We start from the raw sequence: 72089 nt of genomic DNA, 5'->3' as shown, positions 1-72089 counted from the left end.
TTCCTTTCTTCCAAAGATTGTATCAAAGTTCCACTGCCAACAGGAAGTTTTATTACCTTTCTATTTTCCCAATCCATCTTCCAGCAAAGACCGGGAATACCATCACTTAGATGCCAGAAGATGTGTTCTGGGTTACCTAGAAAGAGTCGCTGACTTTAGGAAGAAGGACCATATACTTGTCCAATTTCAGGGAAAGAACGAAGGAAAGGCAGCAAGTAAAGCCACTATTGCCTGGTGGATTAAGATGACCATTTTTGATTGTTACCAAAACAAGAATGTTTCACACCCAGTAGGTCTAAAAGCGCATCCCACAAGAGCAGTTTCCACTACATGGGTTGAAGGGGCTTCCACTTCTATTGGCCAGATTTTTCGGGCGGCTACCTGGGCTAATCCTTTAACCTTCTTTAACCCCTTCCCGCTATGGCCATTTTTGACCTTCCTGACAGAGCCTCATTTTTCAAATCTGATATGTGTAACATCCGTGGTCGCTGACCACGAACTCCTCCCATTCTGTTGACGCCCTTCTCTCCAGAGATGTCTGCACATGCGGCCGTCCTGTCCCGCAGTGACCACTAGGGTGCGCTCGCGTGCCCAGTCCAGCCTTAAGGAGCCAGAGCACACACATGTGTGAGATTGAGCTGATTACTCCCAGATCACCCAGGATGCTACCGTGTTCCTGTGCTATACTGAGTTGGAGTCGTGTTGTCTCCGCACCTGTTGTCTGCCTGCTGCCAGAGTTCCATCCGAGCCTAAACCATCGCTGTCTGAATTGCCACAGGTACCTTTATCCGAACAATAGACATTGACTTTGTACCCTGTTTGGTCAGCTGCTATAACGCTACGGCGGTATGGCCCAGTGGGTCCACATACCCACAGATCGTGACAGTACGGTCAGGCCATGAACCCCGCTGGTCAACTCAAGACAGTTATGACATCACAAGCCATGCAGTCGGATATGATAGTCTGCCAATTACGACAGGACTAACTCCTCCAGGCGGTGAACTCCATTACAGAACGACTGGATGCGCAAGCTGCAGTTCTCCTGGAACCTGCTCCTATTGCCTCTGCTGTTCCTCCTTTTACACCTCCTGACAGTGCGGATCCTCCGACTACACCTCCTGGCAGTGCTGACCCCCGATTTTCTCTGCCACTTCCTCATCACTATGATGGAGATGCAAGGACCTGCAGGGGATTTCTCAACCAGTGCCAGATCCACTTCAGCCTGTATGCCAGAGCATTATCCACTGACGGCGCAAGGGTCACTTTCATCGTCTCTCTCCTCACTGGCAGGGCCCTAGCATGGGCGAACCCCATCTGGGAACGACAAGGACCAGAGACCCGTGATTAGCAGGGGTTCCTACGGACATTTCGTATGGTATTTGAGGAACCTGGACGAGTCTCGTCGGCAGCCGCCTCCTTGCTGAACCTTCGCCAGGGAGACACTTCCGTAATTTTTTAGTTGATGGAGCTGCATGAGGGCTTGTTTTTTCCGAGACGAGCTATAGTCTTTATAGGAACCATTTTTGGATACATGCGATTTTTTTATTTACATTTTTGTGGGGAAAAGTGACCAAAGAACAGAAATTCTGGCATTGTTTTTTACGGGTTTTTTTTATGCCGTTCACCGCGTGGAATAAATAACATCATATTTTTATAGTTTAGGCCGATACCAAATATGTATGGTTTATTTATTTTTTCAATAATAAAGGATTTGATAAGGAAAAAAGGGTGATTGTGTTTTATTTTATTACTTGAAACTTTTATTATATTTTCTACAACTTCTTTTTTTACTTTTCTTTAGCCCCACTAGGGGAATTGAAGGTCCAACTGTCATATTTTTTCTTCTAATACATTGCACTACCAATGTAGAGCAATATATTAGATCTGTCAGTCATTCACTGACAGCAAGCCAATTAGGCTTTGCCTCCGGGCGGGGCCTAATCGGCCTCCATAATGGCAGAGCAGGAGGCCATTGTTAGGTCTCCTGTTGCCATAGTAGCAGTCCACAGCCCTGATTGCACGGCAGGGCTGCCGGATTTGTCGACAGCCACAAAGATGCAGCGATCACTTTCGATCGCTGCATTTAAGGGGTTAATGGCAGGGATCGTAGCTAGCTCCAGTTCCTGCCATTACAGGTGGATGTCAGCTGTAACATAGAGCTGACATCCACCGCCGATGATGCCGGCGTGAGGAATCCTTTCAGGCCCCGTCTCCGGGCGGGGGCCTGAAAGTTTTCTGTGCTAGGCAGACCGGGAGGCCACTATTAGGCCTCCGGTTGACTTTGCAGGCACCGACACACCGGTGATTTTATTGCTGGGGTGTCGATGAGCTGCAGACACCTTAAATGCAGCGATCGCTTTTGACCGCTGCATTTAAGGGGTTAATGGCGGGGATCGAAGCAAACTTCAGTCTCCGCCATTACAACAGGTTAAGATACAGCTGACATTCGGGGATGATGCCACCGACTCAGATTCTGAGCCGGTGCCATCCATTTGTCGCAAGTATACGACATTTTGCGGGAAGCACTGGCTTTCCATGGCGTATACTTACGACAAATGCTGGGAAGGGGTTAAACATTACAAATTCGATGTTTTGTCAGACAGGGACTTGTCCTTTGGGCGTAACGTCCTTTTGGCAGTTGCCCCTCCCTAAATTCAAAATCCTCTGTTATTCATCCTATGAGTGCTATGTGGAGGTGCCAGGAAAAGTTGAAAACTACTCTTACCGGTAATTGGATTTTCCGTAAACCTCCACTACTGCGCAGGATATTCCCCCCTATAGTTTTGCTATTTAACACCTAAATATTGAATTATTGTATAGAGGTACTCTGTTATTACTGGATAAGGTATGAAGGAGCTGCCTTTTATTTCTGTGTCCATGTTGTTTCATGTCCCACAAGAGGCAGGGAATCCTCCTATGAGTGCCGTTGTGGAGGTTTACGGAAAATCTAATTACCGGTAAGAGTAACTTTATCTTTTTACTTACGTAAGCCATTTCAGTGCCCATTACGTTGCGCCCAGCTTTTGCCACTGTGAACAGACAGTTCTCTAATTATTATGCTGTTTTCTGGTTTTAGAAACACCCTACATGTGTTGGGTGATATACACAGCTTTGGTTCACAATTGCAAAGGCACGGAGGTGAAATAATAAAATAAATTCCAAAGTGACCCTATTTTAAAAAATACAACCCTCATGGCATTCATCTATGGGTGTAGTGAGCATTTGGGCCTCACATGTGTTTTCCAGAAATAAGTGCTCAATGGATGTTGCACAGTGAAAATTAAAATTTTTCCACAGATATTCCATTTCAATGTCCAATATATATGTTGTGCGCAGCTGGTGGCACTAGAGACACACACCCCATAAATAGTTAACAGGTTACCCAAAATAAGATCATACCCCATACGTGGTCATAAACTGCTGTTTAGGCACACTGCCAAGCTCAGAAGGACGGTCATGTGGCTTTTGGAGTGCAGATTTTGCTTGGTAGTAGTTTTATTTGGGGTATTATTGGTATTTCAGATTATAATGTGGGGGCATATGTAAGCTGTATGGAGTACATCAGGGCATAATAAGGTGTTATAATACTGGTGCAAATAAATAATAAAATTTATAATCCATAGATGTGTGGCCTGGTTTCTTGGTGCAGGTGTTGCACTGATAAATGTTATCCTATCTTATCCCTCTTCTGGAGCACACTGCACCTTTTTCACATCCTTAACTTTTTTTGCCGTTTTGGGAACTTTGCTGGAAAAGTCCAGAACTTTTCAGGCGGGCGGACGCTCTTCCAGTGGAGATACTGAATTGAGGCAGATGTGCTTGGAACCTCCCCTATCTGGTTCCTAAATTTTAGGGCCTGGATAATTACCTCTTAAAACTGAAGGAATGTTCCCTTCTGGCCTGCACGTCAGGATAGAACGCAAGCGTTATAAAGTGCCATCTGTAAAATGTGCACAGCCAGCTTCTTGTACCATCTGGCCATGCGAAAAATGTGCTTATTGGGAAAAATATCTGCTCTTCAGTATTGCCAAATGTTTGGCTTCTTCACTAGCCCCATATGCAGCACAAGCCTCCAAAACATAATTCTCTCCACTGCATCTATGGGGGCCAGAAAATTATGGTGTAGGTTTGGATGCGATAATAATATGCTGGGCGTATAAATTAGTCATGCTCATCATTTTACATCATTGCATTCCGAGAGTCATAACTTCTTTCGTCGATGGAGCTGTGTTAGGGCCTGTTTTTTGCGGGGCAGGCTGTAGTTTTTATTGGTACTATTTTGGGGTGTATGCGATTTTTCATCACTTTTTATTCCATTTTTGGGAAGCAAGCAGACCAGCAATTCCGGGACTGTTTTTTATTTGTAATTTACGGCTTACACAGTGATGTATACACGACATGCTAATTTTATTCTGCCGATACCATAATTATACATTATATATATATATATATATATATATATATATATATAGTTTTAATACTTTTACCCAAAAAAAACACTTTTTTCTAAAATAAATCATGTTTTGACATCAACCTTATTCTTTTTTTTTTAATTCTCTTTTTATTAAAGAATTTTCAAAAACACATTACAAGGGTAACACAACATAAATCACTTACGTATAAAATGCAAATTACAGGAAATAACAGATAAATCAGAAGAAAAGCTAGTGTTGCAACCCTGTGGGGAGAAGACATACAAGTTGTCTGACCAAGCGATAGGACAAAAAAGAACGAATTAAACATGTAACAGTATCATTCGAGTCATATTATAAGGGTAACAAAATCAGATAAGTGGTTTAGTACTGATACATATCTAGCAACAGAAAAGAGAACTTCAACTATATACAGAGTTCCAAGAGATCGACTGTACCAACTGTTAATATGGGTAAGCATAGGGGGAGGGGGTAAGCAGAGGGGGGATGGTAGGGGGGGGGGGGTAGAACAGAAGGATCATACCAGAAATATCTAAGTCTGCAGTAAAGAACCTCAGTGTTCTCTCCAGGCCGACCAAAAACTCTTTATGTCGTCTATCAGCCCAACTGGCCAATTCCTCCGTTCTGCAAATATTGTCAACTCTCTCCACCCATTCATCATAGCTTACGTGGGAGGTAGTACTCTAGTGCAAAGGAATTAACAGTTTGGCTGCCGTTAATAAATGGGTGAATAGGACTTTTTTGGGAGGCAGAAATGTCTGCGAGGGTGCCCATAATAAGTACTGCAGGGGAGAAAGGAATATTCCGTGCATTAAGACAAGACGGAATATCCTGCTAATTATTTCTCGGCAGTAGGGCTTAATGAGAGGGCATTCCCACCAAATATGTAGATATGAGTCTATATTTCCCATGCATCTCCAACAGTGTTTATCCGGAAGGAGGTTAATTTTGTGGAGAAATTCTGGAGTACGGTACCACCTGGTGAGCAGCTTGCAGGAACTCTCCTGGATCCTCACGCAACGCAAGAAACCATGGGAATTATGCAAGATGACTGATGTATCTTCCTTAGACCAAGTAACAGACAGTTCACTTTCCCCGGCCAAAATGTATTAAGGTTTAGGAGGTGCTCCCCCACCCACTAGATCAGGGGTCTCAAGCATGCGGCCCCTGGGGCTGTCATCTGCGGCCCGCGGGTCACAGAGCCGCTAGACTCTGGAATTCCCTGGTACCGCTGTCCACATATGAACAGCGATGTCTGGGGCTTCCCCAGAGCCGGAGTCCCATGCAGAGCGCTAGTATCGGCTCTGCTCCGGGACTCTGTGGAATTCCCTGACATCGCTGTCCATATATGGACAGTGTGTCAGGGTCTTCCCCAGAGCGGAGTCCCGAGCAGAGCGCTAGTACAGGCTCTGCTCCGGGACTCTGTGGAATTCCATGACATCGCTGTCCATATATGGACACTGTGTCAGGGTCTTCCCCAGAGCGGAGTCCCGAGCAGAGCGCTAGTATCGGCTCTGCTCCGGGACTCTGTGGAATTCCCCAGAGCAGGAGTCCCAGTGATGTCAGTACCACAGCTGGAGTCCCAGGAAGAGCCTACTAGCGCTCTGCCCGGGACTCCAGCTCTGGGGTTGCCCATGACGTCTCTGTCCATATATGGACAGTGATGTCAGAAGCAGAGCTGGAATCCCAGGCAGAGTGCTAGAAGCGGCTCTGCTCCGGGACTCCAGCTCTGGGCAAGCCCCTGACATCACTGTGGCAGCATCTGCGGAGGGCACTGTGGCAGCATCTGCGGAAGGCACTGTGGCAGCATCTACGGAGGGCACTGTGGCAGCATCATACGGAGGGCACTGTGGCAGCATCTACGGAGGGCACTGTGGCAGCATCTACAGATAGCACTGTGGCAGCATCTACGGAGGGCACTGTGGCAGCATCTATAGAGGGCACTGCAAGCATCTACAGAATACTCTGCGGCAGCATCCACAGAGGGCACTGCGGCAGCATCCACAGAGGGCACTGCGGCAGCATCCACCGAGGGCACTGCGGCAGCATCCACAGAGGGCACTGCGGCAGCATCCACAGAGGGCACTGCGGCAGCATCCACAGAGGGCACTGCGGCAGCATCCACAGAGGGCACTGCGGCAGCATCCACAGAGGGCACTGAGGCAGCATCTACAGAGGGCACAGTGGCACTATCTAAAAAGGGGCTGCTCAATCTTGACATGTGTGTCTGCCAAACGCTGCCAACTGAGCCGCCAGATTGCATTTAGCGACACTTAAACTGGAAAACTGGATTGTTGAAATAAGCACGTGGAGAAATATCTCAAATTTTAAACCTAGCGGTATTATTATAGTAATGTAGTATTAATTTTATAGTAATGTAGTATTATTATTATTATAGTAATATAGTGTTATAGTAGTTCAAATAAGTAATTTATTAAATATAATTTTGTGTTGTATCAAATTTGAAAGTAATGCGGCCCGTCAACTTCCCATTTTTTCTATATGCAGCCCACTTACCCTGCCGAGTTTGAGACCCCTGCACTAGATCATTGTATATTTCTTTAAATTAATTTAGTTGGAGGAGAAGGAAAGTTACATAGTTAGTACGGTTGGAAAAAGACACATGTCCATCAAGTTCAACCAAGGAGTGGGAAAGGGAAGGGAAATATTTCTACACATAGGAGCTAAGATTTTTTCGTTCTGGGAAATTATCTAAGCCTTTTTTAAAGCCATCTACTGTAGCTACTGTGACCAGCTCCTGCGGTAGACTATTCCATAGATTCACAGTTCTCACAGTAAAGAAGGCTTGTCGCCTCTGCAGGTTGAACCTTTTTTCTCCAGATGGAGGGAGTGCCCCCTTGTTTTTTGAGGGGGTTTTACATGGAACAGGATTTCACCATATTTTTTGTATGTGCCATTCATATATTTATATAAGTTACCGTATTTTTCGGACTATAAGACGCAGTTTTTAGCAAGAATAAATCTTGCTAAAAAGTCCCTGCGTCTTATAGTCTGCAGTCAAGGGACCCGGCATCACGGGCTCACGCGCTGAGCCCGCTTCATACACTGCAGGTGTCAGCTTCTGACACGCTGCTCTAACGGCCAGGAACAGCAATTTCGCTGTTCCTGGCAGTTTAAAGGGCTTGTGCCATAAAACACATGTATCCCCTATCCACAGGATAGGGGATACATGTGTGATCGATAAGGAGAACGGGGACCGAAAGTTACCAAGAGCGCTGCATGAGAAGATGTAACTTCCGCGTTCTGTGTCCGGCAGCTTCATAGAGATCAATGGGATTCTTTTGCGCATGCGCGAGCAGCTCTCCATTGATCTCTATGGAGCTGTGGAACAGATAAGCCGGACACAGAACCCGGAAGTTCAGGCTTCTCATGTAGCGCTTTGGGTGACTTTCGGTCCCCCAGCGATCTCACATGTAGCCCCTATCCTGTGGATAGGGGATAAATGTGTTTTATGGCAAACCCCTTTAACTAGTTAAATGCCGTGGTCAATAGCGACCGCAGCGTTTATAGGGGTTTTTCTATAAAGGACATTTATGACATATCCACAGGATATGTCATAAATGTCAGATAGATGCAGGACCTGCATCTATCTCTAGAACGGGGCCCCCTAAACCCCGTTCTAGCTTTCTGTGCTCTCCCGGCCACTTGATCACATGTGGAGTTACTGAAACAGTGTAACTCGCGGAGCTACGCTGTTTGCGTAACTCCCATAGAACTGAACAGAAAATACGCTGCTTCCGTAACTGCCATTCACTACTATGGGAGGTTAGGGAAACAGCGTGGTTACGCTGTTTCCGTGACTCCACATGTAACCAAGTAGCCGCTGGTTCAAGTCCCCTAGGGGAACAAATAAAATGTGTAAAAAAATAAATAAATGTTAGATACATTTTCAGGAGTGTAAAAAAAAATATATATTGAAAGTAAAAAAAAAAACCTTTTCCCATTTTTCCCCAAGCACAATGTAAAAAATAAAATAATTTGGTATCGCTGAGTCCGTAAAAGTCCGATCTATTACACTATACCATTATTTAACTCGCACGGTGAGTTAAAAATGTAAACCATCAAAATCGTTTTTTGGTCACCTTAGTGCTTAAAATATGAAATAAAGAAAAAAGTGATCAAAAAAATCGTATGTATTAAAAAATGGTGCCAATAAAACTACAGCTCGTCCCGCAAACAATAAGCCCTCATACCACTCAATCGATGAAAAAAATATAAAAAAATGTTGGCTCTCAGAATGGGGTGAAACAGAATAAATTATTTTTTAACAAATCATTTTTTTCCTATTTTCTGTTGTCTAAAACCTGGGTGCGTCTTATGGTCAGGTGCGTCTTATAGTCCGAAAAATACGGCAATCATGTCCCCCCTTAGTCGTCTTTTTTCAAGGCTAAATAGGTTTAATTCTTTTAATCTTTCCTCATAACTTAGATTCTCCATACCCCTTATTAGCTTCGTTGCTCTACTTTGTATTTTTTCCAATTCCAGGGCATTCTTTCTATGAACTGGAGCCCAGAACTGAACTGCATATTCTAGATGAGGCCTCACTAATGCTTTGTAAAGTCGTAATATTATATCCCTATCCCGCGAGTCCATGCCTCTTTTAATACACGACAATATCTTGCTGGCCTTTGAAGCAGCTGATTGACATTGGTGTTATTTAGTGTATGATCTACAAGTACACCCAGATCCTTCTCAACAAGTGACTCACCCAGTATAGCTCCCCTTAGGACATAAGTTGAGGAGAGTGTCTAGCCAAGATGGAGGGGGCAGGGTGGGAAACCTCTCAAGGAATTGTTTGTTTAAGTTCGTTATGCCCTCAGTATGAATAAAGTTAATTTTATCTATCAACGAAGGTCTGTCATGCCCATGGCCGCAGATTTGCTTACATCCTGATGGCCGCAGCCATGGATCAGTGAGCGCTGGTCCCCATCTCCTCCTCAGGAGACGCCAGCACTCACTTCCGCTTTGCTCTGCTGTGTCCCGTAGGGTGCCTGCTCTTAAAGGGCCAGCGCACGCACCTGAAATAAAGCCCAAATTAGCCCATGAGCACCCTGGACTATAAGAAGCGCTCTGCCCCTTCCTTTCCTGCATTGCCTGAGCGTTGTTGTCGTTACCCTAGTTTGTCTCTGCAAATGGTCTCCTAAGTGTCTTCCAGTTCCCAGTGTTTCCCGTTCCTGCCACCTGTATCCCGTGCTATCCTGGTCAAGTGCCATATTGAGATGGAGTCGTGCTGTGCTGTGTACCACGCCTGTCCTGTTATACCACGCCTGGTGTCCGCCTGCTGCCAAAGTCCCATCCGAGCCTGCCTTGCTACTGTCTGAAGCTACCACAGATACACCTATACGAACAATAGACTTTGACCTGTGTCCCATTGGCCAGCTTCTATACCGTGAAGGCGGTACGGCCCAGTGGGTCCACGCACCACAAGGTCTAAGTATAGAATCTAATCTGGGGGGGCATTGAAGGCCGAACAGCCTTATACAAGGGTAAGTTATTCATGGTATGCCATATGCTACCCTAAGTGACAGGAAGGCCCAATGTGTGGGGGAGCAGATTAACCGGTGTCAGTGGAGAGAACAGGATAGAGGGGTCCTGAGTGGCTTGATATTTAGGGAAGGCGGGTATGGTCCCCTTCGAGATGGGGTTTAGTGTGGTTACCAGGATGGAGGTGGTAAAAGACCCCATAGTAATGGTTTCAGTTTCAAACCTAGTATAAACCTCTCTATGTCAAGATGAGGAGGAGATTCCCCTGTCCTTTGTAAAAGGACCCATCTACTTAGGTGATTTGCTAAATAATATTTGTAGACATCAGGTAGGCCCATACCTCCAGAGGAAGGCCTTAAGGAGAGGAGTCTGTGTGGAAGTCTGGGATGTTTTGGGAGAACATAGGATTTGAAAAAGTTTTTCCTACCTATCCACGATATAAACAAGATTTTTATATCATTCAACAGTGTATCTATTTGATTTAAAAGAGGCTTATGGTTTAGTGTAAAAAGATGTTTGCGGCCCATGAGGAGTATGCCTATACACTTTATATGTGAAACAGGCCATTTGAATCGGGACCCTGTTTTGAGTAAGACTACATCTGGGGCAGAGGCTGAGATATTTAAAACCTCGGACTTGGAAAAGTTGATTTTAAAATTAGAGACTTCACCAAAGTCTTCATAATGTGGGGGAAGGCTTGAACCGGGTTTGTTATGAGAAGGAGCAGATCGTCGGCGAAAGCTGCAGTGTGGTGTGTAAAATTACCTACACGTACCCCTTTAATAGTGTCGGATTGTCTCACATTTTCGAATAGGGTTTCCATGGTTAAAATAAATAGGGAGGGGGGAAGGGGGCATCCCTGTCTCGCGCCATTAAAAAATATTAAAGTAAGGGCATAGTGTCCCATTTAATTTAAGTCTGGCCCTGGGAACCGAGTAGAGAAAAAAAATTGGTTCTATAAAGGGCTCCGGGAAAACCAAAGGCTCTCAACGTCAACCTTATTCTGACGGTCATACATTTTTTAATTTTTCCGTTGATGGAGCGGTGTCATGGCTTGTTTTTTGTGGGACAAGCTGTAGTTTGTATTGGTACCCTTTTAGGGTACATGCAACTTTTGGATCACATTTTATTCCTTTATTTGGAGTCAAGGTGACCAAAAATAATTAATTCCGCCATTGTTTGTAATTATTTTTTTACACCGTTAACCATCTAGGATAAATAACATTATATTTTTATAGTTCCGGTTGTTACGAACACGGCAAAACCAGTTATTTATAGTTTTTTTTACAATAAGGCTGGATTCACACGAGCATGTTCGGTCCGTAAAGGATGGAACGTATTTCGACCGCAAGTCCTGAACCGAACACACTGCAGGGAGCCGGGCTCCTAGCATCACAGTTATGTACGCTAGGAGTCCCTACCTCTCCGTGGAACTACTGTCCCATACTGAAAACATGATTACAGTACGGGACAGTAGTTCCACGGAGAGGCAGGGACTCCTAGCGTCGTAGAAAACTATGATGCTAGGAGCCCGGCTCCCTGCAGTGTGTTCGGTCCGGGACTTGCGGCCAAAATACGTTCCGTCCTTTACGGACCGAACATGCTCGTGTGAATACAGCCTTATAAAGGGCTTGATCAGGGAAAATTAATTTTAAAACTTTTATTTTTCTAACTTTTTTTTTAGACCCACTAGGGGAATTAGAGGCTTTATCATCTGATTGCCTGTACAATACACTGCTTATGTAGCACAGTGTATAGCAAGGGTATGTTCACACGCTTAACCAAAAACGTCTGAAAACACAGAGCTGTTTTGAAGGGAAAACAGCTCCTGATTTTCAGAAGTTTTTAAGCCTCTCGCCATTTTTGGAGCTGTTTTTCTATAGAGTCAATGAAAAACGGCTCCAAAAACGTCCCAAGAAGTGACATGCACTTCTTTTTCGCGGGCGTCTTTTTACGTTCCCGTTCTGCTTGTTTTTTCAGGAGTTTTTCGAGGCATAAATGCCCAGAAATACGCCTGAAAACACTCCGTGTGAACATACCATGAGGGTATGTTCACACGCAAACTCAAAAACGTCTGAAAATACGGAGCTGTTTTCAAGGGAAAACAGCTCCTGATTTTCAGACGTTTTTTAAGCCACTCGCGATTTGCGCTGCGTTTTTTACGGCCGTTTATGGAGCTGTTTTCTATAGTTAATGAAAAACGGCTCCAAAAAGTAACCTGCACTTCTTTTTCGCGGCCGTTTTTTTACGCGGCCGTTTTTCATTGGAACAGAACGCCGTTTTTCACATTGAAATGGGCAGATGTTTGGATAGGCCATCAATTTTTAGGGACTGGAAAACCCCTTTAAAGCGGTTTTCCCACAACCACATGTATCCACAGGATAGGGGATACATGTGTGATCTCTAGGGGTCTGACCACTGGGACCCCCAGCGTTGCGGACAGTGGAACCGAAATTCCCCCTAAGTGCTCCATGAGAATGAAGCGCTGTTATACTTGCTCGACCATTGCTCCATTCATGTCTATGGAGCTGCCGTCCCATGCAAATGAATGGAGCGCTGGCCACTTCGGGAGACTTTCGGTCCACAGTTCTTATCGCTGGGGGCCAGAGTGGTCGGACCCCCAGCAATCACACACACACACACACGCACTGTGGATAGGGGATACATGTGTTTGTGGGAAAACCCCTTTAATTTGTAATATATGACGTTTCAGAAGTTCATTGACATCTAGTTTATATTGTGGCGCAGGGGAGAAGACAGAGGTATGCTGGAGGTGAGTGTAAGATTTTTTTTATTTTTCATATTACTAACTTTATTTTTTTGTTTTGCAGGTTCCGCTGGACCTATTGGACTACATCGTAGATTCGCTGGACTACTTCAATGATTTACGTTTTGGTTTTTTTAAATAGTCAGAAACTTGTGTGGGGGAGTTCTTATTTCAATAAAAAAATATTTTCTTATGTTTTTTTTTAATACTTTATTAGCGCCTTTGTAATGGCAGTTGTCTGACAGCATCCATTACTAAGGAGGGGCTTAGTGTTAGCCAGTAAAAAGGCTGCAACTAACCCCCCATTATTGCCCCAGGACCCACCGCCACCAGCGGTGCTGGGAAGAGACAGGCACAATCCAGTACCCGACTATCTGTATGGACGGTTGGGCACTGGGGCTGCTGAAAGCTGGTATTGTTCGGCTAGGAAAGCCCAAAAACAATGGGCCTTCCCACCCTGGTAATGCTAGGCTGCTGCTGCTTTATTGTATCTGGCTGGTTATAAAGATGGGGGGGAACCCCACAAAGTTTTTTTTTGTTTTTTTTAAATCAATACATAACTGAAGAAAACTAAATGGGCCCCCCCACCTTTTTTTCCTAACCAGCCCGATACAATAAAGCAGCCACAGCCTAGCATTACCAGGGTGGAAAGGGCCCCGGATATTGGCCCTTCCCAGCCTCATAATACCAGCTTTCGGCCACCCCAGTACCCGACCTGCACTACAGATGGTCGGGTAGTGGATCGTGCCCGGCTCTTCCCGATACCCCTGGTTGCTGTGGGTACTGGGGTAATAATGGGAGGTTAGTTGCAGCCTTTTTACTGGCTAACACTAAGCCCCACCTTAGTAATGGACGTCGTCAAACAGACAGCGGCCATTACTAAGGTGCTAATAAAGTATTAAACACAGACACATGAGAAAATATTTTTTTATTGAAATAAAAATTCCTCACAAGACCCTCTTTGATTATTTTATTTTACAAAACCGTAGATTATCGAAGTAGTCCAACAAATCTACGACGTACTAACGGTTCAGCGAAACTTACAAAACAAAAAAATTTGTAGTATGAAAAATAAAAAAAACTTCTCCTCACCTCCAGTGACTTCTGTCTTCTCCTATGCGCCACATCAATGAAAAATAATTATCCATCATGTAACTGCTACCTGTCAAATGAAAAGACGTCCATCACAGAGAAATAGGTTTCCTCATCATGTCTAAATCCCAGGTGTTACTTTGTGGTACTCCGCCATGGGAAACATTTTTCCCTTGACCGGTAGCCGTGTTACACGACAGGAAAAAAAATCCCGACCATGTAACTGCTACCTGTCAACTAAAAAGTCATCCACCACAGGGTCTCCCTCTTGACTTATCGTTCTCAACCTTTTGGCGTGACCTATTGAATAAAATTAACTGGAAACAAGAGTGGAGTGATTCATGTGTGCATTACTCAATAGATGCAAACAAAGCAAATTTAACCCCTTCCCGCACCTTGGCGTAACTGTACGTCCAGGTGAGCAGTAACTTCGCGCACCTGGGCGTGCAGTTACGACCGCGCTTTAACAGTCTTCCGCCGCGCGGCGCTACACCGCAACGGCGGTTAACTGTGCAGGGTGTCAGCCCTGCTCTCCCCGTTGCCGATCAGCGGCCTGTCGCCGCTGAAATCGGCAATTAACCCCTTCGATGCGGTGGTCGATTGCGATCACCACATCGAAGAGGTTTACAGCGGATCGGCAGCCCCCCACATGTATTTGTGGGGGCTGGCGATCCTTATCATGGCAACCAGAGGCCAGACAATGACCTCCGGGTTGCCATGTACGGAAGCCTCGGAGGATCAGCCTCCGGCCGGTCCTCCGGTGCTTCCTGTCAGTGTGACTGTCACGTCACAATGACAGTTAGAACACATTACACTACGTGTGTAGTGTAATGTGTTCTAGCAGCGATCAGAGCTGCAAGTCTAAGTGTCCCCTAGTGGGACAAGTAAAAAAAAGATACTAAAAATGTTTTTGAAAAGTGTAAAAATAAAAGTTATAAGTGACATAAACAAAGAATGCTTTTTTTCCTATAATAAGTCTTTTATTATAGGAAAAAAATTAACACGTTAAAAAAAGTACACATATTTGGTATCGCCGCGTTCGTAACGACCCCAACTATAAAACTTTAATATTATTTTTCCCGCACGGTGAACACCGCAAAAAAATAAACGAAAAACAGTGCCCGAATCACAATTTTTTGGTTACCAACACTCCCAAAATATACAATAAAAAGTGATCAAAAAGTCGCATGTACGCCAAAATGGTACCAATACAAACTACATCCCGTCCCGCAAAAAACAAGCCCTTACACCGCTTTTTTGACTGGAAAATAAAAACATCATGGCTCTCAGAATATGGTGACACAAAAATTTATTTTATAAATAAGTGATTTTATTGCACAAACGCTGCAAAACATAAAAAAATTATATACATCTGGTATCGCTGTAATCGTATCGACCCGCAGAATAAAGTATAATGGTCATTTATAACCCAGGGCGAAGGCCATAAAAAAAACCGAATAAAAAACATTGTCAGAATTTATGGTTTTTGGTCACCTTGCTTGCCAAAAAATGGAATAAAACGTGATCAAAAAAATTTCTGGTACCCCAAAATGGTACCAATGAAAACCTACAGATTGTCCCGCAAAGAATAAAAACTCACACAGCTCCGGTGGTGAAAAAATAAAACCGTTCTGGCTCTCAGAATATGGCGATGCAAAATGTGCAGTGTTCCAAAAGCAGATAAGATCGGGCACCATTTATCAGTGCGACACCGGCCACATATCTGCGGATTATTATTTATTTACTGCATTATTATACCCTCTTATTATACCCGGATGTACCCCGCACAGATTACATATGCCCCCACATTACAAACTGAAACACCAGTAAAACCCCAAACAGAACAACTACCAAGCTACATCTGCGCCCCAAATGCCAAATGGCGTCCCTCCCTTCTGAGCCCTGCAGCGTGCCCAAACACCAGTTTACGTCCACAGATATGGCATCGCCATACCCGGGAGAACCCGGTTAATATTTTATGAGGTATTTGTCTTCAGTGGCACAAACTGGGCATAACATATAGTGCACTAAAATGGCATATGAGTGGAAAATTGTAATTTTCACTCCGCACCATGCGCTGCGCATTAACCCCTTCGCGCACCACAACATAGCACGTCTTAGTGTGGGGGGTGATGTATGGAGCGTATCACGTGAAAAATAAAGAATTTAAAACAGCAAAATCGCTGTTTTTTTGGTCACCTTGGCTCTACCTAAAAATGTAATAAAAAGTGCTCAAAAAGTTGTATGTACCAAAAAATGTACCAATAAAAACAAACGCTCGTCCCTCAATAAATAATCCCTCATACCGCTCTATTGACTGAAAAATAAAAAAAGTTGTGGCTCTTAGAACGCGGGGAGGAAAAAACTAAAAAGGAAAAAGAAAAAAAAATTGATCAGTCCAGAAAGGGTTAATTACTTTCTAATGAAAAACCATTTATGCCCACACGTGGGGTATTGCCGCACTCGGGAGAAATTGCTTTACAAATGTTGGGCAGCTTTTACCCCCTTTATCCTTTGTAAAATTGAAAAAAATGCAACATTTTAGTGGAAGAAATGTTGATATTCATTTTCATGGTCTAATTCTAATAAATCCTGCAAAAGACTTGTGGGGTCTAAATGCCCACTATATCCCTAGATAGATTCTTTAAGTGGTGTAATTTCCACTTTTGGGGGGTTTCCACTGTTTTGCAAATGCGACATGGCACCCAAAAACCATTTCAGCTAAATTTGAGCTCCAAAAGCCAAATAGCGCTCCTTCCCTTCTAAGCCTTGCTGTGGGTCCAAACAGCAGTTAATTACCACATATGGCATATTTCCGTAATCGGGAGAAATTGTTTTACAAATGTTGGGGTGCTTTTTCTCCTTTATTCCTTGTAAAAATTAAAAATGGCTACCTTTTTTCAGAAAAAAAGTCGATTTTTACCTTTACAGAATAATTCCAATGAATTCAGCAAAATAACCGTGGGGTCAAAATGCTAACTTTACCCCTAGAAAAATTCCTTGATGAGTGTAGTTTCCAAAATGGGGTCACTTTCCAGGGGTTTCTACTATTTTGTTCCCTCCAGTGCAATTTAAACGCGACATGGCACTGAAAACTATACCAGCAAAATCAGAATTTCAAAATCCAAATGGTGCTCCTTCCCTTCCGAGTACTGCTGTGGGTCCAAACAGCAGTTTATTACCACATATGGGGTATTCCTAGAATCAGGAGAAATTGCTTTACATATGTTGGGGTGTTTTTTCTCTTTTATTACTTGAAAAAATTAAAAATTTCTACGTTTTTTCAGAAAAAAAGTAGATTTTCATCTTCACAAACTAATTCAAATAAATTTAGCAAAAAAACTGTGGGTTCAAAATGCTAATTATACCCCTAGATAAATTCCCTGAGGGGTGTAGTTTCGAAAATGAGGTCACTTTTGGGGGTCTTTATTGTTTTGGCCCCACAAGACCTCTTCAAACCTGACATGGTACCTAAAATATATGCTAAAAAAAAGGAGGCCCCAAAATCCACTAGGTGCTCCTTTGCTTCTGAGGCCTGTGTTTCAGTGCATGACCGCACTAGGGCCACATGTGGGATATTTCTATAAACTGCAGAATCTGGGCAATAAATAATAAGTTACATTGCTCGGGTAAAACCTCCTGTGGTATAGAAAAAAATGTATTACAAATGAATTTTGTAAAAAAAAAAAGGAAATTTGTAACTTTCACCTCTACTTTGCTTTAATTCCTGTGAAACGCCTAAAGGGTTAATACACTCTCTGAATGCTGTTTTGAATACTTTGAGGGGTGCAGTTTTCAAAATGGGGTGATTTATGGGGACTTTCTAATATATAAGGCCCTCAAAGCCACTTCAGAACTGAATTGGTCCTTGTAAAAATCGCCTTTTGAAATTTTCTTGAAAATATGAGAAATTGCTACTAAAGTTCTAAGTCTTGTAACGTCCTAGAAAAATAAAAGAATGTTCAAAAAACGATGCCAACATAAAGTAGACATATGGGTGATGTTAACTAGTAACTATTTTGTGTGGTATTACTATCTGTTTTACAAGCAGATACATTTAAATTGAGAAAAATGCTAATTTTTGCAAATTTTCTCCAAATCTTGGTGTTTTTTACAAATAAATATTGAATTTATCAACCACATTTTTTCACTAACAAAGTACAATATGTCACGAGAAAACAATCTCAGAATCGCTAGGATAGGTAAAAGCATTCCGGAGTTATTACCACATAAAGTGACACATGTCAGATTTGCAAAATCGGCTTCGTCCTGAAGGCCAAAACAGGCTCAGTCCTGAAGGGGTTAAGACACTTCCGCGTGCCATTGAACGGCCCCTAAGGACGGTTCCGCATATCACAGACCGCACATGGATGGCTTCCGTGTGCAGCCCGTTGTTTCACGGACCAAATCAATGCAAAAGCCGAGACTGTTCCGTTAAAAACGGGCAGAAGGACATGCACTACTTTTGAAGGAACGGCCACACGGTTCCATTAAAACGGAAGTGTGCATGGCCCCATTGAAATGAATGTGTCAGGGTGCTCTTAGTTAAAAAAACAGATAGCACACTGACGAAAGAAACTGAAGTGGGCACAAGGCCTTATACCCAAGTTAGGAAAAGTAAAACAAAGAAGATGTAATCTGATCCATAATATTTGTAATAGCCATATTTATTTATTTATTTTTATGTCTAGAGATCCGCAGTGAGAATATGCTCTTGTTATTTGAAGGCGGAGCTGGGCGTGATTTGATGTGCTTTTGCAGGATATCGGGCGTGGCTTAAAAAGGTCCCTCTTTTCAAGCTTCAAAAGTTGGGACGTATGACATTACCACTTGCTTTTTAGTTCCTAATGCTGGTAAAGAAAAGCTGCTGACGCTGGCTACTGTGCCCCCTGCTCTGTGGTAGATGCTACACTGCTTTTCAGCTCGCTCATACACATTCACCACAGGTCAGTACCTGTAAACTACTATAGATGGCGCTGTTTCATTCAGTGTCATATGCATCTTAATTAACTAGACTGCCATGATTCGTTCTCCTAGCATATTAGTTCACTAGTTCATTAAAGAGAACCGTTCACCTGTCCATACATGTGCAGCATGTAATGGGGAGGGCTGCACAAACCCTGGGGCACTTTACATTTTTTTCCTACCCTCCTCCGTTATTTAGATATCAGTGCCGTTATATTTGGTGCCCGATATTTAAAGATTCTCAGTCACCAGATTAGAAGTGCCCTATCTCCTACCTAATCTAATAGGCGCTGTAATGTCGATAACAGTGGTTTTTATTTTGAAAAACAATAATTTTTGAGCTAGTTTAGATTTATGCTACTTAGTTTCTTAATGACCAACTGGGCGTGTTTTTACTTTAGACCAAGTGGGCGTTGTAAAGAAGTGTATGATGCTGACCAATCAGCATCATAGACTTCCCTTCATTTCAGCCCAGCTTCTTTCACTGCACAGTGTGATCTCGCGAGATCACGCTGTGAAGGGACTTCCTCCCACAGGTTCTTCACCGGAGCGATGGAATAGAGTACACAGACATCTCCTCCAGCCGTGCCAGGACGTTTATCCGAATCTGCAGTAGCTGGAGGTGATGTCTGTTCAGTCTTCCATGGCTCCAATGAAGAACCATCACAGCGTGATCTCGCGAGATCATGCTGTGCTGTGGATCAAGCTGGGCATGAATGAATAGAAGTGTATGACACTGATTGGTCAGCGTCATACACTTCTCTTTACAACGCCCACTTGGTAAAAAGTTAAACACCCAGTTGGTCATTAAGAACTAATTAGCATAAATCTAAAATTGTTCATAACTTGCTCAAAAATTATCTTTTTTCGAAATAAAAACCACTGTTGTTATCTACATTACAGCGCCAATCAGATTAGGTAGGAGATAGGGCGCTTATAATGTGGTGACAGAGCCTCTTTAAATAACCCCCTGAACTGTCAATGGGGCGTGTAATGGCAAGCAGGCATGTAACATGGCTAGTGTTACAGCAAGAGCTGGATACAGGAGAGCGTGTGAGCGCGCACGCTCTCACTCTCTCGTGAGAGATCAGTCTTGTCCTTGTCTGCCGAGAGCTGAAGAGTGAGAGAGTGCGCGCTCACACGCTCTCCTGTATCACTGTAGCCATGTTACATGCCCGCTTGCCATTACACGCCCCATTGACAGTTCAGTGGTTTATTTAAAGATTGGGCGCCAAATAGAGCGGCACCGATAATTAAATAACGGAGGGTGGTAGAATTTTTTTTTTTAAAGTGCCCCGGGTTTTGTGCAGCCCTGCACATTACATGCTGCACATGTATGGGCAGGTGAAAGGTTCTCTTTAAGTTAAGCCTCATGCACACGACCATAGTGGTGTGAACGGCCGTGATTTTCAGCTCGGACTGCCGTGGAGGGTCACCCGCAAATCGTGGGCCGTGCACATGGTCGCGTCCATTAATTTCTATGAGCCTGGACCGCAAAACACGGCCGTAATAAGACATGACCTATCTTTTTGCGGTCCAGGTTCCTGGGCAATGGACAGACCGTGGAAACCACTGTCATGTGCATGGGCCCATAGAAATGAATGGGACCGCAATTCAATTGCGGCTACAAAAAAATGTTCGTGTGCATGGGGCCTTAGTTCACAAGTCACATGATACATTCCCTCTCAACCTCTTTAGGACTTACTGGCCTCTTCTATTCCCTGTGACAGAATATTTTTAAAAGCAGGACAAGTAGTTAGAGAAGAAAAAAAAACAGACTCACAACATCCAAAAGTTGGACAAATCCTGTTTTTGACCGATAATTTGAACCGTCAGGCCCTGTTCACACAGAGTATTTTGCAGGCAGAAAAAATCTGCGTTAAAATTCTTCGCTGCGTTTTTCGGCCACTGAGCGCTGCAGGCAAAAAACACACAGAAAAACGCTTTCTCTGCCTCCCATTGATGTCAAAGGGAGGTCAGAGTCGGAAACACGGAAAGTAAAAACATGAAGATTTTTTTTTTTTCACACGAGCGTTTTTTTCCACTCGAGGGAAAAACATCTCCACCTCCCATTACAATCAAGCGATTTTGGACGGTTTTTGGGGCCGATTCCGACGCGGCTTCCACATAAAAAAACAGCGCCAAAAAAACGCAGTGTGAAGTTGCCCTTCGTTATGGCTCTATTAGTTTGTTATGGGAGTATATATATATACACACACACACATATAAAGGAAATGTTACACATTCCAAGGCTCCCCTATGTATTTTCTATGTTTCCAATCACTTTTCAAGTGTCCCAGAGCTAAAGACACAATGAACTGAATGAAGTAATCTTTTGAATGAACTGGTTCCACAGAATGAACTAGATTTCCCGTCACCACTATAAATCTGTAAGACCCCAGGGAAAAAACAGCAGCACATTTTATGCAGTTGACATGAGGTAACATAAAACAGCAGGATAAACTATCGGACTCCCTCGCGCCAGCTCCACTGCCACAAGACGGTTACCAGTACCACTCCCACAAGACGGTTATCCGCTCCCCTCCCACAAGACCGTTAACCGCTCCACCCACTATTTTCTTTTCAGTCATGACCACGCCACAACTTACAAGAAATGATTTCACTTCCCGTACAGTTCCGCATTATCAGCCCACCCTGTCCCCACATAATCCCGCCTCAGACGAAACTGCGTCCCCTCCCTTCGCTTCTGAAGCCGGTCTATAATGTGTCGCCTGCCCCAGTACGCAAGTCCTCCCTGCTAGCCACGCCCCGTCCCGTTGTCACGCCCACTACACCCTGCCTGTTAACTGATCCGGCCGCCGGTTCTTATCACTTTTCTCTTCGTCCATCAGATCCCGATCACCGGCAACATGGTCCGACATATCGACAGTCTGGTAAGATGGGGGTCGTTAATTGTGTGTCACATCTTGTGCCATGTGACTATGGCCACGCGGAGACTTCTAGACCGTCAAACCGGTTGACTTACTGTGTAAGGTTGAGCTCCGCAGACTGGATCTTCTTTATAGTCCTCCTGGTATTATATATTCCTATGCGAAAGTTTTATTTTCAAATGCAACTTGTGGCTGGAAAAGGATTTATTCTTTTTTTTTTTTGAACTGCTGTAAAGAGTATGAATCTCAGTGATATTAATAGGAAATGTTAAAGGTCTTTCTATATGGATGTAGCAGAGCTGAGTTTGTCATGTAACTCTTTTGTAAATGCGATAACATCCGTTTATCATGATAAGGCTCAGTTCACATATCATTTTTGCACTACCTTAGGCTTCTGTGCCGGGAAGGATCCAAATGTGCCCGCTGAATGTATCCAAATAGTCCCATTTAACCAATGGTGCTAAATTAGTGCCATCCGCTGTGCCAATATGCGTTGGCATAACTTTTCTAGTCTTTTTACTGTATAGAAAAGTGTAGTCTGCTGTTCTTTCATATACAGAGGCATTTATAGTAGAAAGACGTATACAGTGCGGTGTCTTTTGCGTTACTTTATGCCTCTACAGAAATACCACCAACCGACGGTGATCTGTGATGAGAGCCGTCCTGGTACCAGAGTCATATGACACAGCTCTGCTACTTCTGGATGTACATAGGGGAGTATGGTGATCAATGTAGATCCACCCCAGGGAAGTCGTGTTGCTGTAGTGCCCCCCATTATATACCAGAATATAGCACCCCAGTCCTGAGCCGGCACTACTCCTCTATTACCACTGGATTTACTGTATACTTGTGTGATCTTCATTGTGAGTACACTTGTCCTGTGTTCAGGCTTTCTGAATAATGTGCAAGTCAAGAATGACTTGGCATATTTTATAACCCTGACTATATCCGCCTTGTATACTCTCCTTTACCTAGCCTTTCTTTACAGGTTACCGGGTAACTGAGCTACATGATGGGTACTCGGCGCTGATGGAATATATAAATAATTAAAGAGGAACCCCTACAACATGTGTATCTATTATAGGAAATGCTGGAAGCTTTAGCAGCCAGCTGCTGTAGACCATTCTGCGTCACCCAACAGTATGAACTTATACGCCAATACTACCCAAACGTTTCCATGCGGCAGGTCCCCCAATCCCGACATTTGAATCATTTTCATTCCTGGAGAATTTGATCAGTAAATGTGTATTACATAGTGAGTGGTAGATTTCCATGACCACATTAAAGATTACAGAATACGTAGAGGTACAGCGATGAGAGGGGTATTATGGCCCCTTCATTCTAGCAATCGGTGGGAGTCGCAGGGCTCAGACCCCCATCAATGATCTTTTATGACCTGTCAGCAAGTGAACTTTTCCTGTAAGCATCAGTAGTTCATATCTAGGAGCAGTGGCTACTAAGATTTCTCCAGCCCAGATAGATAATATACTATTTGAAAATATATAATTGCATATTTAGTATTATTTTTGTTTGTTTTTATACAATGCAAATAAAAAATGTTTCCCCCTTTTAAATGAGAGATATATATATATATATATATATATATATATATATATATATATTTCACACAGGGTGGATACGCTGTGTAAAAGTACACAGCGTATACCTCCCATGGCGCCGCAGGGAATTTCGGCCAAAACACTGCATCAAATTGTGGTGCAGTCTTTCGGCCGGAATGTCTGCTGCAGAAAATGCACACGTCCTGCAGAGCGGCCTGGACGAAGAAGCACAGAATTCTGGGTAGTATAAGATTTTTTTTTTTTCTGAGTTGCAATTTTTGTGGTGGACTCGCAGCTTTTTCGACACAAATTGCATGGCATCCTTCATAAGTATACGTTAAACATAGTCCCCGGGCAGGGCATCAGGTAGTTCTCGGCTTGGGAATTCAGGCCCTCGGGGAAACCCCTGACATCACTGCTCATTCATGGACAGTGATGTCCGAGGCTTTCAACTACGGAGTCCGCGGCCAAAGCATCGGTAGCACTCTGGCTGGGGGTTACGGGACTGGAGAACTCCCTGACGTTACTGTCCATGTATGGATAGTGACATCAGGGACTCCTCCAGGAGCGGAACCCCGGCCAGAGTGTTGCCGATGCTCTGGCCTGTTACACTGCAGTTTTAAGTAGTGCTTTGCACGGGGAGTTGAGGTGTCATATCCCACTCTGACTATACTATATAGTGGGATGCATCGCTACCTGCCGTTAGAAGTCAATGGGACTATTCACACATCCGTTTTTTTCATGTAGCGTGTGTCTGTTGCAAGTGACGTACATTATGTACTTTTCTGGTTCGTTTTTAAAGTTAAGGGGTGTGTGAAAAAATGGACAGCACGCAGGCGACATCTGTGTGCTGTCCGTTTTTCACTGATCAGTTGCTAAGGCCTTATTCACACGACAGTGAAAAACGGGCGTGTGTGGCATCATATACATGGAGGTGTGTGGCATCATATACAGGGAGGCTGTAAATAGTCACAATCCCTATAAATATATATATATATAGATACTACCGTATAAATACTGTAATAACATATTAGTACACCATAGGTACCATTCAAAAAGATTATTATATTTAATCACAAATAGTAAAAACAATGGCCAGAACAAACAAAAAAATTGACAAACAAGTTTAAAACAACGTGGTGGTGGGGGGACTACAGCATACAAAGCAGCTTATCACACCAGTACAGTACAAAAATAGCAGTGAATAACACAGAGTATCACATGAAATAGTAATACATATTGCACACAGAGACAAAAAATGTATACACTCAGTATATTACTGTTTATCAGTGCTGTCTCAAAGAAATATAAGATGTCTATAACATGGATATTGCCAGGTTAAAATACCGACCACTGTGCTGCATAGTGAGTCACAACTATAACCAAACCACCACCACAGAACCCTGACGCACGTATTCTGTAGTCCCCCCCCACCACCACCATGTTGTTTTAAACTTGTTTGTAAATTTTTTAGGTCGTGCTGGCCATTGTTTTTACTATTTGTGATTAAATATAATAAAAATCTTTTTGCATGGTACCTATGGTGTACTCATGTTATTACAGTATTTATATGGTAGTGTATGTATGTATATATATATATATATATATATATATATATATATATATATATATATATATATATATAGGGATTGTGCTTTATATATTGATATGTATAGATCATTATAGGGAATATTTGGCCTGGTTTTGGTATAGGTATTCATCAGGCTGTAAATGGTGTCTAGGTGAACATGTGACCTTCCTTTGGGTGTTTTCAGGGGGCTGGGACAAAAGAAGCCTGACCAATGAAATGCATCAGTTATTTTTAACAGCCATGAAAAACTGATGCAGAACGGATGTCAAGTGCCCATGTAGATAGCACAACAGTGTCCCCTGTAGATAGTGTCACACCCCTATATAGTTCCACAGTGCCCATGTAGATAGGGCCACACCCCTGTAGATAGCACCATCCCCCCTAGTAGAAGGCACCCCCACTATAGAAAGAACCCTCCATTGTAGATAGCACCCTCCCCCCCGTAAATGGCACCTCCCCCTGTAGATAGCGCCACTGTAGTTCCCTGTAGGAGCGGAATCCCTCTGGCCGGGGATTTCACTCCTAGAGGGAGCCCCTGATGTCTCTGTCCATATGTGGACAGTGACGCCAGGGGCTTCTCCAGTAGCGGAATCCCCTGGCCAGAGCGTCGGCCGGGGATTCCGCTTCTTCAAGACCAAAGATCTTTCGATGCTCAGGGCGGAGACTCCACAGTTTAAAGCCCGACATCACTGTCCATATATGGATAGTAATGTCAAGGGCTTCCCCAAACTCAGCGCTCAAAGTAGCCCTGTGTGCGGGGAATCCTCGGCCAGGATCAGTTTTTACCGGCCGTTACAAGGATTGATTCCTGAAAAGCGGCCGGTAAAAACTGATCCATTGACTTCTTTGGGAGCCGTTAAAAAAAACGGCCGTGTGAATACACTCATAGAACTCTATTGTTCTGAAAATGTGTGTGAATGTAGCCTTAGACGGCAAGATACAGCTTCTATGCATCCAGGATACGTAGAAGCTGTATCTCAAAGTAAAGAAATGTTTTAATAACCTATTAAAAGTTGTTCATAATCAAATTACACAGTTTTATTTATTAAAAAAATAAATAAATTGCCGTCAAAGTCTTACATGGCCTTTAAACAACGTCTGATCTTTCTAACCAGAAAAGTGACAGAAAAACGTGATAAATATGTTGCATGGTGGGAAGCCCCGCCGACTTTCTCCGACATCTGCTCATTTTTCCAAAAAAGTAGTTCCGGGTCCTTAAAGACCATGTACACCTTTTGAAAACTTGTCAGTGTGTCCTGCGTATCTCTGACACACAGGAGCAAGCTGTTACCGATTACATCTAAGGCTGGATTCACACGAGCATGTTCGGTCCGCAAAGGACGGAACGTGTTTCGGCCACAAGTCCCGGACTGTAAACAGCCCGAAAAACGGCTGAGAAGTCGGAACCAGAACGCCTCCAAACAACTGCCCATTGATTTCAATGTAAAAAGACGCCCGCGAAAAAGTACATGTCACTTCTTGAGCCGTTTTTGGCGCTGTTTTTCTTTGACTCTATAGAAAAACAGCTCCAAAAACGGCCATGAAAAACATCTGAAAATCAGGAGCTGTTTTCCCTTGAAAACAGCTCCGTATTTTCAGACGTTTTTGATTTTGTGTGTGCATATACCCTTAGGGTATGTTCACACGACAGCGTCTGTAACGGCTGAAATTACGGGGATGTTTTCAGGAGGAAACATCCCCGTAATTTCAGCCGTAACGGCATGTGCAGGCGATTGAACGCCGCGTCCATTACGGACGTAATTGGCGCTGCTAATCATTGGAGTCAATGAATAACGGCTCCAATTACGCCCAAAGAAGTGACAGGTCACTTCTTTGACGCGGACGTCTATTTACGCGCCGTCATTTGACAGCGGCACGTAAATATACACCTCGTGTGAACAGACAAACGTCAGCCCATTGCTTTCAATGGACAGATGTTTGTCAACGCTATTGAGGCGCTTTTTTGGACGTAATTCGGGGCAAAAATGCCCGAATTACATCCGTAATTAGTGCGTGTGAACATACCCTTAGGCTGGTTTCACACGTCCTATTTTCAGGCGTAAACGAAGCGTTTTACGCCTCGAATTACGCCTGAAAACATGGCTCAAATACGTCGGCAAACATCTGCCCATTCATTTCAATGGGTTTGGTGACGTACTGTGCCGACAACCTGTAATTTTTATGCGACGCTGTCAAAAGACGGCGCGTAAAATAACAGCGTCGTCAAAGAAGTGCAGGACACTTCTTGGGACGTAATTTGAGCCGTTTTTCATTGACTTCAATGAAGAACAGCTCCAAATTACAGCCGTAATTGATGCCTCGCAAAACGCGAGTACGAGCAATTACGTCTGAAATGCAGGAGCTGTTTTCTCCTGAAAACAGCTCCGTAATTTCAGCCGTAATTGTCGTTATCGTGTGCACATACCCTTACAGGTGGATCCTGCGTGTCCGAGACATGCAGGATCCGCTGTCCTGAACCCGTCAGTCCCACTGACCTGACGGATTCAGGTCTCAGCAGCAAGATAGAGCTGCTCTGTATACAGAATACTAAGCAGCTGTATCTCAAAAAGTATTTTATTTTTTTTAATAAAAAGTAATTAGAAAGTTGCACCAAACACCCTGAAAAAAATTTTTATAAAAAAAAGAAGAAAAAAAAAACTCTCAAAGGTGTACATAGCCTTTAATAGATACGGCGGTTTGTCTTTGCTATTATGCCAGAAAAATGTTACAAAGGTTACTGATCGGTGTGATGTCGTAATGGGTTGACTTTTTATTGTGTAAAGTGTGATGTAATTTTCTGGTATGTGTGTGTTTCTCACTGTCCTCTGGTATTCTATTAGATGAAGGTAAAACCCTGCAGGGCGTTGTCAGCTGGCATGATTTTCAGCTGATCTCCGTGCAGCAAACCGCAAGACGTTACAAGGAAATATTCATTTATGGGGCATTACTATTATCACAAGAAATCGAAAGGGAAATCTTTTTCTGTAGTATTCTTCATTGCTAGTAAGATTTTTACTTCTTTTTCCAGTGTAGGCTGTAAATTGCTGGTTAGGTGCTGTTCACACTTGCGTTGTGGTCTCTGTTATAACGGAAACTCCAACATATAGCCTGATCCATTGCATGACGGGTACCAGCAGCACCCGATGGATCCCATTGAATTACAATGATGTCCTTCGGTTTCCTCTAAGGTGTCCCTCATTTTGTTGGGGAAAAATAAATTCATATTTCATAGAAATCTGCATTGGAGGTTCTGGCAGAGCCTCCAATGCAGATGTGAATATATCCTGCGGAGAGCAACTTCTCCACTACTTGGATGCACTAGTTTTTATTTATGAGTGGATCGGTTATTGTAAGGCAGGGTTCACACACCCTATTTACGGACGTAATTCGGGCGTTTTAGCCTCGAATTACGTCCGAAAATACGGCTCAAAAGCGTCGGCAAACATCTGCCCATTCATTTGAATGGGCTTTACGATGTTTTGTGCCGACGGTCATTTTTTTTTACGCGCCGCTGTCAAAAGACGGCGCGTAAAAAAGACGCCCGTGTCAAAGAAGTGCCTGTCACTTCTTGAGACGTAATTGGAGCCGTTTTCCATTGACTCCATAGAAAAACAGCGCCAATTACATCCGTAATGGACGCAGCGAAAAGCGCCTGCACATGCCATTACGTCTGAAATTCCGGAGCTGTTTTCTCCTGAAAACAGCCCCGTAATTTCAGCCGTAACGGAGGCTGCCGTGTGAACATACCGTTCATGCAGCCATGTGTTCCCACTTGCCAAATAGGAAGGTGCAGTTTAAAGAGCTTCTCCGGGAAAGAAAATGAAATAATTAAAAAATACATTTTATATTTATAAACTCTTATCTAGGGGGTAATCATTAGGTTGAATAAAAGTCCATCATCAAGTTAGTAAACCCAAAACCTGTTCTATTATATAATGGAGAACTCACGTAGCAGGACAGGTTGCGTCAGGACACAAAGCTCCTGAATGGCGAAATCTGTCCTTCCTGCTTTGTAAGTCATCCTGGAACTGAACGCACAAGCAATCAGCCTGACGGAAGAGAGCGACCTATAGACTATCTACATATCACAACCGACACACCAGCCCGTTCCCCGTAGGCTATTACGGCATCTGTTTAATGGATACCTCATAAAAAGCTCATGATGTATACAGTAAATGGATGCCATATGTTGGCATCCGTCACCCATAGGCCAGTATGGTATCCGTTTAACAGATGCAGTTTGTTTTTTTACAGAATTCCATGGAATGAATAGCCTAGTTTACTACGCTAGTCCATGTTTCATTTTCTGTGGTATACTGATGTATACTGGCCATAAGTACACTCTTTTAGCTATAATCTTACTATTACCCCCGAAGGAGACATTTAGCATTTACGTCGGGAGCTTTCACGACATACACGTTAAATTTAAGGGTATGTTCACACAGCCTATTTACGGACGTAATTCGGGCGTTTTTGCCCCGAATTACGTCTGAAAATAGCGCCTCAATAGCGTTGACAAACATCTGCCCATTGAAAGCAATGGGCAGACGTTTGTCTGTTCACACGAGGCGTAATTTACGCGCCGCTGTCAAAAGACGGCGCGTAAATAGACGCCCGCGTCAAAGAAGTGACCTGTCACTTCTTTGGCCGTAATTGGAGCCGTTATTCATTGACTCCAATGAATAGCAGCGCTAATTACGGCCGTAATGGACGCGGCGTTCAATCGCCTGCACATGCCGTTACGGCTGAAATTACGGGGATGTTTTCAGGTTGAAACATCCCCGTCATTTCAGCTGTAACGGACGCCCTCGTGTGAACATACCCTAAGTCTTGAGTCTGTCACCAGAAATTTGTCTATCAAAGCAGTAGCACAGTAATATAGTGTAGCCCCACCTGAATATAATAACTCTGTTTTCATTTATCAGATAAGTGGCTCCATTTCAGTGTTAATAACTTTATTCCTTATATGCAAATTTTTGGAGCAACGAGGGTGTCACCATTGCTCCAAACTGCTCTTCCTACTTTCCCCAGTCTCGCCCTCCCTCTCCCTTCTTTCTTTGATTGACAAGGCCAGGCAATGTAGCAGTCGTGATCATGCCTGGCCCCGTATTCTCCTGAGCGCGCACGCGCCTCTTCTTCTGAATTGACACATGACACCCTCGTTGCTCCAAAAAGCTAATTTGCGTATAGGGAATAAAGTTATTATCGCTGCAACGGAGCCAATCAGCTGAAAATTAAAACCGCGTTAAATTCAGGTGAGGCTAAACTACATTACTGTGCTGCTGCTTTGATAGGCAAATTTCTGGTGACAAACTCCATTTAAGGGAAAAGCGCAGTGACAACCCAGACTAAGCGGGTTGTAGTCCTGCTGTAATGTGCACTCTGCACTATTCTAATTAATAGGACCCGTGCACGATTCTCTCCAGGCGTAGTACGGTTGACATAGCAGAAGTATCACCCAGCATGTATAACAAATGAGTGAATTTAAATGAGCACTGCACTTTGAATAACTTTGCATAAATCAATAGTATAATTGAATATAATAAACTTTATAGTATATCTTATTAGAGAAAAATGCCTCTTTTTCCACTTATCAGGGATAGAGGAGGAGAGCAGGAGCAGAGTGAGTGAGAGGAGAAACACACACAGACGCAACTGCTCATAGTAAGATTTCTATGTCACCCCAGTCCTGGATTCTTAGCTACACTGCTCATTACTGCTGTATAATCTCCTGCTGTATAATAGGCTTCTATATATGTGATAGATAGAGATCGGAGAGCAGGATTCTCTTCTTCGTTGTGTTCGGTGTATAGAAGACATGATAGAAGTTAGGCTACGCTAACTAGCTCCGAGACAACTGAGAATTAAAGATAGAGCCTGCAGGGGGGACTTCTAAATATTGCAGAATATAAGACATATAATGGCCAGAAATAGTGATATTCCTCATGTACACACATGTCCGCTTATTCTGAAAAGTCCAATGACAAGTTAGGTACGCTTTAGGGGATTATTATGTTCACAAAAGGTTGCAGATTTTGTCCTTACCTTTAGAAACAACCCCATTCAGATGAATGGTATTGATTTTTAGTCACAGAAATTTCTGCAAAGACATCTGCAGCGTGTACAGGGGGCCTTAGGCTGAGTTCACACGTCGCGGATTTGATGGTTTTTCAGCGCAGATTTTACACTTTGCAATGCAAAAGGGTGAGATCTGCGACAAATCCGCAACGTGTGAACTCAGCCTTAGGCCGGGTTTACACGAGCGCGTGCGTTTTGCGCGCGCAAAAGGTACTTAACCGCTCCGTGTGTCATTCCCGTATGATGCGTGGCTGCGTGATTTTCGCGCAGCCGCCATCATTATGACACTCTGTTTGTATGTTTGTAAACAGAAAAGCATGTGGTGCTTTTCTGTTTTCATTCATAGGTTTTACTGCTGTTGCGCGAATCACACGCGTCACACGGAAGTGCTTCCGTGTGCTGCGCGTGATTTTCACGCACCCATTGACTTCAATGGGTGCGTGATGCGCGAACAACGCAGAAATATCGGACATGTCGTGAGTTTTACGCAGCGGACACACGCTGCGTGAAACTCAGACAGTCTGCACGACCCCATAGACTAATGTAGGTCCGTGCGAGGCGCGTGAAAATCACGCGCTTTGCACGGACTTTACACGTTTCGCTAAATAAGCCCTTAGGCTGCATGTAAGGGCTTATTTAGACGAACGTGATATACGTCCGTGCAAAGCGCGTGATTTTCACGCGCCTCGCACGGACCTATGTTAGTCTATGGGGATGTGCAGACTGTCCGTGAGTTTCACGCAAGATAAATTGACGTGCTGCAAATTTGAATTCCCGCACCACAGGTCCACAAAAAATTCTGCAACGTCTAGATGAGATGACTTGAAAGAGATAAGATGAGATTACTTTGCTTCATTTGTATTAACCCCTTCCAGACATTTGAAGTATGGCTACGTCATAGCCTAGTAGGGGAAGTATAGAGCGGCGTGAGCCCACTTCATAAAATGCGGGTGTCTGCTGTATTAGCCGACACTTCACAGTAACGAGCGGGATTTAACCCATTAAATACCGCGGTCAATAGCGACCGCGGTATTGAAATCGTTAGAAAGAGGGGGGCGACCCCTTCTAGCAGCTCATCACAACCCCCGAGATAGTTGCTATGGCAGCCTGGGGGCCTAATGAAGGCCCCCAGATCTGCCATCTTTGTGCTCCTATTAAGCCCTGCCTCTGGCAGGGCTTAATAGAAGCCTGTCAGAAATAGAAGCCTGTCAGAAAGATGATATACTGCAATACATTAGTATTGCAGTATATAGTGCAAGTAATCCAACGATAACTTGTTGACTAATAAAAAAAATAAAAATAAAAAAGTTTAAAAATAAAAAAAAAATAACCTTTTCCCATTTTCCCCCCAAAGCATTGTAAAAAAAAAAAAAAAACTAAACATAATTGGTATCACAGCATCCGTGTTTCAGGGGGTGTAAGTAGGCTTCCACGCCAATGTATAAAAATGGGAACTCAGCACTCCAAGGTATTATGCAATAAGTGATTTTTATTTCACATATAGAGAAAAGTAGTAATCCAAAATTGGTTTAACATTTTGGCGGCCTATTACCAAACAGTGACCGAGGTCGCAAGCGCCACATATCCACAGACGTAATCCGTGTCTGAAGAAGGTCGAAAAGCCTTAAACCAATTTTGGATTATAACTTTTCTCTATATGTGAAATAAAATATCACTTATTGCATAAAACCTTGGAGTGCGGAGTTACCATTTTTAAGCATTAAAAACGACAGCTTATCCTGTATAAAATAAGACCACTTGATCGACGGAAAAATAAAAAAGTTATGGCTCTCAGAATTTGGTGACACAAAAAGTAGTAAAAGACTTGGAAAAGTAGTAAAACATAGAAAAAACTATATATTTGGTATCGACGTAATCGTATTGACCCACAGAATAAAGTTAACCTGTTTTTAATTGCACAGTGAATTCCGTAAAAACGAAGCGCAAAAAACAATGGCGGAATCACAGTTTTTTTTTTTTTTTCATTTTCTACTCAACAAATAATTTTTTCCCGTTTCTTCGTACATTATATGGCACAATAAATGGCGCTACTAAAAACTACAACTCATCCCACAAAAATCAAGCCCTCATAGGACTATATCGATGGAAAAATTAAAAAGTTATGACTTTTGGAATGTGGGGAGGAAAAAATGAAAATAAAAATTGTTTTACGAGGGGAAGGGGTTAAGCTGCGGATTTAACATAGTAAAATCTGCATATGATATGCATCGTGTGCACGTGGCCTGAGTGTGGATCCACGCAGCAGGTTTTGTTGAAGACATTTCTGAGACTGAACATCACTTCCATTCATCTGAATCGGGTTGTTCTACAAGTTCCATTCGGATTGTTTTCAGCCACAGAAATTTCTGCGGAATGAGAATCCACCCTAATATTTTTTGGATACCAAGTCGTATTTTTTAATATGAATGTAGTGGTTGGTGCGTTGTTCATAGTCGTGCATATAGAACGCCACTGCTTCCTCCCTACTCACTCATTTGTTCATCAAAATGGGAATTTTCCATTGTGCAATTGTTTAAATAACCCTTTTATTTCTTCCTCCTCGGAATATGTGGTTAATAATTTTATTAGTGTATAAAGTGTTTACACAGCATGACTCAGAATTATATTGAGGCTGCTGAATTGTCTGAGGGTGCAGCTTCACGTAAACTTTGGCTCCACAGTCAGCAAATGTATACTCTGTCATCTTTATAATCTTTATTATAGGGTACCTGTCGCTTCGTAAACTTCTGACGTGTCATAGTGAGATGTAAGAAGTTTTGATGGTCGGGGGGCTGGCAGCTGAGACCAATCACTGGAATGAAGGGCCAGAAGCTCTCAGCTGACTGATGTGCCCATATTTTTCGACTATCGTTCTCATAAAGCAGGTGTCCAGGATTGTACATTTCACCTACCTGTCATTTGGACAAGTCATGAGAATTATCAGTGTGGGGGGGGGGGGGGTCTAATCTCTTTTACCCCTAATAAAATAGCTCCTGCTTTTCAGACTTTTTTTTTTTTTTTAGCAAGTCGCGTTTTTCGCCACTTTTTTTTACGGACGTTTTTGGAGCTGTTTTTCTATAGAGTCAATGAAAAGCGGCAGATGTTTGGAGGTATTCTTCCTCCGATTTTACGGCTTAAAAAACGTCCGAAAATAAGCCGTGTGAACATTAATGCGGGTCGCAGATGTCAGACACCACCATTCACTTTAATAAAACCGGTTTATTTGGCAGTCCATAAAGTTGTGTTCACACATTGAGGCTTACTTGCTATTTTTACTGCAGCTTAAAAGAGTACTTGCAAATCAATGAGTTTTTAAAAATGTGTAGTTCACAGGTTGCGGTTATAAAATCCTGGCTTAACTGTTTGATACATTTTCCTATTCCTGTCCACAAATATATTAAGGCTACATTCACACGAGCGTGACCGATTTACACGTGTAAAAAAAATGTGTGTAAAAAAACTGATGTGTTTTGCATCAGTGTGTTTTGCATGTGGCGTGTTTTTCACACACTTACTAGCACTTTTTTTTTCCAATGTAATTGATGCGTGAAACACGGACAGCACACGGATGTGGTTTTTCACGCACCCAGTGAAAACTCACCAATAGAGGATATGCAGTGAGTTTCACGCAACGGACACTCGTTGCGTGAAAACTCACGCATGTGTGAATAGCCCCATTGAAATAAATGGGTCCGTGTGCTGTGCGTTGAAACAACGAGAATCCCGCTCGTCTGAATGAGCCCTAAGACTCTGTTCTATGGATCCCTTAATAGTTTTTTGGGCTCTGCTGAACCTCCACGTGCCTCAGACTTTTTACACAAAGCTGTTGTCACTTGGATTTCACAAGAAAAAGTTGCATGATACGGACCTTTAGGGACTCCTTGTAGCTTTTATACAGTGAATAAATAATCCATGGAGCTGCTTTGGCTAGGACTACACAAGGGCCGTGTCATGCAAGTACGTGGCATTATAAAGACCTGCATATTATTACTTGCGATGGGAAGAATTACGTGGTGATAAAGTTGTGTAATAATGGTTCTAGTGCGTAATAATGTAATAATTGTAAGTTGCTTTTTATAACGTAACCTGCAGATGATTTTGGTGATGTCGGTTTAGCCCTATCTATTTGCCCTGGTTTCTAGCAGAGTAAAGAATCTTGTTCTGAGAATAAATCGCTCATGGCTGGAATGTTTAGGCTCAGTTCACACTGAGTTTGACGCGGAAACCGCTTTGGAAAACGTCCGAAAATGCCTCCCATTGATATCAATGGGAGGCGGAGGCGTATATTCCCGCGAGCAAAAAAAAACCGCTCGTGGGAAAAAGAGGCGACATGCCCTATCTGACATCAATGGGAGGCAGAGAAAGCGTATTTCGCTGCGTTTTTGCGCAAGGGGCGCGAGCAAAAAACGCGTCAAGCGGCGTGCAGGCAGATCAAAATCTGCCGCAAAATTCCAAACTGAATTTTGAGGCAGAATTTTTTGCCTGCAAAAAAAAAACTGTGAACAGCGTGGGATATGACAGCAGAATGAATGTCTTCTTCACTTACGGTATATAGGAAGGGCTCGTGTGGCCAGTGTGGGCTCTGTTTACATTGCTGCGTGTAGTCAGATTTCTATCCTCTTTCAGAATCTGTGTACGTTTTCTGCAGCAACGCACAAGTATTCAGTTGCAGTACTGAAGAAACGCCTTGTGGAACAATAATGCTGAGTCACTGTGTGTAATCGGAAATCCTGTGGTAATTCTTCTCATGCGGTAATGCAAATAGCTACTCAAATGATGAAAGTAAATTAGTTTAACCCTTAATTGTAAAAGACAGATACACAGTGAATTTCAATAGGATTGTTCATCTCATATATGGAGTGTTTTGACTAGCCCCCCCTCCAAAATTGTTATGCCATTATTTTTTGGCTTCTGCACTAGACTGATGGCATGGTAAATTAAGGGTTGTTTTATGAACACAAACACTATCCATAGGCCTTATTAAGAAATATGGACATCATGGAGGGGGTTCCCCTGCTTACAAATGCCGCCATGTAATACTATATTTTCCCTGCTGCAACGTGTTTGGGTGGACGCAGCTTCCCTTGGCAAAATCTGCTGTTCGTCACAGGTCCGGCTCCTGACATCCTTGGCAATCAACTGATCGCTGCAGTTGCTTCCATTTTCCACTCTCCAATGAGGGACCAGAACGCAGGACGTAGCGGCCATCTTGGAGAGCGGAAAATGTGGACCGGAATGGAGGCCGGATCATTCAGTAGTGGGGCAGCAGGTAAGTTGACTATACATTTTGAATGTATAGTCAGTGTTTTTTGGACTGGAGGGTCACTGTAGATGGATGGCTGTGAAGCCTTGTATGTATGTATGACATTTAATCAATTGAATCCTCCCCCCACCCTCTCTTTATTTCAGGATGATTTTAAGAGTGCCCTGAGTGATGCTGGTAACAAACTCGTAGTTGTCGACTTCACAGCCACATGGTGTGGGCCATGTAAAATGATTGGACCTTTCTTTGATGTAAGTAATGACGTGTGTGTATATGTGTGTGTGTGTGTATATATATATATATATATATACACACACAGACAGCACGCATGTTACATTTTAATAACCCTTGCGTTTTTATCAGCATTTTTTTTGGTGCAGTTTAAAATGCCAGAAGTTTTCTGTGTGAAGGAGGCCTTAGGCCCCATGCACACGACCGTATATTTCATCCGTAATTACGTACCCATTCATTTCTATTGGCCACAGACACCTTTCAGTATTTTTACGCATGGGTGTCCGTGCCGAAAAAGTTATAGAACCTGTCCTATTCTTGTCCGTAATTACGTCACAGGCTCTCCGATAGAAGCCTATGGGCGCTTACGTAAATACGGACGGCTACGGATGTGCATCCGTTAACCGTCCGTATGTACGGTAACGTTGCTATGCAACATGTTGGTGACATCATTTGCAGCCTCCCTATTTTTTTACGGATCTGTAAATACGGATGCAATACGTACTGTATTTACGGACACCCCTCCGTATATACAGATAACGATGGATCCGTATTTACGGGTAGATGAAAATACGGTCGTGTGCAGGGGGCCTTAGGTTCCAAGCAGACGACCGTGGCCGTAATTACATTCCCGGCCGGGGATAGCTGGCCGTTTTCGCGGGCCGTGCTCCCATTATATTAGGTATGGGAGCACGGCCCATAAAAGAGAAGGTTTCTACGGCACGGACACCTTCCAGTAAGTATACAGGAAGGTGTCCGTCGGTACGTAATTACGGGCGTTTTTACGGTCGTGCGCACGGGCCCTTAGGCTATGTTCACACAGAGTATTTTGCCGAGTTTTTTGACGCGGAAACCGCGTTGCATAACTCGGCAAAAGCTTCCAGAAAATGCCTCACATTGATTTCAATGGGAGGCGTCGGCGTCTTTTTCCCGCGAGCAGTAAAACTGCCTCGCGGGAAAAAGAAGCGACATGCCCTATCTTCGGGCGCTCCCGCCTCTGACCTCCCATTGACTTCAATGGGAGGCAGAGAGAGCGTATTTCGCGGTGTTTTATGCCCGTGGCGCTCAATGGCCGTGGGGAAAAACTCAGCGAAAATCGGCGTGCAGGGAGAGGAAAATCTGCCTCAAACTTCCAAACTGAATTTTGAGGCAGATATTCCTCCTGCAAAATACTCCGTGTGAACATAGCCTTAGACTGGATTCACACACAGCACATGGTGTTTTTAATGTGTGTCTTTGTTTGTTCAGGTTTTTTTGTGTTGCTTTTTTTAAAGTCTATAATAAAATATCAAAGGCACTACACGCAGCCGTGTTTTCATTTGTGGCATTTTTGGGGAAATTTTGTGGTCAGTAGTGGTTTTTTTCCAAACGCAGTATTCTTTGGTATAGTGTTTTTTTATTTGGGGGGGGGGGGGGGTTTAGGTGTTTTTCCCATAGGCTTCTGTATAAGACTTCAAAAAACACCATAAAAAAGCATGCACAAAATGACACCAAAGGAAAAACACCACAATAAATGACACTAAAAACGCCATAAAAAAAATGCATGTTACGTTTGAAAACAGCTATCGTTTTTAGAAGCGTTTTTTCATGCAGTTTAAAACGCCATAAAGGAAGGAGGCTTTAAAGTGGTTATTTTGCTTTATTGGCAATGACCAGTCAAATGTTGTGGCATTTTGACTTCTGTGGGCCTATGAGGGGAGGGTGAGGATCTACACGAAGTGGTTTCAAGTGTGAGAATTGACTTGTAAAATAATGCAATACAGCGTAAATGCCTATATCTATCCATTTTTAAGGCCTTATTCACACGAACATGTTAAACAGCCGTTGAAACAACGGCCGTCGCACGGACCTATATAGTTCAATGTGGCAGTTCACACGACCGTTGTTTCAACGGACGTGCAAAGGGTCTGTGAGAAAATAGGACATTCATTTGAATAGCCGGCACGTAACACTACTTTTCCCCTGTGTGGCTACAGGGAAAATGTATAGTCGGCTGCATGTTTCTCTTGCTGGAAGAGTTGGTTGGCTGCCTTTAGAAATGGAGTTGCTCTTCATGAAACAAAACCTTTAATGCGACCCTACAGTCCTGGGACAACGTTTTAAATATCATGGTGCATATGGAGTAATAATATCTGATGCCCTCCAGTTGTGCCCCTCTGACATGGATCTGCTGTTTTAGGGTCCCCTCTGTGCTGTCCAAAATGGCCGCAGCGCTTCTTATGATACGAGTCTGAGACACTCCCACTGTTCTCGGACTGGCTGGACCTGGTCACGTGAGCAGTTCCATCCAATCCGTGAACAGAGGGAGTGTCAAAGTCCCAGTCTGTGAAGCGATGTAGCCATTTTGGGACAACACACAGGGGACCCCAATTTTGAACTTAAACGGGAGATCCACCGCAGAAGGGTGTAACTGGAGGGCACTTTTGTACTTTTTTAAGCTTTGGCTAAAAAACTTCATCAAAACTGAATGTGTGAATCCAGTCTAAGGGCCAGTTTACACAGAGTTTTTTGACGCGGAAACCGCGTCGGAAAACGGCCGAAAATGTCCCCATTAATTTCAAGTGGAGGCGGACGCATTTCTTTTACCGCGAGTGGGAAAAAACACTCGCGGTAAAAAGAAGCGTCATGCCCTATCTTCTGGGGCGTTTACGCCTCTTATCTCCCATTGACATCAATGGGAGGCAGAGAAAGCGTATTTCGCATAGTTTTTTGCCCGTAGCACTCAATGAGCACGAGCGAAAATTGCGGCAAATGGCGTGCAGGAAGGTCAAACGGAATTTTGAGGCAGAATTTTCCTCCTGCAAAAAAACTCTGTGTGAACTCCGCCCAAGGCCCTGTTCAGAGTTTTTTGCTGGCAGAAAAAAATCTGCCTCAGAATTCCTTCAGGAATCTGCCTCTAATTGATTGCAATGGAAGGGCAGAGACGAGAACCACGGCAAGAAACGACATGCCGCTTTTTTTCTCGTGAGCGTCTAAAAGTTGCCTGGGGAAAAAAAAACACTTCTGCCTCCCATTGAAATCAACAGGGGTGGGATTTCAGAAGTTTTTTGGCACAGATTCCGACGCGGTAAACTTACCTTAATAGTCTATGTAGATTGTTGCAGCGTTAATTACTATGAGTCGTTTTACGTCTTACTTATTCTTCTGTCATTTGTTTGATTCTAGAGCCTGAGTGCGAAATACGATGATGTAGTATTTCTTAAAGTGGATGTGGATGATGCACAGGTAAAATCTATGTCCTCCGTCTCTGGCTTTATTCTTGAAGCCATCATACCAAATTACATCTTTACACCAAGATGAACACAGCAGTAAACATTGCAATGCGGATAATAGCGCACGTGTAGATTCTAGATCGCAGAACTGATGACAAACCAACTAAAGAAAATGGAAGAAGGCGGTAGATACGAGGGGAAACCACCATTCTTATCTTTCATATATTGACATCGACCAGTCAATACACAAAACCTTTTTTAAATGCCATGTAGTAAGAACAATCTGTTCTCTTTTTTGGGGGGTTTTTAAGCAATAAAAACCTGTTTTACTTGTATAATAAGATGATTTAAAATACATATAAAAAGATCTGTTTTTTTATCGACCACTGTTGAAATTTTTTCAGATGAGGTTTCCTTTTTGTATTTGACCCAGAGTAAGGCACCATGCACACGACCATGCCTGGCACAGATGGCTGCGGACAGCCGTCCGCATTTACGGGGCGTACTCCCATTATAAAGTATGGGAGCATGGTCCATAAAATAAAAAAATGGGACGTGACCTATTTTTTCCGGAAAGTTTCTGCGTCACGGACACCTTCCCGTAAGTCTACGGGAAAGTGTCTGTTAGACATAGGAATGAATGGGTCCGTAATTACGGGTGATTTTATGGTCGTGTGCATCGGGCCTAACACATACATTATGCTAAATGCATAGTTCTTCAATGTTTTAGTTTCTGCAATGATTTACTCTTCTACCTGTAGGAAGTCTGAAAGGCAGCATAGTACTCGTGTAGATAATAAAATATAACACTTTATGCCACTTTTCAATGTTAGGGCAAAGTGGCACAAAGAAACCGGTTGGAACGGAAAGCCAAATGGAAACCATAGCTTCCGTTTTTGTATTACCATTGATTTCAATGGTAATGCTTCCGTTGCAGCTGGTTTCCGTTTCATAAGGTTTGTTTATTTGCGGAAACAATAGCGTAGTGCCGCTTTACAGCCTTCTGCACACAGTTTTGCAGTTTGTATGAGGCTATAGTCTGATACTTTTTATTTTGCACTTATTTATTTATTTTTTAAAAATATACTGTACTATTGGATAAAGGAACGTGATGTAGATTTGGAAATGCCATTACTAGTCTTTCTTATGTGAATTTTTTTTTTTTTTTTTTTTCAGGATGTTGCTTCACATTGTGAAATCAAGTGTATGCCAACCTTTCACTTCTATAAAAATGGGGAACGGGTATGTATTTGTCATTTAAGAACATCTCAGAACTGTAAATTTAGTTTGAATGGGGTGGACATCATCTAGAAAGCACTATTGGTAACAATGGTTTTGCTGGTCAACCAGTTTTACTTGTTCTTCAGGCAGTTACACAAACAGGTACAAAAGAAAATCCTAGGCCGTCTGGCCACTAACTACACAAGAGGTGCTAAGTCAAGGGAGCTGATCCTAGTGCTCAGATTCTCTAACAAAACACACCAGTTGCTTTTATGCACAGCAGTTTTGTCTCCAGAGCATATGCACTCTCTGCCTTTTTAAGCTATGTTCACAATTAGTTTTTTTACTTGTTGGTTTTTTACGCGTAAACCGCGCCAAAAAACTCGGCAAAAACGGCCCGAAAATGCCTCACGTTGATTTTAATGGGAGGCGGGGGCGGTTTTCTCCCGCGAGCGGTAAAACCGCCTCGCAGGAGAAAGAAGCGACATGCCCTATCTTCGGGCGTTACCGCCTCTGACCTCCCGTTGACTTCAATGGGAGGCAGAGAAAGCGTATTTTGCGGCGTTTTATGCCCGCGGCTCTCAATGGGCGTGCAGGGAGAGGAAAATCTGCCTCAAACTTCCAAACAGAATTTTGAGGCAGAAATTCCGCCTGCAAAAAACTCAGTGTGAACATAGCCTTAAAGCACAGCTCAGCCTCTGCAGCTAATTAGCCACAAGGCCTATTTACGGACGTAACTCAGGCGTTTTACGCCTCGAATTACGCCTGAAGAAACTGCTCCAATACGTCTGCCCATTGATTCCAAGGGGTTTTACAATATTCTGTGCAGACGAGGTGTATTTTTACGTGTCGCTGTCAAAAGACGTCGCGTAAAAAGACGCCCGTGTCAAAGACGTGCATGTCACTTCTTGGGACGTAATTGGAACCGTTTTTCATTGACTCCATTGAAAAACAGCTCCAATTACGTCCGTAATGGACGCAGCTGAAAAAAGCTCTGTAATTCCATACGTATTTGGCATTGCTGTTTGAACATACCCTAAAATATCACAGCGAAAAACAAATTCTATCTCAAAATCGATTGCGGCATTGTTTTCATATTGAAAAGAGCTTTCAAATGAGCCCCCACTTGACCCCCCCATGCCATTTAAGATTTTGCTTCCCCCGCTCACCCCACCACCCCCAAGGCGGTGTTTTTTTTTGGGCGTTAACTGGTAGATTTTATTCCACATTCCACATCCTGACCGAGATCCAGGAATAAAAAAGTTTGTTGATTATCCGGTGAGTGCCTCGATATCTTCTATCTCGTTTTATGGTAGCTTTTATGACCCCATTAAATGCCACCAAATTTCAACCCTCTACCTCGAGCCGTTCAAAAGTTATGAGGGTGTTCCGGAACTTTTGGTGTGTGTGTGTGTGTGTGTGTGTGTGTGTATGTATATATATATATATATATATATATGTGTGTGTGTGTGTGTGTATATATTGTGGCAGGACTCGATCTCTATATCTCTATCTATCGCAGCACTACACTACTTGAGGGGTCGGGTGCAATTCAATCCTCCCAGAGTCCAGTCATACAAGCAACCAAAAAAAAATAGAGGCAGCACTCCAACGTATATAGATGTTGACAGCCTGGAACGGGTTTAACAAGTGTAGTGCTGATTCAGTGTGAGCTGCGCTGCACTCTCATGTCGCCGGGTCTTTGAGAGCCCCGGAATACACCCCCCACTGTGGATAGAGCCACCCACAACCCCTTGAAACCCCTCTGTAGATGGTGCCCCTGTCTTCCCTCCATTCCTGCTGTAGATGGTGCCACCCCCCTGCAAATGGCATCCTCCTGCCACTGTAGATATTAACGCACCCCCCTACTGTAGATAGCGTCACCTGAACTCCCTCTTGTAGCGGAATCCCCGGTGTCAGATCGCACTGGCGGGGATTCCGCTTCTAGAGAGAACTCCTGATGTCACTGTCCATTTGGACCGTGTCGTTAGTGGCTCTCTCTAGGAGCGGATTCCCTGGCCGACACACTGGCCGGGGATTCCGCTACTGGAGAAGCCCCTGGTGTCACTATCCATATATGGACAGACATCAGGGGCTACCTGTAGGAGTGGAATCCCCGACCTGAGGGATTCGTTCCTACAGGGAGCTACAGTGGTGCTATTTAAAGGAAGGGGGTGCCATTTATGGGGTGGGGGGTGGCGCTATCTGCAGGGGGGATGTTGCTATCTACAGGGGGGTGGCATTATATACAGGGGGTGTGGTGCTATCTACAGCGGGGTGCTATATACAAGGGGTGTGGCACTATCTGCAGGGGCAATGTGGCATTATGTTAGCACCACAGTGTCCCCTGTACGTAGTGCCATCTACATGGGCACTATCTACAGGGAGAACTCTGGCACTATATGGGCACTGCTACGATTTACAGTGGGCACGATCTATGTGGGCAATGTGGCACTATCTATAGTGGTATTGCGTCACTATCTACATGGACACTGGTGTTTTCAGGGAGTTGGGTCAAAAAATCCCTAACGATTAAAATTCTAATTTTTAACGTCCGCAAAAAATGGATGGCAAATGGCGGTTAAAAATGGTCAGACAGCCGGAAAATGGATTCAAATTTGAGACACATTGATGCAAAACAGCCATAAGAAACTGTCAGTTGATCCGTTGGGAACTGCCATTTTTTTCACGGTCGTGTGTATACAGCCCCTTCACTCTCCCCTCACAGCGATCCAGGGTGACGGAGAGAGAAGACTAAGGCCTTATTCACACGAACGTGTTATACGTCCGTTCTTCGCACGTGATTTTCACTTGCGTCGCGCGGGCCTATGTAAGTGAATGGGGCCGTTCAGACTGTCAGTGATTTTCACGCAGCGTATGTACGTTGCGTAAAACTCACGACATGTCCTATACTTGCCCGTGCTTCGCGCAATGGGTGCATGCAAATCGCGCTCGGCACACGGAAGCACTTCGTGCTTTTCTGTTTATAAACATAAAAACAGTTTCATAATGATACCGGCTGCGCGAAAATTACGCAGCCATGCACCATATGCTGATGCCACATGGACCTTTTTGGTTTTTTTTGTTTGTTTTTTGAGGGAAGGTATCTAGTCACCACCCCGTTGTAGTGGTGGAATGTAATCTCTAATTCGGAATATGTTTCTGGGTATGCCTTAATTCAAAAACCTGTTTAGAGACTGGTAGATCCAATCTCTCTCGTGTCTAATAGTAAATTGTTGATTGTTGAGTCTAGTTTTAAGTTCATGGGTAGCTTCCCCTACATACCAAATTTTGCAAGGTCATTCCAATAAGTAAATGACAAAGGATGAATTGCAGGTGAGATAATGCTTATTGTGAAACTCTCTATCTGTAATGGGATGAATAAATATATTGCCCTTAATCATAAGGGTACAGTTGAAAGCGGACAGGCAGGTATTAAAGCCTGTCCTTCGTGTGCCTATAAATTGTTGCTCAAGAGATTCCTCCGGTTTGGTTGTCTTGACCAACTTGTGTCCCTGAGATTGGTGGGGCGTCCGTAAGAAAAAAGGGGAGGGCGGCTAAATTCTCGTACATGCCTTAGGTTGCTGTGGCAGATAGACCAGTTCTTCCTAATAATCTGAGCTGTGTGGTAGCTCTGTTCTGTGTACATGGAGACAAAAGGGACTCTTGTATCTGTTTTACCTGCGGTGGGGCCCAATGAGGTATTGGTGAGAAGATTTACTCTGGACACCCCTCTCACCCTTTCAAGACTAGAGTCAATAGACCGCCTAGGGTACCCTATCTTTCTGAACTTGTTGCTCATCTCAGTCAGTCTTAACTCCGATGTTGGTTTATCGTCAACTATATTTTTGACTCGTAACAGCTGGCTAAATGGGAGTGAGCAGATCATGCTTCGGGGATAGCAACTGTCAAATCTAGGTTGTTCACATCTATGGCTTTGACAAAAAGGTCTGTTGAAAGGCAATCGTTTTCTATCCGCACCATAGTATCAAAGAAACTATCGCAGTGTCAGAGTGTACAAGAGTACATTTTACTCTCTGGTCTATGGTGTTAAGGAAACTATGAAAGGCAAGTAAGTCGCCAGTGGAGCCTGTCCAAATAAGAAATATGTAGTCTATATAATGCCACCATTTGTGTACCTTATTAAAATGTGATGACACGTATATATGTTTTAGTCTCCAACATGGCCATATAGATGTTGGCATATGTGGGTGCCATGTTTGAACCCTTAGCCATCCCTCATTGCTCTATTGTAATAAAGTACAATTTCCACTAGAGAGAGGAGAAAAAAAGCCTGCCACTTTCAGAGAAATGCCCACTATGTAGACAGTCACCTACTTCATCCATTCCCGTCTGGTGGGCTATGGACGTGTACAGACTTACCACATCAAAAGAAGCTAGTATGATCCCTTTTGAAACGGTGACATTATGTAGCTTAGAGAGGAAATAACCAGTGTCCCTGATATATGATGGGGTGTCTGTGGCAAAGTTCCTGAGTTGTTTTTTTTTTCTAGGAAGATCGCCACATTAGTAAAAATAGTCTTGGATGTGGGTTCTATCAGGTGGTTTGACCAGGGTTTTGTGTATCTTGGGCAGTATGTATAGAGTGGGAGTCACTGGGTATTCTATGGATAGAAATGTAAGTAGCGAGTCATATATCCGATCCTCTTCTCTAGCTTCAGTCAAAATGGTTTTACGTTTTCTACATATCTCAAACTTGGGGTCACTGACGGCACGTCTATATACTGTGTCATCATCAAGTTGTCTGTAGATCTCAGATGTATTATCTGCAGTGTTCATAACAACTATTGCTCCCCCTTTGTCAGCGGGTTTGCTATGGTGAATAAAACCCGCCACTTTAAAGTACCCGGCGCTGCCCAGGTATAACACGTCGGTCTGTCTGTTTGTGTGTTCATTGGATTTGTTCCGAGTGTGCCCAGGAGGCTAATCTATGCCCTCATGATTTCTTGGTTTACGGGTAAATCGCTAGTAGCCCTATATACCCCGGTAGTTACACACGGTTTATTTCAATTTTAACTTCCTAAATACCTAACAGCTTAACTGGTAGGAAATGGAGTCATAAGATTGTGACAGAGCCTGTTGATTAACAACATTGGAAGTTTTATTACCAGTTGGCCATAGACTATCAGCTTGCTTTCTGGCCTGGGTTCGGGCAGGAGTCTCTGGGCTTCTGAGAGCCACCTGTCTGATCTGTTGCTGAGAAAGCCAGAGTTTGCTGAGGAGTTTGAGCAGCTCGTGCAGCAGTATGATGAATTTGATCAGCTTGCAGTTGTAATGCAGCTTTCCCCCTGGCCATCAGTAACCTGATTGGTTGCGATGGGTAACCGCCCCCCTGTACCTTCCCATCTAGGATTGTTTTCTAAAGTGTACTACCTGCTACTGCAAGATAAAAACATCTTTACTATAAAAGCGAATGTCTGTATTCGCTTTTATAGTATTGGATTGTGATCATGTAGTGGCTGATAACAGAACAGCTGCAAGGTCGGGACATTTACAAAAACCTTCCCGGACACCCGATGTACCTGTGTGCCAAATTTTGGGTCAAATGGTTCAGGCCTTTGATTGCCTATAGAGGACAGACAAACAGACATTTGCTTTTATAGTATAAAATAGCAGCCTTACCCGGCGTGTGTGTGTGTGTGTGTGTGTGTGTGTGTGTGTGTGTTTAAAAACTTAATTTCCTACTGATATGAAGCCAACATATTCAATAAAGTCCAAGTGCAGGGTTCTTTTTTGGAGGCATGACTGGTCTGAAAGGGGTTACATTTTTGAGAATGCTAAAATCCACAGGCTTGGTTCTGTTGAGAAATTTCATCAGCTTGGGCAGCAGACATGCGCTTTGCCACGGGAGTCTTTAGTCTAAGTGCAGGGTTCCTTTTTGGAGGCGTGACTGGTATGAAAGGGTTTAAATTCATGAGAATGCTCAAATCCAGTATAGGTACAGTTCGTTTTTACAGTGAGTAACACGTAGAGTAAAGAAAAATGGCTTGGATGTTATGGAAACCTGGTCTAAATTTGTGTGTATGAGTGAAGCTAAGAATAAAGGACCTGCAAGCCAGTGGTGTTATATTTTCTTTTGTGAACAGTAGGTCCTAGAGAGCTAATTCCAAGATGGTCTCAAGTGCAAGCAGGTAATCCCGATCCAGGGGATATAGATCAATATTGAAGAAAGTCCCACAGCACTCCGTGTTCGTGAAAAAAATGGTGGTTTATTAAGCCAGCACAAGCTGCAAGGTTTCCGTCCTGCTATAGGACCTATATCAAGCATGGGAAAGGTCCTAAGGCTGGACAGAAACGTTGCATCTTTGTATTGATTGAATAAACCACAACCTTTTTTTGAGATATATATTATATAGGGATCAGTTCACGTGAGCGCCTGTTCACATCAGTGTTCGCTTTCTGTTCATGGGTTCCGTTGGAGGAACCCATGAACCCATAGCTTCCGTTTGCATTTCAATTGATTTCAATGGTAATGCTTCTGTTGCAAATGGTTTCTGTTTGTTTCCGCTAAAAAACGGAAATCTTACGGAATGGAAACAATCGCGTAGTCGAACACAGGGTAATTTCTAACAATTGGTATGGTAAGTCAGACATTTATTGCCTGATCTTGTAAATCTCTGCAAATAAGTTCCCCTGCTCTATTGAAGGTTCTCTCTAGCACAAACCCTTTTAGAAATGTTTTCCCTGTTCTGTCTTCTGGGATGTATTCCTAATGTTTGGGGAATAGGGAAGAATTGAGCAAAATTGCCTAACTCTTCCCTCGAGATGATCACCATAAGGACTGAGCCATGAACATTATAGGGATTCTAGGAGAATTCTAGTAGTCCATAGTGATAAAGCCTGTCTCCAGGCTTTACCTTTTAATGTTTTATGATCTTAAATGCTGTTGCTTTTTTTTTTTTTTTTTCCTAGGTGCATGAATTTAGTGGCGCCAACCAGGCCAGTTTGGAGAAGAAGGTGCAAGAGCTGAAATAAACATATGTAATGGCTGTCTGCTTGTATTCATTTTCAGTACATTAAGATCACATTTTAACCATGCTACCAAATACTTATATATGAAGGAAACTCCAACCATTCCTCTTTATTCAAGCTCAATAGAACATGCTACCATTCCCACTATTCCCTTATTGTATTGTAAATGGAATGGACCCAAGGACATGAGTTGAATAAAATGGCTGCTAGATCAAACAATTCTTTTTGTATTGTGGTTTTTCAGGTACATCATGGTTTCCTAATTAACCAAAAAGCACACACGTTTTCCAAATGGCTCCGTACCAGAGAGTCGTATGGCCTCTATGCACTGCTGTACAGGCTCCATGTACGCAGCCCTCATCCACACTGCAGAGCTAAGTGTCACTTTGTCTGCCATGACTGTACCTTTTATACTCCAGTCCACAGCATCTGTAAAGCATGCTGTCATGCCTTTTTTTCTTTTTTATTATTATGAAAGGGAGTTTCCATATTGTGGGTTTTAGAACAATGCAAAAGGTAAAATGCAACCTTACTATATAATAAGTAATTCTGCCATACTATAAATAATACCATCATATGGTACATAAATAAGGCCACCTTAAATATTGCAATACCATAACCAAATAATACAGGAGTACATCCACCGGAATCGATGTAGCATAAATGTCTGTTCGAGGAAACCCTATTAATGCCACGCACAGGGCCATCTTGTCCAAGTTGTATGGAGCTATAACATGGCTCCCACTAAAGTTCATGGGACCGCTACAATTTTCATATAAAACAGGTTTTCTGTCTTCTTTCAACCTAATTTGATTGAAAAAAAAAATGGTGGCATGTTCCTTTAGATGCTGTATGTATGGAGTACTAGAATGATTAGTGAACAATATCTCTGTAGATGCAGAACATGATAGAGCCTGTACGGCAGCACAGAAAGGCTGTACAGCTCCGTACTAAGGAGCCCTACAAACTAAGGGCTTATTCAGACGAACGTATAATACGTCCGTGCAACGCGCGTGATTTTCACGCGCCTCGCACGGACCTATGTTAGTCAATGGGGCCTAGGTATGTAGTGGTTCAGAGCGCACAAGATCCGGTAGGTGCACAAATAGGGTCCCAACCCAATTACGTAGTAAAGAAATATTCGGCACACAAGGTGTTGATTTTAGCAAATCTTTCGGTTTTATTTTATCAAAAAATTGATGCCAGAGGTTTAGTGCAACATTTCGGTCGTATATTAGAACTTCATCAGTCACTTGTACCTCCTGGTGTCTGGTTCATCCAGTCATTGGCGCTGCGTATATTAGTAGCGGTTTACCGCTTTGTTATGGCGCCATAACAAAGCGGTAAACCGCTACTAATATACGCAGTGCCACTAAACGAAAGATTTGCTAAAATCATCACCTTGTGTGCCGAATATTTCTTTACTAGTCAATGGGGCCGTTCAGACAGTCCATGATTTTCACGCAGCGGGTGTCCGCTGCGTAAAGCTGACGACGTCCTATATTTGTGCGTTATTCGCGCATTTTTTGCGCGTGCAAAACGCACGCTCGTGTGAATCCGGTCCAAGTGTACTGCTGTAAAACCTCTGGGCCTAAAATGAAACTAATTCTACTAGTTCAGTGCGAATAGTACTACACTATTTTTTACTAGTTCAGTGCGAAAGAAATGTGTTCAAGACCATACCCGGGCATTGGTGGAACACATAGTCGCAGCAAATTTGCTTATGTAAACCTCAATCAATTCTGGTCTAATGCTGCAGGTAGATCCTGAGCCATCCCTCAGTAAGCTGATTGTTAGGCTGGATTCACAAGCGCGTTGCGTTTTTGCGCGCGCAAACAACGCAGCGTTTTGCGCGCGCAAACACCATTTGACAGCTGCGTGTGTCATCCGTGTCTGATGCGCGGCTGCGTGATTTTCGCGCAGCCGCCATCATAGAGATGAGGCTAGTCGACGCCCGTCACTGTCCAAGGTGCTGAAAGAGCTAACTCTTTCAGCACCCTCGACAGTGAATGCCGAACACAATATCGAAAAACCTGTTGAAAAAAAGAAAAAGTTCGTACTTACCGAGAACTTCCCGGCCGTTGCCTTGGTGACGCGCCTCTCGACATCGGGCCCCACCTCCCTGGATGACGCGCCAGTCCATGTGACCGCTGCAGGCTGTGCTTGGCCTGTGATTGGCTGGAGCTGTCACTTGGCCTGAATTGTCATCCCGGGAGGTCAGACTGGAGGAAGACGCCGGGAGTTATCGGTAAGTCAGAACTTCGTTTTTTTTTTACAGGTTCATGTTTATTGGGATCGGAAGTCACTGTCCATGGTGCTGAAACAGTTTAACTCTTTCTGCACCATGGACAGTGACTATCTCCTGACGTCGCGTACCGATAATTTTTTTGCCGGGTTCGGCCAAATCGAGTTCGGCCGAACCCGGTGAAGTTCGGTTCGCTTGTCCAGCTTCGCTAATCGCAAAGACACTCCGTTTGGATGTTCGGAAACAGAAAAGCACGTGGTGCTTTTCTGTTTACATTCATCCTTTTGACAGCTGTTGCGCAAACACGCAGTTCGCACGGAAGTGCTTCCGTGCGACATGCGTGGTTTTCACGCACCCATTGACTTCAATGGGTGCGTGATGCGTTGAAAACGCTGAATCAACGGACATGTCGTGAGTTTTTGGCAACGGAGCAACGCTGCGCAAAAAACGCTGCCATGTCTGCACGGCCCCATTGACTAATATAGCTACGGGCAACGCACGTGAAAATCACGCGCGTTGCACGCGCGTATTTTACGTTCGTCTGAATAAAGCCTTAGGGGAAGGATGACCCTGTTTCGATTACTGCAGAAAAGGCGCCATTCTGGGACACCCTAAAACAAGCTATGGACTCTAGGTTCTTGTTACAACCCTGGACCCATAGGGCAATGTTGGCATTTATCATATGGGGCCATGCACAGGTTTTTAACTTTTTTTTTTTTGTTCAAATTGACTATTTCGTTTCTATTACCTAATGAGAATTTAGTCCATGAATAAATTTGGGTCTTAACCGTAATGCTTATAGTAATCGGCACTCTTCTTGTAATAATATCAGTTAATGAGTAATTGTCTCCTTTGCAGATGAGAAAACATGTGTTTTGAATGTTTTATGCTGGTCATACTCTCAAATTTGGATTGGTGAAACAGAACCAGGATCCCCATTTGGGCCTATCTTTGACGTAATTATTAATTCCAGCTAACGGCTACAAAAAAAGTGCAGCTTGCCACTTGAAAAAAAGTGCACATTCAGGCAGTCTATCAGAAGTCCTCCATACAGAGAACAGCCCCAGACCTATTCCCCAACCATCCAGAAAAAAAGGCCCTACAAGGGTCTGAGAGTGATGGCCTCCCCGAAGCTTAGGGAGAACTTAAGTCTGTGCTCTGGTATTTGCATAGACTGCCACCCACTCGTCTGGCAGGAATTTATATAAAATGCCTCAATATTTGCTAGCCAGAAGGCCAGGCAAATAGAAGTGTACAATCTCTAAAAAGTGTGAAAGTGAATTGCACAACTACACTGAAAACCAAGGTATAGGGTCCTCTAGTACGTGGCCATATTCAGTTTCCCCAACACGATGCCCTACTGATCCATAGTGTACCTTCAATTTTATACTGAGGCACACAGACTTTTTGTTTCTTCCCTCCGATCCTGTTAGAATCTGAGGAAATCGTGGAATGCTCTAACGGTATGTTCACACTGCTTATTTTCGGCCGTAAATGCCCGAAAAATCGGAAGCAGAACGCCTCCAAACATAGGTAGTGTAACGTGTTATAAACTGTCAGTGTGACGTTGACAGTCACACTGACAGGAAGCCTATGAGGACCAGCTGGTCCTCATAGGCTTTCGTGAATGGTGGACCGGAGGCCGTTGTATGGCCTCCGGTTTTGCCATGCAACCGACGGCAGCATACGCAATCGGTCCTCGGGAAAGTTTGTTGTAGGGCTCCCCCATTTTTATTTTCCCTTTGAATTCCGCAATCCGCTTTGATATTCAATGGGGTAAAGGTGGAGATCACGGTTTCTCTTTACATTACAGCTGTTGCACTGCTCCTGAATGCATTGCTGTGCCTGTGCGATCAGCATGACGTGTATGCTCGTCATGATGCGGCAACGTCCTGCCGCTCATGACGAGCATAAACCTCATGCGTCGTCACCCAGTTGAATAGCAGGTCTTGATGACATCATTACAAATCGGAAGCAGAACGCCTCCAAACATCTGCCCATTGATTTCAATGGAAAAAATGGCGTTCTGTTCGGACGGGCGATTTTTTTTTTTTTTTACGCGCCCGTTTTGAAAAACGGCTGCATAAAAAACGGCCGCGAAATAGAAGTGCAGGTCACTTCTTGGGACGTTTTTGGAGCTGTTTTTCTTTGACTACTGAAAACCGCTCCAAAAAACGGCCGTAAAAAAAAACCCGGTGTTTTTGGTTAAGCGTGTGACAATACCCTTAGAGATAGGGGACACTACTGTGCTTGAGCAGTAGGTTGTGCAGTCATTAGTATTGCATCAGGAATATATGGATTGGAGCGATATAGTGCTCGCTAGACTTCGAATGGAGAAAAGCTAGAACATGACCATGGCCAACTTTGCACAATTGCACATTATCGATACCTGATCCTCACACTAGTTTTAGCATGGTTTAAATCAACAAATAAAAGTTTTATATTTTCGATCCCTGTTAGTGAAGGCTAGGGTCCCAATTGGAGCAGATGCAGTCAATCCTTTTGTTAGCAAATGTGCTGTCAACATGTTTCAGGACGAGCTGCTCCCTGGACATCAGGTGAGGGAGACCATAATTTTATTATTACTGTACACTGTACTGTATGGCACCCTTAGGCCGTTTCACACAGATTTTTGATCCTTTTTTTGTGGGGTTTTTCATTGTTTTTTTTTTCTCTTTAAAACCCCCCTGACAGATGTTAGTTTAAAGTCTGTAGTAGGCCACGTTCAGATGTGGCAGAATTTTTCCGCTGCAAATGTTGGTGCAGATTCAGGGCAATTACGCAACAAATCTGCACCAACATTTGCATATTTGACAGGTAATTCAGACGTTGCAGATATCACAGCGGACTTGGCGCAGATATTCGTTTTTGCATCGCAAAGGATGATACCCGCAGTGAAATTCCGCTTCTTCTCCGCAACGTCATGAGCATGCTGCGGAGGGAAAATTCTGCACCGCAGCCTAATTTCCACACAGTTATTTTCTGCAACGTCTGAACTAAGTTTCCTAAAAATGTATAGAAACAAATGTAAAAAACGGCTGCTGCAGAATTCCACTGCGGACTGTCCGCAGCGGAATTCAACAGCAATTCCGCCACGTCTGAACGTGGCCGTAAAGTATATGAATGCCTACATGCATAACTTTTTTTTTTTTTTTTTTTTTAAGTGCTTTTATTAAAATGTAGCATTGTCTAGGTATGGCATTTTTTCTGTTATCCTCAATAGGATGAGCTCCAGGAAAAATGCTCATACAAAATGATACTCGATAAAAAAAACACCACTAAAAACACATACTCCATAAAAACGCTTGAAATGCATGCCATTTTTTACATGTGTTTTAAAACACCGTAAAGAAAGTGTGTGTAGGAAGCTATAGGCTATATACACACGATGCGGAATTTGATGAGGAAAATACACATCAAAACTGCAGACATGTTTTTTAATTAGTTTTTCGGTGAAGATTGTACATTTTGACGTATGGATTTTATATATATATTTTTTTTTTAATTAAAATTTATTTTCTTATAAAATAAACTCATCATATACAATTCTGAGATGGTAGCGCAAGATAAATCGACATTCTGCAGATTTTAAAATCCACACCGCAGGTCAATTTATGTGCGGAAAAATTCTGCAACATGTATGAGATTACTTAAAAATCGTATTTACTTTTTCTCAACATACAGGCAACGTTTCACCTTCAAGCTTGAAAATGCCTTCAATGGGAAGGTGAAACGTTGCCTGTATGTTGGGTGAATACATTTTGGATTTTTCTATACCACTGGAGTGCTGCCTCTTCTTTTGGATTGTGGTTGAACTTGTTTGGGGTCTCATGTCAAGATTCCTCTGGGGACAGCACCCATATTTCTACGCTATGGTGCAGCGCCTACACCCAGTTTGTTCTTATTTATTTTGCTGATACTGTATTTTGCTGTCGCAGGAAAAGCCACGCAGCAAATCCGCACATAGTACGCATCATGTGCATGTGGCCAAAAATAGCTGCTGTCATGGAAAGTAAGTCACCTGCTTTCAACAGCTCTCTCTGACACTTATATGTAAGGACTTACTTTATCTGTATTATCATCTAGGTTTTTTTATCTTTTCTTATTTTAGGTTAACATTTTGGGGGCTTTTCGAACCAATTGTCTGTTTTCCATGGAGAAAATTATGGTCGCAAATTACAATATAGTCAAGTACAATGGCCATTCCGGAATGAATTAATATTGTAATTTGAGAGACCACTGTATACTATAATGCCATCTACCGTTCTCCTAGAATTTTAATCCTAAATAATTGGATACCACAATTCAATTATAATTCTATTTCCACAAGATCTGTAATGATGAAGACCATACTTCATGAAACAGCCAACATGGCTATCAGTGGTAACTTGACCTATAGGAAATTATCCAGAAAACACACAGGATTTGTGCACTTAAAGAGGCTCTGTCACCAGATTTTGCAACCCCTATCTGCTATTGCAGCAGATAGGTGCTGCAATGTAGATTACAGTAACGTTTTTATTTTTAAAAAACGAGCATTTTTGGCCAAGTTATGACCATTTTCGTATTTATGCAAATGAGGCTTGCAAAAGTACAAGTGGGCGTGTTGAAAAGTAAAAGTACAACTGGGCGTGTATTATGTGTGTACATCGGGGCGTGTTTACTACTTTTACTAGCTGGGCGTTGTGTATAGAAGTATCATCCACTTCTCTTCACAACGCCCAGCTTCTGGCAGTGCAGACACAGCCGTGTTCTCCAGAGATCACGCTGTGACGTCACTCACAGGTCCTGCATCGTGTCGGCACCAGAGGCTACAGATGATTCTGCAGCAGCATCGGCGTTTGCAGGTAAGTCGATGTAGCTACTTACCTGCAAATGCTGATGCTGCTGCAGAATCAACTGTAGCCTCTGGTGCCGACACGATGCAGGACCTGTGAGTGACGTCACAGATCTGCACTGCCAGAAGCTGGGCGTTCTGAAGAGAAGTGGATGATACTTCTCATCAGAAAGCCCAGCTAGTAAAAGTAGTAAACACGCCCCGATGTACGCACATAATACACGCCCACTTGGACTTTTACTTTTCAACACGCCCAGTTGTACTTTTGCAAGCCTCATTTGCATAAATACGAAAATGGTCATAACTTGGCCAAAAATGCTCGTTTTTTAAAAATAAAAACGTTACTGTAATCTACATTGCAGCGCCGATCTGCTGCAATAGCAGATGGGGGCTGCAAAATCTGGTGACAGAGCCTCTTTAAAGTGCATTTTATTCCAATTTCAAGCCACATATCCATTGTAATATAAAAAAAAGCTACTTTTTCTCTGCTGAACACAAATATTATTAATGTGCTATAATTTTGTACACAACATACTTCTGTTTTTATAATTTCTACAAAATTATGTTCTTTATGGTTACTATGAGAAAATGAATGTTCTACAGCATCATTTTCAGTGTCAACAAATGAGTGCAATGGGGGTGATAAAAGGAAGATTATAAAATGAATTCACAAACAAATATAACATTTAGCTGCCCTGCAATAAAAAGAAGAATTTCAAGTAGCGCTTTTGTATTAAGCAAAGTGGGATCATTTGCAATCAAACTCCTTGCATGGCCATAAAATGGTTACACGCTAAACAGTTCCAAAGCTGCAGGGATTATGGTTTAGAGCCTAATCAGCTGAGTAATTGAAAGAGTTCTAAGTGCAACTCAAATTGTCAATTATATGAGAAAGCAATTCTCATTATCCAAGAGAAAAATATCATTTTAAAATATGCACATAAACATGAGGTATACAGTAGATACAAATGCAGATCAGCACAGACCTCATTATGAAGTAAAGAGAACAAAGTATAGGCCTCTTCTTGGTTGGAGGGTATGTTATTTAGAAGTGTATGTGCCCTTAGAATCTAGTGACTCCACCATGTCTAGCTGGCAATGCATATTCGATAAATTCAGGGCCGAAACAGACAATTTTGGTTGACCTTCTGCAATGGCAGACTTTGGGGGTATAGGCATGATGGATTCAAAATGCCCTATCCTTTGTACCCATTGGATATAAACTCTGTTTTTGTCTCCTTATTGAAGAATGTGATTACAAAGTTGACCATACACATGAAAGAGCCATTTCTCTTGACTCCGCCCTGTTTAAGTCAAAGGGGGGAGGGGAATAAGCTTATCTTTTGTGCAAACAAAGATTGAATTATAACATGCCCATTATTTCTTTCCCCTGACTGGCAACCATACACATTAGATTGCTGGCTGATCCTGCCTTAATGGACTGGTTTGGCTGACATTTATGTGTTTGGCCAGCTTTAGTATGCATATTGGGGAAGAAGAGCGGCCTATCGTCAGCTACTTTGGTCACTATCTCACGTGTGGCCAGTTAGATTTACTTTTTGAGTCTTCCTTCGAAATCAGTAGAAGCACCATAGTTTCACAAGGTTTCATGTGTTGCCCCTTCTCTACTGGAAAATAAAGTAGTAAATGTTTCTTACCACAAACATTGACATGTTGATTATACTCTATATGCCATCAATGTCTGATTGATGAGGATATAACCACTGGGATTGCAACCAATGCCTACAAAAAGAGGCCGGGGCTCCTTGGGTTTTTTCCCAACACCTTAGCACTGGGTTGGAATTGCAACACAGCCACTTTCACATTGAACCGATTTGCTATCCCTGTTTATAGTAAAACCGCCATGGTGCGAAAACATACAAGATACTGAGTAATAAGAGATGAGAGACGGTATACTTCTACGGATACTAAAAGTAAAGAAATGTTACCCTAGCAATTGTCTGTTGTTTTGTAGTGTTGTGCTACAGACATGGTTTATTGGTTTTATTGTATAGGTGTTGTACAGTTACAAGGGCAATGGCATACTGTGATGTCTTAAGAAATAAAGAACTCAAGCACTCCTTCGGTTGAAATATGCGAAATAGGTTTATTTTAAATAAGGCAATATAAGAGAGAAGGTGTAACGTTTCGGTCACACTCCGGCCTTTATCAAACTCTGCAAACAAAATGCAGAAATAGTATACATATTAGTAACAGGGTACATATACAATAAGTATGTAGAGAAAAAGAGAAAAGAAAAAACAAAATGTTGCATGGATATAGTCATATCTAGCACAGGAGGAGTTAAAGAACATTGTACATAATGATTTATATAGCCTAGGGGGCAGGGCAGTATAAGAGAGTTGGCTACAATCGTCGAACATTTAAGTGAAGTAGGCAAAGAATAGTACAAGTGCTCGTACACCGAAATAATAACACAGATGCAAGAAATATTGCATGTCTTGAGGTACAGGGTCCCTCTTCTCAAGCTGGGGGTATGTCTCTGGTACTCTGTTACTAATATGTATACTATTTCTGCGTTTTGTTTGCAGAGTTTGATAAAGGCCGGATTGTGGCCGAAACGTTACACCTTTTCTCTTATATTGCCTTATTTAAAATAAACCTATTTTGCATATTTCAATCGAAGGAGTGCTTGAGAGTATCATTGCAAGTATCTACGGGGTGGGAACCCTACCTACAGCACCCAGACAACTTGCAGAGTGCCACAGATTTGATCTACATTAAGAAATAAAGAGACACTTTTGTCAAGATAAATGGCCATAGAAATAAAATTTTCGACCTGATTTTTCGGTGGAAAGGGTTCTACACTAATCTAAAATAAAACAGAGTGTGGGCACTTTAACTGTTCTTCCTTTATTTTACATACTTTTTTAAAAATCTGTTGTAGTGTGCTATACGTTTTCATTTCAGTGGGTACATAGAAATTATCCACAGTTATATATGAATGTGCTCACCCTCTGTTGTAGATTAGTGTGGAATCACTTTAATATAACCAATTTTCTTATATACGGTACTTGTTTGTCCGACTCAGCCGCGTATGTTCTTTCTTTATGGAGAAAGCAGAAGATGCACTGGTCACAATAAGGTATAACGCCACTTTTTTCAGCGAAAACAAAAGTATCAAATTTAAAAAAATCAAGCTGTATTTTCTCTGACCGAAGACCACAGATGAGAGCTTGCTAACCCCTTAGAGATCTATGGATCTACAAATACAAAATAAAGAATGATAAATAATATTAAACATTCAGTTGCTATCTAGTAGTGTTTATTTTCCAAAATCTCAGATCTCTTATGTCTTCTCTGTACTAGGTAAGTTATTAACTGGATTATATACGAAAAGTAAATCGTTAATTTGAAAAGTTGCAAAGCTCAGACAACTGAGATCTGAAAAGCTCCAGTGATTTCTTCAGACATGAACCAACTCCTTAGCCAGATTGCAAAATCTTCTACTGTCCATACATAAAATGTATGGTTTGCTTGGTCTAATCATCTACAGTGCTTGTTTCTGCAGCTGAATAATGACCACAGGCTTTCCCCAGGAGGGCCATCTATATAAAATATTTTCTATTGTCGCTGATAATGGCTGTCTTATTTCCAAACTAAATTTGTCATTGGACATTTCAAAAAGATCAAATAGTCAGCTTTTTTTCCTATGCTCAAAAAATATGTTTGTCCATACCTTATTAAAGGGGTTGTCCACTACTTAACAACTGATGACTTATCCACCGGATAGGTCATCAGTATATCATCCGTAGGGGTCCAACAACCCGACCCTGCACCGTTAAGCCTCTCTGGCTGCCTCCGGGCATCGAATGTTATGGCCCATTATGCGATGTACGGAGCCGGATGCAGTTGCCTCCGTACATAGCATAGCAGTCGTGCTTCCGAACTGCAGTTCTGCCGCTATACAGTGTCAAGAGCCAACTGCTTCCAGCATGTACGTCCGTTGCCCAGCGGCAGCCGGAGCAGCTTAACAATGCAGGATCCGGGTGTCGAATTCCCACAGATCATGTACTGATGACATATCAACCGGATAGGTCATCAGTTGTCCAGTGGTGGACAACTCCTTTAAATGTCTGATTTGGCAAAAACTCGATCAGATTACGGTAGTAGTCTTGTTCCCAATCATGCTGATCATTGGGATGAAAATTAGGAACATCTATGGTGCTGCCGCATTAATATTAATGGAAGATTTGTCAATTTACCAGCTCCTTCATCACGTACAACATGCGGCACATTAGCCAAGGAAACAGGGAGAAGAGTGAGGCAGCGCCAGCGTAGCTAGATGGGTGCAGAGGTAGCCGTCGAACTTGAGCCCTGGTGCCTGAGGAGACCCAAAAGACCCCTCTACCACATGACAGAACCTCAGTGTTATAAATTATACATTTGCAGTGTGGTTGTTTATTCTGCTATTAGAAGAATGTTTTTACAATCTGTTTATGAGGTTGGCAAGCTGACTGCACACCTGATAATGAGAATTTTGATTTTGAACACGTTTAACACCCTTTAAATTGATGATCATCGTAGGACAAATGCAAATCATCTGATATTGGCATGTGTGATCTGTACCTACCCCTATTACTATACATATAGTACAGTGGCGTAACTACCGCCGTAGCAGCAGTAGCGGCTGCTACGGGGCCCGCGGCATGAGGGGGTCCGTGTCGCCCGCCGGCACGGGCCCCCACCATGGCCGCAGGCTCCGCTAGCAGCCGCTATGGCTGCTACAGCGGGACGCCACTGAACAGTACGGCAGAGCAGGGAGGTATCTCCCCGCTCTGCCATTAAACAAAAGACATGTATCCCCTATCCACAGGATCTCCACAGGATAGGGGATACATGTGTAATCGCTGTAAGCGATAAGGAGCACAGGGGACTAAAAGTCTCCTGACGTTCTCCATCACAAACCTCGGACTTCCGGGGTCTGTGTCGGCAGCTCTGGAGAAATGAATGGAGCGCCCCGCTTGTGCGCATACGTGACCAGCGCTCCTTTCATTTTGAGTGAGCTGCGCAGACGCCGGAAGGCAGAGGTTAGTCATGGAGAACTTCAGGGGACTTTCAGTCCCCTGTTCTCCTTATCGCTGCCAGCGATTACACATGTATCCCCTATCCTGTGGATAGGGGATACATGTCTTTTATTAGGACACACTGTAGGTCGCATTTTTTTGGGAGGGGGGACGCTGTATGGCGTTCCCTACATGGGGGGATGCTGTATGGCGTTCTCTACAGGGGGGGGACGCTGTATGGCGTTCCCTACAGGGGGGGCTGTATGGCGTTCCCTACAGGGGGGACGACGCTGTATGGCGTTCCCTACAGGGAGGACGACGCTGTATGGCGTTCCCTACAGGGGGGACGCTGTATGGTGTTCCCTACAGTGGGGACGACGCTGTATGGCGTTCCCTACAGGGGGGACGACGCTGTATGGCGTTCCCTACAGGGGGGGATGCTGTATGGCGTTCCCTACAGGGGGGGACGCTGTATGGCGTTCCTTACAGGGGGGGGGGGCTGTATGTCGTTACAGCCCCCTCTGTAGGGAACGCCATACAGCCCCCCCCCGTAGATAACGCCATACAGTCCCCCTCTAGATAACGCCATACAGCCCCCTCTGTAGATAGCGCCATACAGTCCCCCATGTAGATAGCGCCATACAGCCCCCTGTAGATAGCGCCATACAGCCCGCCCCTGTAGATAGCGCCATACAGCCCGCCCCTGTAGATAGTGTCATACAGCCCCCCCCTGTAGGGAACGCCATACAGTCCCCCCCTGTAGGGAACGCCATACAGTCCCCCCCTGTAGGGAATGCCATACACCCCCCCCCTGTAGGGAACGCCATACAGCCCCCCCGTAGATAACGCCATACAGCCCCCCCGTAGATAACGCCATACAGCCCCCTCTGTAGATAGCGCCATACAGCCCCCTCTGTAGATATCTACAAAGGGGGCTGTATGGCGTTATCTACAGGGGGGCTGTATGGCGTTATCAAAAGGGGGGGTTTGTAAAAAAGGCACTATCTACAAGGGGGGGGGGGTTGTGTGACACCCAGGGGAGGGGGGGGCCCCAGTCAAAAGTTTGCTATGGGGCCCAGTCTTTCCTAGTTACGCCCCTGTATAGTACTGTATTTTCTAATGGTTCACACAATTTATTACTTTGCACCATGTATAACCTTTAGCACATAACCCGATGGTATATTCTCATGTACAACTGTAATACTTTTCTTGTACTATAAATACATATAAAATACACATACTAAGGAAGACAGATTACTAGTACATCACTCAGCAAAATGTTTTAGTTTTGTTTTTGGTGCAATAAATTATTTCTCTGAAATGTCCCTGCCTTCGGAACAAAGCATTATAATTGCTAAATTACAAGGGTTCCATATTATAGGCCCATTACTATCTCATAAATTATTTTTGGCTAAAACTAAGATTTTTGCCGTGGATTGGCAAGCAGATCCGTATGTAGATGTTTAATTTTTAGCGTCGAAGTATACAGATATTCATACAATCAGTCCCACTACAAAGGGTACGATTGAAGACTTCCACCGTTTTCTTTCCCTAGAGAAACCAACTAAGAAAATTCTCTGCCCTGACACCTCTCATCCTACTCTCTATCTTAATGGGGAATCCTAAACCCCCTCTAGAACCTTGCAGACATCTCAAAATTATCCCAATAGCTGAGACCTTCAAACCAAAATCAATCCTGAATATTGACTCCTTTTCCTCTAGGTCAGGGAGCAAAATTGCTCACTTTTTTACATGTACAACACTTCACTGACATATGTAAACAGTTTATGGACAAGTTCCCCAATCATGGAGAACCACCCTGGCTATGTTTTATTGTTACCTACTTCTCCCACAGGTCTTCTCTCTAAAAATATATTTTTAGTGCCCCTACTAAGCCTGGATGCCTCCTGGCTTGGGAAAAAGAGCTAGAGACCACATTCAGTAAAGAAGACAGAAGTTTATCCTAAAACCCTCACATGGCTTCTCCAAATGTGTCAAAATTCAGGAGAATTCTTACAAAACATTCACCAGATGGTATAGAACAAATGACTTCCTACAATGCTTCAGACCCTTTCATTTTTTTCACATTTTGTTATGTTGAGGCCATGTTCTAAAATAACAAAAAAATGCACGTTTTTCCCCCATCATTCTGCATTCAATACCCCATAATGAAAAAGTGAAAACAGAATGTTCGTAATCTTTGCTAATTTGTTAAAAAAGTAAAAGTTAAAATATTGCATTAACATAAGTATTCAGACCCTTTAGTCAGTACTTAGATGAAGCACCTTTGGCAGTGATAACACACTCCAATCTTCTTGGGTATGATGCCACAAGGTTTGCACATCTGGATTTGGGGATTTTCTGCCATTTTTCTCTGCAGATGCTCTCAAGCTTTGTCAGGTTGGATGGGGACCGTCGGTGGACAGCCATTTTCAAGTCTCTCCAGAGATGTTCGATTGGGTTCAAGTCAGGGCTCTGGCTGGGTCACTCAAGGACAGTCACAGAGTTGTCCCTGAGTCACTCTTGTGTTGTCTTGGCTGTGAACTTAGGGTCATTGTCTTGTTGAAAGGTGAACCTTCGGCTCAGTCTGAGGTCCAGAGCACTCTGGATCAGGTTTTCATTAAGAATATCTCTGTACTTTGCTCCATTCATCTGTCCCTCAACCCTGACCAGTCTCCCTTTCCCAGCCGCTGAAAAAAATCCCAAAGCATGATGCTGCCACCACCATGCTTCACTGTAGGGATGGTATTGGGCAGGTGATGAGCAGTGCCTGGTTTCCTCCAGACATGTCGCTTAGAATTAAGGGCAAAAAGTTCAATCTTGGTTTCATCAGACCACAGAATCTTGTTTCTCACAGTCTGAGAGTCCTTTAGGTGCTCTTTTTCAAACTCCGGGCGGGTTTCATGTGTCTTTTACTGAGGAGAGGTTTCTTTCTGGCCTCTACCATAAAGCCCAGATTAGTGGAGTGCTGCAGAGATGGTTGACCTTCTGGAAGTTTCTCCCATCTGCACACAGGATCTTTAACGCTCAGCCAGAATGACCATTGGGTTCTTGGTCACCTCTCTTACCAACGCCCTTCTCCCCCGATTACTTTGTTTGGTAGGGTGGCTATAGCGTCCATGGCCACGGGCCTTCGGATTTACTCACCTCCCGACGCCCGCAGCCATGGATCAGTGAGCGCTGGCTCACATCTCCTTCCTAGGAGACACAAGCGCTCACTTCCGCTCCGGTCCGCTGTGTCCCGTAGGGTGCGCGCGCACGGTCGTGCCCGGTCTTAAAGGGCCAGCGCGCGCACATGTGAAACAATCATCATCAACTACAAATGATTCCAGGACTATAAAAAGGGCCCTGCCCTTCTGATCCTTGCCTGAGCATTGTTAGTGCATCCCAAGTCTGTCTTGCAAATGGTCCATTAGTGTTTTCCTGTTCCAGTTGTTACCTGTGCCCTGTTACCCGTATACCATGCTGTGTTCTCGTTTCTGAGCCTCTTAGTGTTGGAGTTGTGTCCCACTGCACCTGCTGTGATTTGCCACGTCCAGTGTCTTCTGCCATGTCCAGTGTCTTCTGCCACGTCCAGTACTGTCTGCCACGTCTGGCGCAACCTGCTGCACCTACCTCCACCCGTGCTGAAGCCGCAGCCACTGTCTGGACTAGTTCAGGTACCCGTGTGTTATGAACTGCTATAGACTTTTGTATAGACACTGACTAGGCGAGCTGCCTCTCCGCTACGGCGGAGCGGCCTAGTGGGTCCACATAACCTGTGATCGTGACAGTGGCCACCTCTAGGTAGAGTCCTGGTTGCTCCTAACTTCTTCCATTTAAGAATTATGGAGGCCATTGGGCTCTGGAAAACTTTCAGTGCAGCAGAATTTTCTTTTGCTCCCTTCTCCAGATCTGTGCCTCTACACATTCCTGTCTCTGAGCTCTACAGGCAGTTCTTTCCTCCTCATGACTTGGTTTTTGCTCTGATATCTATTGTCAGCTGTGAGACCCTATATAGACAGGGGTGTGTCTATCCAAATCATGTCTAATTAAATAAATTTACCACAGGTGGACTCCAATCAAGGTTTAGAAAATGTCAAAAATGATCTAGAGCAGGGGTCTTAAACACGCAGGCCGCAGATAGCGCCCCACACACACCACCCTGTTGACAGTGCTACACACCCCCTACATGTAGGTAGCGCAATTGGGGCTCCCTCCCCAACCGGAATCCCCGGCCAGAGCAATGTCCGCTCCTAGATTTGTCTGCAGATTCCGCTATGTCCACAGATACCGCTCATAGAGGTAGACCCTGTCCTCACTGTCCATATATGGACAGTGACGACAGGGTACTTCCAGCAAAGGAATTCCTAACCAGAGCGTCAGCAATGCTCTGGCTGGGGATTCCAGTCGAGGAGGGAGCCCCAATGGAGCTACCTACATGGAAGCTGTGTGTAGCGCTGTCAACAGGGTGGTGTGTGTGGGCCGCTATCTACAGGAGTGGAATCCAAGGCCTGTGCATCACAATACTCTGACTGGGGATTCCACTCCTATAGGGGGGATGTGGTACTATCTATAGGGTGTGTGTGTGTGTGTGTGTGTGTGTGTGTGTGGCATTATCTACAAAGGGGTGTGTGTGGCAACATCTACAAAGGTTGTGTGGCAAGATCTACAAAGGGGTTGTGTGGCAGTATCTACAGAGGGCACTGTGGCAATATCTACAGAGGGCACTGTGGCAGTATCTAAAGAGGGCACTGTGGCAGTATCTACAGAGGGCACTGTGGCAGTATCTACAGAGGGCACTGTGGCAGTATCTACAGAGGGCACTGTGGCAGTATCTGCAGAGGGCACTGTGGCAGTATCTGCAGAGGGCACTGTGGCACTATCTACAGAGGGCACTATGGCATTATCTACAGAGGTCACTGTGGCAGTATCTACAGAGGGCACTGGGACACTATGTATCGCAAATCTCCGGTAATTTTAAACCTAGCAGTATTATTATAGTAATGTAGTATTGTTATAGTAGTTCAAATAAGTACTGTAATTGATTAACAATAATTTTGTATTGTATCAAATTCTTCCTACGTGCGGCCCATTTACCCACCCGAGTTTGAGACCCCTGTTCTAGAGAAATGGGAGCCTCCCAGAACTGAATTTCAAGTGTCCTAGCAAAGGGTCTGAATACTTAGGTCCATGCGAAATTTTAGTTTTTCATTTTTATTACATTTCTAAAAGTTTTCACTTTGTCATTATGGGGTATTGAGTGCAGAATAATGGGAAAAACGTGAATTATTTATTTTTAGCACGTGGCCTCAACAAAACAAAATGTGAAAAAAATTAAAGTATCTGAAGACTTTCCTGTTATATCCGCAGTCGCAGACCACTGGCACGTCCAACTTACCGGCAGCCGGTATGCTGGTAAGTTCTTTATGCTGGTGTCTGCCTCGCCAGAGACGCCGGCACAAGCGGCTGCAGCTCCTCTCTGTAACCTGTGCAAAGTTCCCCAGCCAATCCCTTTATACCCTGGACTTTAACCCCTTCCCGCCGCAGCCATTTTTCAGATTTTCATTTTTTCCTCCCCACCTTCCAAAAGCCATAACTTTTTTATTTTTCCATCAATATAGTCCTATGAGGGTTTGATTTTATATTTTTTTGTAGCATCATTTATTGTGCCATATAATTAGCCCCTCTGCTGCCTGAGGCGAAATATAAAAAGGCGCCCCCCCCCAATCTATCGGAGTTTTCTCATTACTACCTTTACACATCAAACACGCACTATATAAAAAAAAATTAAATAGGAAAACATTTGTTGTTTATTTGTAAAGTGCTGTTTAATGTATAGAGAAGATTTAAAGAACTCTTTTTACTGTATTACATTAGTATCATAGATCAGCAACGCAGCATTAACACTGAAAATGGTTTAACATCTTCTATGCCCCCTTTTTATTACCTAATTGACTTATGATTTTTAACCGAGTTCAGTGGCCCGGCGTGGTCGGCATGATGCAGTGACGTCATCGTGCCGGGCAGTTGACGTCATCAGCGTGCTCCCGATCTCTTGTAGGCCTCAGGCCTAAACCAGGCTGTGGCCTACAAGAGCAAACGGCGGAGCAGGGGTTTCTATTGTGGCAAATTATTTATTTTTTTACATTTTATACTGCTAACTTTTTTTTGGTAGGTTCCGCTGGACCGTTTGGACTACGTCGTAGATTCATTGGACTACTTCAATGATCTACTTTAAAAAAAAAAAAATTGTGAAAGAGGGTTGCATGGGGGAGTTTTGATTTCAATAAAAAAAAATTCTTATGTCTGTTTTTTTTTAATACTTTATTATGGCCTTAGTAATGGCAGCTGTCTGATTGACAGCGTTCAATTACTAAGGCTGGGGCTTAGCATTAGCCAGTAAAAAGGCTATCACTAACCCCTATTATTACCCCGGTTCCCACTGCCGCCAGGGATACCGGGAAGAGTCGAGTACGATTCAGTACCTGGCCATCTGAAACGACTGTTAGGCCGCAGGCTGGTATTATCAGGCTGGGAAGGGCCAAAAAAGTGGCCCTTCCCACCCTGGGGATTCTAGGCTGCAGCTGCTTTATTGTATCTGGCTGGTTATGAAAAATTGGGGAAACCCCTCGTCATTTTTTTAAAATAAATTGAAAAAAAAATTATGTGAGATCCCTCCATTTTTCATAGCCAGCCAGATACAATAAAGCAGCAGCAGCAGCCTAGCATCACCAGGGTGGGAAAGGCCATGGTTTTGTCCCTTCCTAGCCTGATAGTACCAGCCTGCGGCCACCCAAGTACCCTTCACTTCAGATGGTCGGGTGCTGGATCGTACCCAGCTCTTCCAGGTACTCCTGGTGGCGGTGGGTACCGGGGTAATAAAAGGGGTTAGTGACGGCCTTATTACTGGCTAACACTAAGCCCCTTCTTAGTAATGGACGCTCTCGATCAGACAGCAGCCATTACTAAGGCGGTAATGAAGTATTAAAAAACAGAGACATAAAGTAATTTATTTTATTGAAATGACAACTCTTCCACACAATCCACTTTAACCATTTTATTAAAAAAAAAAGCTTACATCAGCGAAGTAGTCCAACGAATCTACAACGTAGTCCAAATGGTCCAGCAGAACCTGCAAAACAAAAATTAGCAGTATGAAAAATAAAAATAAAGTTGGCTGCCCCCACAGACATATGAATAAATAGCTACCTTCGGGAACATATTAAAATAATTAGAAAAATTAGGCCCATAAAATAAAACATATCAAATAAAAATAAATAAAATTATAACACCTTTCTTTTAAAGAGAACCTTTCACCTCCCCATACATGTACAGCTGAGTGCAGCATGTAATGGGGAGGGCCGCACAAACTCTGGGGCACTTTACATATTTTTCCTAGCCTTCGTTATTTAGATATCGGTGCTGTAATATTTGGTGCCCGATATTTAAATAACCCCCTGAACTGTCAATGGGGAGGTAATTGGCAAGGGAACGTATAACATCGCTGTGACACTGTCCAATCAGCTACAGACAGTTTCAGAGCAAGAGCTGGACAGAGAGCGCGTGCGCGCGAGCGCGCAGCTCCGCCACCACTAAGGAACAGAAGAAGAGTGTGAATTCTTCTTCTTCTGTTTCATGGCATCGGATCTGTGCGCACACGCACGCTCTCACTCTTTAGCTCTCGGCAGACAAGGATGACAAGACTGATCTCTCACCTGAGATCACAGTCTTGTACTTGCCTGCCGAGAGCTGAAGAGTGAGAGCGTGCGTGCGCACATGCTCTCCTCTCTCCAGCTCTTGCAGTTGACATTGTCCGTAGCTGATTGGACAGTGTCACAGCGATGTTACACGCCCCCTTGCCAATTACCGCCCCATTGGCAGTTCATGGGGTTATTTAAATATCGGCGCCAAACATTACGGCACCGATATCTAAGTAAGGAAAGAGGGTAGGAAAAAAAAATGTAAAGTGCCCCAGAGTTTGTGCAGCCCTGACCATTACATGCTGCACTCAAATGCAAATCTGTGGGCAGGTGAAAGATTCTCTTTAAAGTGTAACAACTTTTTAAAAAACTTTTGACATGTCAGAAGTTTTGATCAGTGGGGTCCGAACACTGAGACCCCCCACTAGTCGCTAAAACGAAGCAACAGAAGTGCTCGGGTGAGCGGTGTGCCGCTTCAATTCTGTTTGGCTTTCCTTGGAGCAGTGTACGGGCTCAATAGAAAGTCTAGGAGTCCGTACACCGCTCACTCGGCTGAAAGTCGATCATAAATGAAGCGGCACAGCGCTCACCCGAGCACTTCTGCTGCTTCGTTTTAGCGATCGGTGGGGGCCTCAGTGCTCGGTCCCCCACCGATGAAAACTTCGGACATGTCACTATGATATATAAAGATATCTATTACTGCGATTGGTGCAAGTTTTAATTACTTTTTATTGAAAATGATTTGTACTTTTTGAGATACAGCTGCTTTGTATCCTGTATACAGAGCAGCTGTATATAGCGCTGAGACCTGAATCCATTAGGTAGGCGACCTATGAACTTAGATGTGATTGGTAACAGCTCGATCCTGCAGGACCCGCTGACCTGACGGATACAGGATACAGCGCTATATACATTATATAATATATTTATTTTAATTAGCGGGGGCAGGTTTATGGGGAAGGATTAGGGCCTGTTCACATCAGCGTTGGCTTTCCGTTCCGGCGTTCCGTGGGAGGTTTTCGTCGGGTGAACCCCGCAACGGAAAGTTAAACTGAAACCACAGCTTCCGTTTCAGTCACCATTGAAATCAATGGTGACGGAAACATTGCTAATGGCTTCCGTTCGTCACCATTCCGGCAGGTTTCCGTTTTTGTGACGGAATCAATAGCGCAGTCGACTGCGCTAATGGTGACGGAAACGGAATTCAGTTTGACTTTCTGTTGTGGGGTTACCTCCAACGGAACCCCAGAACGGAAAGCCAACGCTGATGTGAACAGGCCCTAAGGCTTCTTTCACACTAGCATTAATATACGTTTACCTCTCTTCCGTCAGAGGAAGAGAGGATCAATACGTTAAACGGAAAGCAACGGTTCCATTAGAATTACCATTGCTGTCAATGGTAATTCTTTTGTATCAGTTGCTTTCCATTTGTCTCCGTTCGCTAAGTTTCAGTTTTTTTTAAAGGAAACAAAAGTGCAGTCTGCAGAACTTTTATTTCCGTTCAAAAGAACGGAAACCTAGTGAACGGAGACAAACGGAAAGCAACTGACACAAAAGAATTACAATTGAAAGCAATGGTAATTCTAATGGAACCGTTGCGTTCCGTTTAACGTATCGATCCTCTCCCTCTGACGGAAGAGAGGTAAACGTATATTAATGCTAGTGTGAACAAAGCCCAATACAAGATATTAATATAAAAAAAAAAAAAAAACCCCAGCTGGGATTTGAACCAGCAACCTTCCATGTGTAAGGCAGACAAGCTAACCACTACACTATAGAAGCTGTCGTAGACAATGCCTTTGAAACTGTAGTAGTTGAGGGTTTACTATTAGTCTCTCCTGTCTCTGCTGCGTGTGGGTGGTGACTGGTCAGAGGACTCACAGTCAGACTGAATGCCGCAGCTGCTGCATGCAGTGTGCACTGGGAGTGACTGTGAGACTCACCAGTCACAGCCCTGTTTGTAGCTTTCCCACGCTAATTAAGCACAGGAAAGCTACAAAGCCAGGGGTATACTGCAGGGGGGGGGGGGCGTTTTACTGACAGCAGAGGGCTCTATAGGGGGGAATTATCCCCCCACCATAGAGTGCTGACTAGTTACTATACTGAAAGGTTAGGGGGGTCTGAGCATCTGACTGACTGCTCTAAAGGGGGGGGCAGAATCCCCCCCTATAGAGCTCTCTGCAGTAAGTCAGACGCTCAGACCCTCCCCCACCCACACTAATCCTTTCATTATAGTGATGTGAGGGCTCTATGGGGTGGATTATTCCAGCCCCATAGAGCCCTCTGCTGTCGGTAAAATGCCCAGACCCCCCTTGCAGTATACTCACGTTACGGGTCCTGGTCCCAGCAAGGCAGGAACTTACCTCGTGCTGCTGGTGCTGCTGGTCGCTCCTCCTGCAGACTTGCTCCTCTCTGGCTGCATGTGCTGTGTGCAGCGTCAGAGAGGAGGAGGAGTGTTACAGACGTTCGGCACGTCTCTCCCCGGTCCAGTCCGTCCCGGGCTGAAAATGCCGCCCCCCCACCGTTTGGGTAGGTGGTGCCGCCTGAGGCCGTCGGCTCACCTGGCCTCATGGCAGATGCGGCACTGCATATAATGTACTAGGAAACGAACAAAAAATTATTTGTGGGGTAGAAAATTAAAAAAACAGCGATTCCTCCATTGTTTTTTGCGCTTCGGTTTTATGGAATTCACTGTGCAATTAAAACAACATGTTAACTTTATTCTGTGGGTCAATGCGATTACGGCGATACAAAATATATGTATAGTTTTTCTATATTTTACTAGTTTTACAAGTAAAAACCGAAGTGCAAAAAATGTAATTTATTTTGTGTCGCCAAATTCTGAGAGCCCTGTTCACACGGAGTATTTTGACAAGCTTTTTGGAGCGGAAACCGCTCCGCAAAAACCGGCGGAAAATGCCTCCCATTGATTTCAATGGGAGGGGGGGGGCGGTTTTCTCCCACGAGTGGTAAAACCGCCTCACGAGAGAAAGAAGGGACATGCCCTATCTTCGCGCGTTTACACCTCTGACCTCCCATTGACCTCAATTGGAGGCAGAGAAAGCGTATTTAGCTGAGTTTTTTGCCCGTAGCACTCATTGGCCGCGGGCGAAAAACGCAGCGAAAATCGTGGCACACGACATGCAGGAAGGACAAACTCTGCCTCAAAATCCCAAACAGAATTTAGAGGCAGAATTTTCCTCCTGCAAAAAACTCTGTGTGAACGAGGCCTTTGGGGTACATGCGATGTTTTGATCACTTTTATTTCATTTTTTGTGGGAGATGGTGACCAAAAAATAGCGATTCTGGCGTTTACATATTTATTTATTTTTACGGCGTACACCGTGCTGGTTAAATAATGATATATTGTAATAGTTCAGACTTTTACGGATGCGGCGATACCAATTATGTTTATTTATTAAATTTTTTACTATTCTCTAGGTGAAAAATGGGAAAAGGTTTTTTTCTTTAACTTTTAATTTAAAATTATTATTTTGACATAAAAAAACAACTTTATTTTACAAATTTTTACTTTTTTTTATTAGTCCCCCTAGGGGACTTCAACCAGTGATCGTTAGATCGCCTGCACTATATACTGCAATACTAATGTATTGCAGTATATCGTGATATTGACAGGCTTCTGTTAAGCCCTACCGGAGGCAGTGCGTAATAGGAGCACAAAGATGGCGGACCTGGAGGCCTTCATTATGCCACCAGGCAACCATCGCCACCTCGCTATTGACCGCGGCATTTAACAAGTTATATGAGCGGTATCGTGCTCGAGCGCGGGTACTCTTGTGCTAGAATTTCATTGACTGTTGTGTGGCCAGCTGCCACTCCGCTACGGCGGCCTAGTGGGTCCATATTTCCCAGAACTGTGACATTTTCGAATGCACTGTATATATGATTATCTTGATTTATTCCGGTAAGTGTTGGCGTTGCTCTTCTCACAGAGGAGACTTGACCCACATTTGGTGGAACTGCCCTCTGATTCAACCCTTCTGGCAAGAAATTTCCCAGTTGATACAGAGAATTACTAATGCCCACATCTCTCCCAGTGTCTCCCTTGTTCTCCTCTGGGCCCCATCACACATTGTTTGCCCTAAATGTCACGAACTAACCACCCACGTGATCACAGTAGCGAAACCCATGATACCTACATTGGAGATCACAATAACCCCCCTCCATTCAGACATGGGCAGCTAAAATGTACTCTGTTTGCAGAATGGAGGAGCTCCTGTGTTGGGAACTTTGGAATTACAATCGTTTCCTAGAAATCTGGATACCTTGGCTTAACTACCGTGCCCCTGAACCCACTAATTAACTGTATCTTCATTCAGATCTAACCCCACCACTACCTCTCCTCTTTCTCTACTAAAATGGTTTATTGATGGGGTGAATGCTCTTTTCTCCTACCAGGTATCCTCCCTTACACCCCTGATTTTGCCCTCCCTGCATTAGGCCTCATTCACACGGCAGGGTTTCCCGGCCGGGTGC

The 72089-nt window shown here is 43.6% G+C and overlaps 1 protein-coding gene across 1 annotated transcript; it reads left to right on the top strand.

The window, feature by feature from the left end:
* The first annotated feature begins 21296 nt into the window (after positions 1-21296).
* Positions 21297-48020, top strand: LOC142650904 (thioredoxin-like). The gene is made up of 5 exons (XM_075825647.1): positions 21297-21656; positions 36291-36395; positions 39541-39600; positions 40764-40829; positions 47742-48020. Exons 1-5 carry the CDS (start codon positions 21633-21635, stop codon positions 47802-47804), a joined length of 318 nt encoding a protein of 105 aa, XP_075681762.1. The 5' UTR covers positions 21297-21632; the 3' UTR covers positions 47805-48020.
* Positions 48021-72089: the final 24069 nt, after the last annotated feature.

Source organism: Rhinoderma darwinii, chromosome 1 (assembly GCF_050947455.1).
Source record: "Rhinoderma darwinii isolate aRhiDar2 chromosome 1, aRhiDar2.hap1, whole genome shotgun sequence".
NCBI lineage: Eukaryota > Metazoa > Chordata > Amphibia > Anura > Rhinodermatidae > Rhinoderma > Rhinoderma darwinii.
This window is presented reverse-complemented; position numbering and strand designations above follow the sequence as displayed.

What these genes read in the sequence shown, in the direction of transcription:
- LOC142650904 (XM_075825647.1), top strand. Translation starts at nt 21,633, where the DNA reads ATGGTCCGACATATCGACAGTCTG. An exon ending in TCCGACATATCGACAGTCTG is followed by an intron (nt 21,657 to 36,290) that starts GTAAGATGGGGG and finishes TCTTTATTTCAG; the next exon opens with GATGATTTTAAGAGTGCCCT. An exon ending in TGATTGGACCTTTCTTTGAT is followed by an intron (nt 36,396 to 39,540) that starts GTAAGTAATGAC and finishes GTTTGATTCTAG; the next exon opens with AGCCTGAGTGCGAAATACGA.